The 72,089-nt window shown below is 43.7% G+C and overlaps 1 protein-coding gene, 1 long non-coding RNA gene and 1 pseudogene across 2 annotated transcripts; all 3 read left to right on the top strand.

The window, feature by feature from the left end:
- The first annotated feature begins 34,723 nt into the window (after window positions 1-34,723).
- Window positions 34,724-35,831, top strand: LOC136515252 (E3 ubiquitin-protein ligase Os03g0188200-like; annotated as a pseudogene).
- A 19,747-nt stretch (window positions 35,832-55,578) lies between these two features.
- Window positions 55,579-56,587, top strand: LOC136515253 (uncharacterized). The gene is made up of 4 exons (XM_066508902.1): window positions 55,579-55,837; window positions 55,978-56,116; window positions 56,272-56,366; window positions 56,441-56,587. The coding sequence occupies exons 1-4, from the start codon at window positions 55,610-55,612 to the stop codon at window positions 56,585-56,587; spliced, it is 609 nt and encodes a 202-aa protein (XP_066364999.1). The 5' UTR covers window positions 55,579-55,609.
- A 2,107-nt stretch (window positions 56,588-58,694) lies between these two features.
- On the top strand, window positions 58,695-59,363 carry LOC136519123 (uncharacterized). The gene is made up of 2 exons (XR_010774694.1): window positions 58,695-58,782; window positions 58,892-59,363. It is a non-coding gene; the product is annotated as an uncharacterized lncRNA (long non-coding RNA).
- Window positions 59,364-72,089: the final 12,726 nt, after the last annotated feature.

Genomic DNA, 72,089 nt, shown 5'->3' on the forward strand with positions numbered 1-72,089 from the left:
TTCTTTATACTAATACATTATGTATTTAAGCATTGTCTATTGATATTACCCTTATTTGTGGCTATATGTGAGATTTGACTTCCTGGGCTCACATATAGTGTGTATCTGGTTTTGTCTTTAAAACCGGGTGCGACACTAGCCCCTAGATGTCGGGCGAGGCGAAGTTTGTCCCCAGATGTCGGGCAAGGCGGAGCCTACCCCCGGACATTGAGCGTGGTGAAGCCTGGCCCTAGACATCGGGCGAGGTGGAGTCTACCCCCTGGCGTCAGGCGAGGTAGAGTTTGCCCTTAGATGTCGAGCGAGGCGGAGCCACCCCTCGGGAGTCAGCCTAGGGTTGGGCCCATGGTCTCAGTGGATGGACGAGGAGTGACCCAGCAAGTGGTGTAGTCGCACTCTTGATCGTGTAGATGAATCAACGTTCGATGATCATTAGCTCCTCCTCTTTGGGTACCCTAATATTGGTCCCCGACAGAGGGGTGGGAGCAGGGAGTAGCAGAGGGTTTGCTCATGGTGGATCAACTCATTAGAAAGGTGTCGGGTGGGTTGAGTTCCAAGAGCTCCAATGTTTTAGGCGTATGGGAGAAACATCAGAAGTTGTTGAGGAGAGAGTTAGAGTTGTGCCATCGTGGTCCTTTGTCCAGCGAAGGAAGCTACGTGTTTTAAGTTGGACAAAATTGAAGAACAAATTGATATCTATTGGAAGCAGTGGTCACATACTAAATGGTTGGAGAAGGGTGATAGGAACACAAAATTTTTTCATGCAGCGTGTTCGGAGCGGAAAAGGAGAAATAGAATAGAAAGGCTACAAGATGCTATTGGAGGTTGGGTGGAAGGAGAAGTAGAGAAGCAGGATTTTATTACTAACCTCTTCTTGTAGCTGTTCTAATCAAACGTCCAGGGCGATGTACATAGGCTTCTGCAGTCTACAGAGCCCCGTGTAATGCCAATTATGAATGATTATCTAATGGCTGAATTTACTAAAGAAGAAATCAAGGTGGCCCTAGATAGCATTGGAGATATGAAAGCCCCAGGTCACAATGGTATGCCAGCGATTTTGTATAAACATTTTTGGAGTTTTGTTGGTGATAAGGTGACTGCAAAAGTCCTAGGGATGCTCCGGTGTGGCCCAATGCCGGATCATTGGAATGAAATTATTATATCCTTGATTCCCAAAGTACAATAGCCAGAAAGAGTGACCGATCTCTGCCCAATTAGCTTATGCAATGTGGTATATAAGCTAATCTAGAAGGTCCTAGCAAATCGTTTAAAAAAGATTCTCCCTGATATTATTTCACCCAATCAGAGCGCTTTTGTCCTAGGGCGGCTTATTGAAAGGATCTAAACAATGCCTAAAGGGGGGTGAATATGCGTATCTAAAAATTTCTGCATAAACTCAAAGTAAAATATCAGTGATAGTCGGAAGTTCTGACTGTTTGGGCCAGAAGTTCCAATGCCGGAAGTTCTGACGTAAATAGCCAGGAGTTCCAGCACCTATGTGAAATTCACTAAAGTGCTAAAATAAACTTTGAGTGAAAGATATCTTACAACCCCACTCCCTAGTGGTAAGGTGAAGTGTTGAGGTTGCTCCTTTGACCCTGGAAGGTCACCACTCCATAGATCGAGTCCAAACCCTAAGAGAAGAGTTGGAGAGGAAGACAAACCAACAAGAAACAAATATGATAGAACAAATCATAACAACAACAACAACAAGCATGTGGCAGAACCGCCCAAAATAACACACCTTCGGAGGCGCTTGTCCTCCGCTAGACACTAAGCACCCTGAAAGTTGGCTACATCAGACGGTTCTGTTGAGAACACCCCAAGGGAGAACTCGAACACTCCATGTTTTTCATCCAAGATCCAATAATGAGAGCAAGTTTACAATACTTAGTCCATTCTATACAACAAGAGTTCTTAGAAATACCTTATTACAATACCAAGTTTAGAGTGCGGAATTTAAACAGTGGAATTGAAATAAACATCTAACGATAAGATACATGGATCCGTCTATGCCCACCAGAAGAATCCTCCACACAACAACCACTTCTCAAGCTACACTTGCAACAGGGGTAAATAAACCCTGAGTACACAATGTAGATCGCAAGACTTACCTGACTAGTGGGAATAATTTCCTGACTCCAAAGGATATGATAAGCTTTATGGTTTGTTGGGTTTCCTTTTTGCAAAAAGCATTACTAGTAGTGAATCCTTATATATGTGTTTTATTAGCAGTCATGATTAGTTCATTAGTTAACCATTCTATGTAAGCACCTGTTCTACTTTCAAGCAAGAGTTGAGCAATTAGATCCATTCATCCCATTTCATCGTCCAGTTCTTACTACGGTGCTAGACCATAGCCAAGTCATACTGTATCACACAGCGATTCATGAACCAATATATCCTATCTAGGTATCTCAAAACACATGCCCCGCTTGTACCCCAGGCACAAGTAAGACCAACCCACCACTCTCCTATCAAGGGGTCCAGGTCCCTATCCAAACTTGAACTCCAAACCCCCACTCCTGTGTCTTAGACTCAGTGTGGTGCTTAGACCTCCACCATCCCTGCCTCCAATTAGTCGGTCCAGTAAGAGCCGGAACCCATGACAAGAGAGCAACGAGCCTTCGCGCTCCCATAAGCAAGTATGTGCTCTGGATAATAAGTCTATGATCTGACTACCATCCACAACAATGGACGGTCCTTAACCAACATGGATAGGGAAAAACAGTGTAACCAAGCTATGCCCCGTTGGTGTGGGACACAACTTATTACACCCACCAATACCCATACCATATCCCTACCCAGTCTCTATTTCCTTTCACCATTTTACCATGAGAGTAATAATAATAATCACCTATTGTGAGTAACGACAGGTTACTCACGCTACCGCTAGCCTAAGCATAGCAGCTACTCGACCTATGCTAGTAGGACTCATAGGTAGGTTTATCTATGCATGTAGTTTCAATATAAATCCTGTAATGTAAATGTACATCACACACACACACACTGTTGGGAGTATGCCCTAGAGATAATCATAGAGATGATTATATTGCCTTGTATCCATGATATATTATGAGTTCATTGAATTTCCATTAAAGACAACCTGTATCAATTAGCAATTATGTGAATTGTTTATGAAACTCTTTTACTTGAATGGTTATTCTAATGTTGTCCCTGGTCAGAGTTCGTGTGAGGACACACATGAATAATGGATCAGCACATTATTAGTTGATGACTATGTTTCACAAGTCATAGACATGGAGATATCAAACTAATAATGTGGGCACATGTATGACATGGGGCTGGACTGACCCAACGTGAGATGTCGTTATTATCTCTATTCACATCATGTACATTATGTCCTTAGACCTGAGATTGTTGTATGTATTCAAGATGTGAAACGACCTACTCAGGGACTATCAAACGCTACTCCGTAACAGGGTAGTTATAATGGTGGTTTTCGGGTTTGTCGGGAAACATGCTATGAGACATAGACAATCAAGATGGAATTTGCCCCTCTCTATATATGAGAGAGATATCACTGGATCACTCTAATGATTAGATCAAGAAATGCATGGTCGTGCTTGGGTTAAGTGTTAACCTATGAGTTGGACCAAATATCGTGAGGCAAGGGAATAACAAGTATGTGGTTTTGTGGTGGTTCGTCTGATATGATCTTTGCATACACATAGGAGTTGGCATGCCTTTCTAGAGGTCGCTTCAACTAATGGCCAAGTAGGAGTACTCGGGCCATGTCTATGTGTGCGTGAACCCATAGGGTCGCACGCTTAAGGGGCTGGAAGCCTAATTCGGATTGGATCCGAATTAGACAAGGCTTAGGGTTACTAATGGGCCTCCAACTTAGGAGCTCATTAGGGACGCCTATAAATATGTGGGGTGGGCAACAGGGCTAAGTGATCCATGCCTTTTGGCAGCCACCGCCGCCCATCCTACGCCCGCGCCTGCTGCTCCTCGCGGACCTAGTAGTCCAGAGGCGCAACGCTTCCTCCCTGTACGTGTGGATACCTCGGAGGTGCTGCATCTGGAGCACAAGGACAAACCATACGAAGGGGATGGATGGATGGACGACCTCACAACTGCACGGCACTGCTACGACGTGTTCGACTACATCGAGTTGCTTCCGCTGCACCTACGCGTCTAGTGGTAATCCCGTGATCTATAACTAGCAGTAGATCCTAGTTTATGAGGTCAAATTTTTGTTTTCTGGCTAGCGTAGCATCCTCATAACCCTGAGCTGTTACTGCATTGTTATAGGTTCGGATGAGTGCGTATGGAGATATGCGCGGTTGTAGATGAGTCTCTGATCATGGTTCATGATTTTACTGTGTTGGTCATGTAACGATCTACTCGTACCGGTCGGAATTCCGCTATCCGAGTTAAGTGATACATGTAAATCCAGTCATGGCAAGATGGAGATCAACCAAATTGATCGAATCGAACCTAGGTCAAGTGCCAAGCGCATGTGATGCGCAACAGTGATAGATTGGATCTACTGCCGGGCGCCAGGGTGCAAGAAAAAGTGATGTTCGGTAAAACAGCCATAACTTTTGCATACGACCTCGGATTGAGATGAATTCTATATGAAAATTGTAGAGAAATTTTTTTACATCCGATTCTCATCGGCGTTGTCAGTTTCGCTGAAATTAGATTTGTGAAAAACGGCTGGGAAGATGGTGTTTTTGACGTTTTAAGATTAGATGTCAGAATCAGTTAACTCTATTTTGCAGGAATTTGTGATTGGTATAGCGCTTATGTGTATGTGATGCATGTATGTAATTAATTCATGGCTTGCATGTCATGAGTATGACAATATGGCTGGAGCCACTAAGATATTGTCAAATTGATGTAATGGCCTGCGTGCCAAACTATGATGATCCTATCTACGACTATGTAATCTTCTTCACTGCCTTGCGTTAGTGATAGCTAGTCTTGGTGGACTCATCACTGAAGGATGGCATACATGGATCATGGAGATGGAGATCATCATGAGGAATAGTTCGATGGAGATGGAGATCCCCAAAGGAACATTGGGTTATACCATGTCATATCTGTGTTAATGCCGTTCTTACTATATTCTACTTTCACATGCAATAATGTTTTTGTCTACATGCGATGGTGAAGTAGAACAATCCCTCGGCAATGTTTAAGTTAAAATGCTTCCCCAAACCTTGCACTGTCATGTGTCTTGTACAATCGGTGGTGGGTCAATGAAATTAGGGTGCCACTGATTTTCCTTGACTAGACAGGTTCGTATCGGATACTTACAGTAGAAGGGTTGGTAACTTGGATAAGGTCATCCTAACGGTTAGGGACCTTGGAGCATGAGTAGTTGGGCACCAAAGCATAGAGATGCTACCCAACAACAAGAGTCATATGTGATATGATTAGCAAAGAGTTGCTTACCAATCTACCATGTCTTCTAGCGGTGATGCTAAAGCTCACTAGTAGACTTGTTAGTTGTGGGTCTTGAGTCACTAAATTTCAAGAGAGGGATATTAATTTTAGTGGGAGTAGATTCTATTAAAGTTTTAATATTGTTTACTCTATCTTGGATATATTGTCTTAGTATTTTGCATTACTTTGTTGTAGATAAATGGCACCTAGCAATCAACCAATTACTTTGCGTTCAATTCTTGAGAAAGATAAGTTGAATGGAACAAACTATGCGGATTGGATCCGCAACCTGAGATTTGTTCTCAGGGATGAGAAAAAGGAAGAAATTCTAGACACCCCATTACCAGATGAGCCCACTGATAATGCACCAGCTGTAGAGAAAAACGCTTACAAGAAAGCATGTGATGCCGATCTTGAAGTGAGTTGCCTTATGCTTGCTTGTATGGAACCAGATCTGCAGTTGCAGTTTGATAATAACCATGCAGCGCATGATATGATCGTGGCGCTCAATGATATGTTCTAGACTCAAGCCAGGACTGAAAGGTTCAATGTCTCAAAGGCTTTTGCTGAAACCAAGCTAGCAGAGGGCGCAGTAGTTGGGCCACATGTGATCAAAATGGTTGGTTACACTCAGAGGTTGGAGAAGCTGGGCTTCCCAATTGGCCCTGAATTAGCTACTGATTTTATTCTCGCGTCTCTTCCGCCCAGCTATGGAAATTTTGTCATAAACTACCATATGCATGGGGCGGAGAAGGGCTTGAATGAATTATTTAGCATGCTTAAAACAGCAAAGGCTGATATCAAGAAAGGTGCTGGCATTAGCCATGTGATGGCGGTCCAAAACAAGCCTAAGTTTAAGAAGAAGGGCAATTGTTGGAAGAAGAAAAAGGGCAAGGCTAAAGATGAGATCTCTAAGCCAAACCCACCTGCGCCCAAGGCTGGACCACCTGCTGATGCTGAGTGCTTTCATTGTCATGGGAAAGGTCACTGGAAGAGGAACTGCAAGCTGTACCTAGAATCCATAAAGGATCGCGGTAGTAAAGGTACTCCCACAGCTTGTACACTTGTTGTTTATGTTACAGACATTTTCCTTGCTAATTCTTATATTAATTCTTGGGTATTTGATACTGGATCGGTTGCTCATATTTGTAATACGATGCGGGGAATGATAAGAAGTAGAAGCATGGAAAAGGGAGAAGTTGATTTCCGCGTGGGCAATAATGCAAGAGTTGCTGCGATGAACGTCGGGACGATGCAACTCCACCTCCCGTCGGGATTTATTATGAAGTTGAATAATTGTTATTTTGTTCCTAGTTTAAGTCAAAACATTGTGTCACCTTCATGTTTGATGAAGGATGGTTATTCATTTGTGAGTAAAGACAATGGTTGTGTGATCTCTAAAAAGTACATGTTTGTGGCTTCTGCATCCATTGTGAATGGGTTACTTATTTTAAATCTTGAAGATGCTCCTGTCTATAAGAGAAGTGCTAAAAGGCCTCGGCTTAATGAGTTAAGTCCTACATATATGTGGCATTGTCGTTTAGGTCATATAAGTGAGAATCACATAAAGAGCCTCCATTCTGATGGGCTTTTAACTTCGTTTGATTTTGAATCATACGAGACATGTGAGGCTTGCCTGCTGGGCAAGATGACCAAGATGCCTTTCACAGGTTTTCCTGAGAGGGCGGCAGACTTGCTGGAACTCATACATACTGATGTGTGTGGACCAATGTGTACGACAGCAAGAGGCGGATTCCAATACTTCATAACCTTCATTGATGATTTTAGTAGATATGGCTATGTCTACTTAATGAAACATAAGTCTGAGATGTTTGAAAAGTTCAAGGAATTTCAGAGTGAAGTAGAGAATCAACGTGTCAAGAAAATTAAGGCTTTGCGATCTGATCGTGGAGGCGAATATTTGAGCCACGAGTTTAGCAATCATCTAAAGAGTTGCGGAATTGTTTCACAACTTACGCCACCTAGAACGCCTCAGAGAAATGGCGTGTCCGAGCGACGTAATCAGACTTTGTTGGACATGGTTCGGTCTATGATGAACCAGTTAGACCTACTGTTATCATTTTGGGGATACGCTCTAGAAACAGACGCTTTCACATTGAATAGGGTACCATCTAAGTCAGTAGTTAAGACACCACATGAGATGTGGACTGGTAAGAGTCCCAGTTTGTCTTTTCTGAAAATTTGGGGTTGTGAAGTTTATGTCAAACGACTTATGACAGATAAACTAACACCCAAATCAGACAAATGGTTTTTCGTGGGATATCTGAAGGAAACTTTAGGGTATTACTTCTACAACCGATCAGAGGGCAAAGTGTTTGTTGCTCGGAACGGTGTTTTCTTAGAGAAAGAGTTTCTCAAAAGAGAGAAAAGTGGATAGAAGGTTTATCTTGATGAAGTTCAAGATGAGCCAGTTGGGAAGGACTCTACGAGTGATGCTAATGTAGCAGAACAAGTTGAGATACCCGTGGCAATAGAAACACTGCCCCAACCACGAAGGTCAGCAATAATTCATGAGTTGCGTGGGGATTTGTTATTGTTAGATGATGATGAACCTGTGACTTATGCGAAAGCAATGATGGACCTAGATTTAGAGAAATGGCAAAGTGCCATGAGATCCGAGATAGATTCCATGGGAAACAATCAAGTTTGGAACTTGGTTGACCCGCCTGATGGGGTTAGACCCATAGGGTGCAAATGGATCTATAAAAAGAAAAAAGATATGGATGGAAACATTCACATCTATAAAGCTCAACTTGTTGCAAAGGGTTTTCGGCAAGTTCAAGGAATTGGCTACAACGAGACTTTCTCGCCGGTAGCGATGCTTAAATCTATCCGGATCATTCTAGCAATAGCTGCTTATTTCGATTATGAGATATGGCAGATGGATGTTAAAACAGCCTTTCTAAATGGGAATTTGGATGAGGACATGTATATGATATAGCCCGAAGGTTTTGTTGATCCAAACAATGATAGAAAAATTTGCAAGCTTTAGAAATCCATTTATGGGTTAAAGCAAGCATCTCGGAGTTGGAAAATTCATTTTGATGAAGTGGTCAAAGGGTTTGGCTTCCATCAGAATGAAGAAGAACCTTGTGTTTACAAGAAGGAAAGTGGGAGCGCTGTTGTATTTCTGATCTTGTATGTGGATGGCATATTATTGATTGGGAATGACATTCCTATGTTGCAATCCGTAAAGACTTCACTGAATAATAATTTTTCTATGAAGGATTTAGGAGAAGCATCATACATTTTGGGCATCAAGATCTATAGAGATAGATCGAAGAGGCTTATAGGATTAAGCCAAGATACATACATTGACAAGGTGTTGAAATGATTCAACATGGAACAGTCCAAGAAAGGGTTCTTGCCTGTCACATGGTATGCGCTTTAGCGATAAACAGTGTCCTTCGACAACTGATGAGCGGAAGCGCATGAGTAAGGTTCCATATGCCTCGGTAGTTGGTTCCATCATGTACACCATGATATATACTCGCCTAGATGTCTCATGCTCGAGTAGGTACCAAGCTGATCCAGGAGAGAGTCACTGGACACTTGTTAAAAACATTCTTAAGTACTTGAGAAGGACTAAAGATGTGTTCCTAATCTATGGAGGTGAGGAGGAGCTCGTTGTAAATGGTTACACCGATGCTAGCTTCCAAACTAACATGGATGATTCACAGTCTCAATTGGGTTTTGTGTTCACGATAAATGGTGGTGCTGTAAGTTGGAAAAGTTCCAAGCAGGAGACGATGACCGATTCTACAACAGAGGCTGAGTACATTGCAGCTTCTGGAGCTGTGAAGGAAGGTGTTTGGATGAGGAGGTTCCTCATTGAACTTGGTGTGTTTCCGAATGCGTCCAGCCCATTGAATCTACATTGTGACAACAATGGGGCAATTGTGCAGGCTAAGGAGCCAAGGAATCACCAAAAGAGCAAACATGTACTGTGGAAACTTCACCTCATTCGAGAGTTCGTTAGACGAGATGAGATCAAGATGTGCAAGATACACACAGATTTGAATGTTGCAGATCCTTTGACAAAGGCTCTTCCACATCCTAAGCATGAGGCGCACATAAGAGCTATGGGTATTAGATATCTTCGAGATTAACTCTAGTGCAAGTGTGAGATTGTTGGGAGTATGCCCTAGAGATAATCATAGAGATGATTATATTGCCTTGTATCCATGATATATTATGAGTTCATTGAATTTCCATTAAAGACAACCTGCATCGATTAGCAATTATGTGAATTGTTTGTGAAACTCTTTTACTTGAATGGTTATTCTAATGTTGTCCCTAGTCAGAGTTCGTGTGAGGACACACATGAATAATGGATCAGCACATTATTAGTTGATGACTATGTTTCACAAGTCATAGACATGGAGATATCAAACTAATAATGTGGGCACATGTATGACATGGGGCTGGACTGACCCAACGTGAGATGTCATTATTATCTCTATTCACATCATGTACGTTATGTCCTTAGACCTGAGATTGTTGTATGTATTCAAGATGTGAAATGACCTACTCAAGGACTATCAAACGCTACTCCGTAACAGGGTAGTTATAAAGGTGGTTTTTGGGTTTGTCAGGAAACATGCTATGAGACATAGACAATCAAGATGGAATTTGCCCCTCTCTATATATGAGAGAGATATCACTGGATCACTCTAATGATTAGATCAAGAAATGCATGGTCGTGCTTGGGTTAAGTATTAACCTATGAGTTGGACCAAATATCGTGAGGCAAGGGAATAACAAGTATGTGATTTTGTGGTGGTTCGTCTGATATGATCTTTGCATACACATAGGAGTTGGCATGCCTTGCTAGAGGTCGCTTCAACTAATGGCCAAGTAGGAGTACTCGGGCCATGTCTATGTGTGCGTGAACCCATAGGGTCGCACGCTTAAGGGGCTGGAAGCCTAATTCAGATTGGATCAAAATTAGACAAGGCTTAGGGTTACTAATGGGCCTCCAACTCGGGAGCTCATTCAGGACGCCTATAAATATGTGGGGTGGGCAACAGGGCTAAGTGATCCATGCCTTTTGGTAGCCGCCACTGCCCATCCTACGCCCGCGCCTACTGCTCCTCGTAGACCTAGCAGTCTGGAGGCACAATGCTTCCTCCCTGTACGTGTGGATACCTCGGAGGTGCTGCATCTGGAGCACAAGGACGAACCATACGAAGGGGATGGACAGACGAATGACCTGGCAACTGCACGGCACTGCTACGACGCGTTCGACTACATCGAGTCGCTTCTGCTGCACCTGCGCGTCTAGTGGTAATCCTGTGATCTATAACTAGCAGTAGATCCTGGTTTATGAGGTCGAATTTTTGTTTTCCGGCTAGCGTAGCATCCTTATAACCCTACACACACACACACACACACATATATATATATATCCAATGATTATTCAAAATAAGGGTTATGCACCGTGGCTTGCCTTACGCAGGCGGATTGTTAGCTATGTCAGTCGTCGGTGGTTGTGGGGCTTCCTCCTGTACAAGAACCTCCTCCTCATATTCCTCGATCACCTCCTCGTATTCCTGCTCTTCGGCGGTCACAAACTCCATCAACTCATTCTCTACATGCATGCAATGATGATGCAACACTTAGTATTTTGGCAACAACAACTCTTAAAATAAGAACACACATGATAAGCTACTAAGCTAGCTCTAATGACCAAGATACTAAGCTAATAATTATCTCTACCAAATAGATTTCAAGCTCACCCTACAAGTGCTTAACTTTTATAAACCAATATCATGACATTATTCCTTTAGCCTTAATGGGTATTTAGCTACCATATTAAGTAGTCTATTCTAGGGCTACCAAAATTACAGTGAGCACATAATAATACAATGAAGCTACTATGAAAATTTCAGGGTTTTTGCTATCACCAATCTACCAAAAAAATTCCTACAATTATTAATCAAAATAATACTAAGCATCTCAACTATTTTAATGCTCCTTAGCAACCACACAGATATGTATGAACTAACTATACTAACAGGTAGACAATGTTTTTGGGAACCAAACAAAATTAGTTATTTCTATTTTCCATGAAACAAAATTAGTTATTTCTACATTATTTTATAATAATTACCAAAGTTCAGCTTAGAAATAAAATAAAAAGCTATTTCTATTTTCCATAAAAAATAAGGCGATTTCTGCCCAACGTGGCCCACGCGTGGAGGTGGCCCACGGTGGGGAGCCCTCGCGCGCACTGGCACTCTTGCAAAAACGCCCTCGCATTATCAGACAATAGCGTGAACACTACACGTGCTATTTCTATAGACAAGGACTTTGCAACGGAGCCCTCATATCTTTTCCCCTTCGCACCGAAGAGGTCCCCGAGATGCCCTGTGCTCGCCGGTGTGGAGGATGGTGGTACTAGGCAGTACGCCGGCCACTTGCAGCTTGCACCGACCCAACTAACGAGCCAAACCCCATCTACGACCCTAATGCCTACCCTAAGCGGCGATACGGAGCAACAGGGCGCACTGGAGCGAGTTGCCACCCCGCGCGGTCGCCCACGATTACACCGCGGTCATCCTAGTGAGCTACAGTGCTAACAGGATGGTAGAGATAAGGGATAAGCACCAGGGGCACACCGCGAACCCGACCAAAGAGGTGGTTCGGCCGACGACTATCTGAGCAGGGCTAGCCATGTGCGCGCAACAAGCACAGTGATGAGCCGCTATGGACACGGTCTCATCAGCGGTGGCGGGGAGGCGGTAGAGCTCCCACTGGCATGCACATGGTGGATAGGGAGTCAAGGCAAGCTAGTGGTGTAGAGGAATTTGCGTGGGGTGAAGTGGTGGAGGCTAGCCATGGTGAGGCGGGCTGGGCCTTAATGGTGCGGTGGCGGGAGCAAAGCTCCAAAATTGGAGCTCAACCTGGCTATAATCAAGGAGGGGTGGGGGCGGTCGACAAGAGGACATAAAGGTGGAGATGTGGGCGTGAGGAATTGATGAGAGGTGCTCGCTCTCTGGCTCATCGTGGCCATGACTCGATGGCGGCGAAAAGCGGAGGGAGAAAGAGAGAAACGGGGTGCGACAGGTAGGCTCGATTCGTCCTCGCCTTGTCGAGACGTGAGCGGTTGTGGCCAGGGGACCTACATCCAAGCAAGAGGGGATAGGTGCGAGCATCTACGACTGGCCATGGCCCACGTGCCACAGTGCCATTAATAGCGTGACGACGGTGTGCACGGGCACGTGCGGATGGCACCCAATCGAGCCAGGGAGGGAGTGGCTCGATGCAATGAGCAAACATGAGTATGGGAGTGACACGACGGTAGTGGTAGCATTGTGACACGAAGCAACGGTGGTCAGACATGACGGTAGCAACAATGCAGCCGTGGCGGCACCAATGGCAGCAGCGTGAGGCTAGGTAGGACGGCATGAGGCCAGCGGCTCGCTACGACCGGACTCAGCCAAGCCCAGGCGGCCCGACCAACCTAGCATGGCAGCATAGGGTGACATCACAAGACATGACCATGTGCATGGCATGGGGAGGGCACGCGGTGACCACGCACATGGCACCAACCAACCCAAGACAGGTGACGCGCATGAATTTTAAAGCGCCCAACATGACTAAACGGTTGCTCCAGGAGCCAAACCATCTTCACCATGCTCAAGATGGCATATGAGGCTACCAAATCGAGCTATAACACTACACCACCCCTTAACCCAATCTCTCAAAATAATTTGCTAAACATAGCAATGTCTAGTTGTTGGCAGACTTTCTAAGTTTTTGAGCTAGATTTGTTTTCAAGTTCCGTTTGTAGACTATTAGAAATACTAGCTAGTAACATTATTTTTCTATAGCAAGTATTTCATTGTCATCTACAAAGTTTGTACTTCAAACTTTATTTAAGTATCACATACATGTTCTATAGCATTTTGGCTTAATAAAAATTGGTTTTAAACCCTACTTGATATGCACGAACCATCGAACCAACTTTCGTTTAGCATTTTTATTGATCATTTTGAGTTACAGAAATTGATCTACACACTTCACCACATGCATTAACACATAAGTATGATGCTCATGACAAGTTTTAGTAAATGATTTAGGGTGTAACACCGAGGGTGTTACAAAACACGTGAGACACAAGGATTTATCCCGAGGTTCGGCAACCCCACAAAGGAGCTCCTATGTCCTCGTTGTTGAGGTGACCACCAAGGTCGGAGTCTCTTCCACCTCCTTTCCTCTCTCAAAGCAACCACAAAGGTTACTTGAGCTCTACACTAAGAAATCAAGGGTAATACAAACTTTCCATGGAAGCTCTTGGGCGACGTCTAGCCAGCTAGGGTTCCAAGAACCCTAGAGTAATAGACGCAAATCCAACTGGCTTGACAAAAAAAATCAAGTGCTCAAGCTTGCCAAAGTGATTTTCTCACATAATGCACTCTCCTTTCACTCAAAACCCTAGGGAATCAAAGGTTGGAGCCAAGGGGAGAGGAGAGTGGTGCCTTGAATGCTTGGGAGCTATTTTGGATGAATGTTGGTGAGCAATGAATGAGTGGTTTCCAGTTAAAAGAGAGAGAGAGCTATTTATACACATAGTGAAATCCAACCGTTCAGATCTAGGTCGGAAGTTCCAACATAGATTGCCAAAACTTTTGGCCCTTCTGTAAAACACTATTCAAAGCGCAGTCAAAGGTGATCAACACAGCTGGGGCCTGAACTTTCGGTAGTCGGGACTTCCGACTCACATCGGAACTCCCAACCTAGAGCCGAGCTAGGGGGCTAAGTCCTAAAGCGTCGGGACTTTCGGCACCTGGAACTCCCAACTTCCATCGGGACTTCCGATCGGTGAGTGAGCACAGGCAGGGTAATGGTTAAGTCCTCAAGTGCTAGAACTTCCGGCACCAAATGCCATAACTTCCGATGGCCAGAACTCTCGGCTCACGCTGGGACTTTCGACTACCAAAAGTCCAAGAACTATATCTAAGTGTTTGTGAGGTGATTTTGTGTCTCTCTTTTGATTTTATTTTTATACTTGAGCCCTCTATCTTCCTCAGACCACCTCAACTTGCATCTCTCTTTATAGTACGACATACCTAAACCCAAAACAAAATTAAAAATGTTTGAAGCGCGCTTTGGGTTCGTTCGCCTTTTGCACTTGAAGAGTTGAGGGATACCATTTCATCTTAAATCAACTCTTTGAAACTTTCAAAGGACTAAAGCTGCAATATATCTCAATAAGATCTCATTAGTCCCTAATTTGGATGTCATCAATACACCAAAACCCACATAGGGGGCAAATTCACTTTCACTTATCTCTAACAATATCTTGATAGCTTATGAACATACTCATTTCCTAAAAAATAAGAGAAAGGGGGCTGCTGGTTGGGCTACGATAAAACTGGACATAAGTAAAGCTTACAACCATGTCAAGTGGGAATTTTTGGAAGCTATGATGATCAAGATGGGTTTTGCTCAGATTGGGTCTAGTTGATTATGAAGTGTGTTACCTTTGTGTCATATTGGCTCCAAGTGAATGGCAACTTGTCCAATAGTTTTGTGCCAGAGCATGGTCTACAACAGGGGATCCACTCTCTCCCTATCTATTCCTACTCTATGCAGAAGGCTTTAGTGCATTGTTGAAGGATGCTGAACGAAGGGGGGTGATCATAGGTGCTTGTATATGCTCAAATGCTCCAAGTGTGTCCCACCTCTTGTTTGCTGATGATTCTCTTCTACTAGTCCAAGCAAATAGAGAGAATGCCAAGCATTTGCAGTCTATTCTACAGTTGTATGAGAGTGTGTCTGACTAGATTATTAACAAGGAGAAGTCAACTATTCTTTTTAGTAGAAACACGACGAGTAGGGATCGGTGAGATGTGAAGGATTCTCTATAGATTGTGAAGGAAGCCATGAATGATCGCTATCTCTGTCTTCCGGTCAATGTGGGAAATGATAGAGCCAAAACCTTTGCTTATCTAAAGGACAGAATATGGCAGCGGATCTAGGGATGGAAGGAGAAAATGCTTTCATGTGTTGGGAAGGAAATCTTGATTATAGTGGTTGCATAGGCCATCCCAACTTTTGCCATGGGGTGTTTTGATTTGACAAGGGCCTCTATGATAAGATCAGCGCGATGATTCTGAGGTTTTGGTGGAGCCAACAAGATAATTACCAAAAGATACATTGGCTCAGCTGGGATAAATTAACGAGGTCAAAGGAAGAAGCAGGCTTAGGCTTTTGGGACATCCATGCTTTTAATTTGGCGATGCTAGCGAAACAAGGGTGGAGAATGTTGATGAACCCTGATTCGCTATGTGCCCAAGTGATGTGAGCAAAATACTTCTCTGATGGTGATGTGTTATGAGCCAAACTAAAGAGGCACATGTCTTATACTTGGCGTAGTATCTTGGCTAGGATTGAGGTGCTCAAGAAGGGACTGATCTGGAGAATAGGTGATGGAACAACCACTGCTATATGGACTGATGATTGGATTCCAAGGGATCAATTGAGGAAACCATACACATCGAGGGGTGGAAATATGCTACATGAGCGCATGGACTTCTTGATCCAACAACGGGGCTCTATGTAGGATCTCTGGTTGGCCTAGGGGGGTGAATAGGCCTATCAAAACAAACACTCAAACTTTTATCAATTTCACCCTATGGCACTGCCGCTCTGATGGGTGGCACTACCGGACAGCGACACTGTCAGGCCCGAACAGCGGCACTACCGCACCTACAGACAACTTTGAGTCACAGTTCAAAATCAGTGAACGGAAACTTAGATTGGAGAACTTTCTCAGCTTACTGTAGGTATGATAATCATAGATCAAGAGCTAGAAGTAGTAGGGACACCACACACAAGTAGATCGACTAGAAACCCTAGAAATCACCTCAACAACAATATGACATGCAAGTAATGGAAATCAAGCACAAGAGACACAATGATTTATCCCGTGGTTCGGCTCATCACCAAGGCTTGTTTATGTCCATGTTGTTGAGGTTAGCCACTAAGGCTTAAGGCTTTCCAACCCTTCCTTGTTCTCAAGTCAAGAGACTTAACTCTTGAGATGAGGGGTGAGTTTACTAGCTTTAAGAGATGGTTACAAACCTCTTGGGGCTGCCACATAAGTTGGCAAGCTCTATGGGCGATGCTCTAGCTGGCTAGGAGCTAAGCTCCAAGAGTAACAAACACAACCACCGGCCAAAACGTGAACCAAGTGCTCTTTTGAATTGAGGAATCAATGGAGCTACTCTCTAATCGAGTTTTGGACCCTTTTCTCTCAAGGATTGATGGGAAAATCAATGGATTTGCTTGAGGGCTCAAGGTCACTAACGGAGGGAGAAAGAGAGAGCTCTTTTTCTATTTTTAGATGAGCTGGGATGAGCAGAAGGAAGAAGATAGCCGTTGGATAGGAAGAGGATGGGTATAAATACCCCCTCAGCCCCAATGGTCACTTAAGTCACGGTAGTGCCATGGCTTAAGTGCGGCAGTGCCGCATCAGTCAAGACAACAAGGGTAAGAGCTATTGGGACTTGTCTTGGCTGTGAATCTGAGGACGCATGTGTATGTTTGAGAACTTGGTAGCACATGTTAGCTTAAGAATTGTGTCCCCTTTATAGTGTGACTTTTCCTATACTCAAATTCAAAATATAAAAGAATTTAAACCACCTTTGAGTTTGAAGCCATCAATATTTATAATTAGGGGCTCCTCTGTTTCATGTAGCATCCTCGAATATAAATTCCCAACTTGTGATCTCGATAAATCTCATTAGTTCTCTAATTGCGTGGTCATTATCACCAAAACCCACAATTAGGGCTTGATTCCACTTTTAATCTCGCCTTTTTGGTGATTGATGACAACCCAATTAGAGCTTACAAAAGATATGAAATAAATACTGAGATTTTTCGAACCATGGGTGTAGAGCCTCCACCCAAATGTGTGAATAGAGAATTGAATTCTCAAATTGGCATAAGAAGCCAAGATTCACATTTTAGTGAAACTGATGGGGCTCCCCCTACATCCATGCTCCTATGGGGTGCTGCATACTGTGTCAGGTATGTAAAACGTGATGCGAATGATAGTTTATGCACAACATGTTTTGCTGTTACAGCTGGGTGTGGCACTGCCACACTTGCTGTAACAGCACATATCCGAACATACACCATACAACATGTGATACATATAAAGATATTCATTCTAGCACAATTGTATCACAAGCAACAACATAGATTAATATATGTCCATATCCTACACATATATAAAGTACTTAAGTAGCATTATTACATAAATAGAGTTTCTAATGGACTCTCAAACTCTCACCTAATGAAGACTACTCTAAACGGATACGAACATGACTCTAGCTGCAGCAACCTCCTCTCCATGGCGCCGAAAAAATTATTGGCCCCTCTAATTTTCTCCCCCTTTGACATAAAGCACCAAAAAGAGAAGAAAAGAAGAAAGACCAACACTCACTCCTCATCCTCTTAGATGCTGTCCCAATCAACATCATCCCCACTAGCAGCTCCACTAGCACCTACAACATCCTACTCTTCACCATCATCATCGTCGGAGGAGGAGGAGGAGGAGGAGGAAGAAGAAGAAGACATCACCGCCCTCCCTTGGCGATGAGTGGTCAAAGTGTGGTGCTCACACGTGGTGCTCCTCCTCATGGACTGCAAGGTGGACCTCAAACTGATGTGAGGATCAAGCTCTGGCTGCTCCTGCTCCTTCTCCTCCTCCTCATCCTCTGAATCTATCACAAAAAAGCTAGGGAGGTCATCAAACCATGATGGTGACTGAACTGGAGAAAGAGGTGGCAGCCCTGCACGCTCTCTAGCCTCCCGGTTGGCTTCACGGTTCTCCAACTAGTCCTAATATGTGGTCCTCGCTGCATAGGTGCATGTGGTGAAAATAGCATTGATCCACTTCCCAAACTTCTCCATCTTCTTTTCCTTACGAGGCCTAGAGTAGGACGACTCAAGCACGTCCACAATTGATGGAGAGCGTCTCATTGCCCAGCTAGCACCTACTCCTTAGGTCTTCTCAATCTTATAGACGGTGTAAAGACCATCTTTCTCAAATCTATAGCCAGTGACCCTCTCAATCATAAACATGAGATAGGGAGCATAGGGTATCCCCTTTCTCCCATCCTCCATGGCGTTCCTTAGCTCACACCACATGAAGTGAGGGACATTAAACCTGTCACCTCTAGGAGCAAATCTAGCAAGCACATTCCTCACATATCCATTAAGATCATAAGTTGATCCATCCTTGGGATTGATAGTGTGCCTAATTAAATTGTTCAGAATATAATAATAGCTCTTCAGGCCACTGACCTTCCCATCTTCACTTCTCCTGTCAATCCACATATAGGCAATATCACAGATCTCAACTCTAGCCTCATTATGAATGTAAGTGAAACCCCGCTCCTCCTCTCTAAAACCAAAGATCTGGCTAAAAGTCACAAAATCAACTCTATAATGCCATCCCTCATCCATCCAGTGAATCTCATCAATGTAGATGCTATAGAAGAAATTGTCATGGAACTAGGCTAGCACTTCTTCATTCCTATTATATCTGAAGCTCATAATATTAGTGAGGCCAAACAACTCACAAGCCTTGATCACCTTATTGAACTCAGGCTCATTCTTTCCCTTCATCTCCTCCCAATCAACATACTGCATCTTGACAACCTTGGATTTCTTGGAGTTGAAGTTCATAGATGCATCAAAGTTGGAATGAAACTCATTCCAAAACCTGTAGTCAATCCTCAAATCCTTTGGCTACTAATAGGGATTGTTTTCCCGTGCTTCTTCCACCATCTTTAGCTTTCCCGCATAATTGAGCATGGGATGAGGACATGTGTCAACAAGACATCTCATAACTACATCCTCATAATACTCTCTAATGTAGCTTCTATCAAACTCCTCAAGATGAGGTGGAGTATCTAGGCAAGCACCTAGAGGAATGGTGCGGCTAGCCCTCTCTAGGTTCTCCTCATCCTAGATCATCTGATCTCTCCTTCCTCTATCTCTGGCAACATCTCTGCCTACTACACTGTAGCTACCCCCTGTTGTCCTACCATGACCATGACGAGGCATCTGCTTATCCTGAGGCTTGGTCATCTTTCTCTTCGCCCTCCGGTCATCATAACCTCTAGAGGTCATCTATGCAAACAAATATAGGTCCAAATGAGAACTGTATATAAGGGGTATAGAAGAACACTTGTAAAACACTCTAGATGGATGAGATGATTCAAATCTCAGGTTAGGAAAGCACCCTGAACCAATCTGGTCAGAGGGTATGGCATTACCGCACCTAGTACTTCACCTCTCCCATGATTCATTTCTTCTCAACTATTCAGACTATTTCTCAACCATTCTTCTAAACCACTAGACAATCTCAGAATGAGTAGACCTAAACAAATACATGGAGTTGTCTACAATGTAGGTAAAGTAGCTACATGTTTAAGATAGAAATACATCTGGGGCACAAATCCAACCAAAACATAGAGTCATTGATGGAACAACATATGTATTTACATATTCATTCTGTTGAGTGCGGCACTGCCGCACCCAATATGCAACACTACCATAGGTATAGATGAGGCTCAACCCACGAATCTTTGTTTTGATTTAATTCATTCATCAAACTAGTTTCTACCCTAATCATGCAGTCACTATAAACCATCATTCAACAAAGATAGAGCTCCATGGCATAGATCGAGACTAGGTTAGGGTTACACCTTGATTTACATGGATTGAGAAGGAAAGGAAGAGAATGGATCCATCCATGAACTTCGGCTACTGCTAGTGATGACAAGGAATAGCACCAGTAGGCCGTGGTAGTGCCAGAGGAGGCGACACAACGCTGGACAGAGTGGCGACGACAGTGGCTGTGTGCGTGTGTGTGGGAAAGAAGAGGCAGCGGCGGTTGCGGTGAATAAGGGATAAGGGAAGTTACCCTAGGAGCCAGGTGAAGTAGAGAGGTAAGACAGGCCCCCACAGTAATTGTTGTTCTTGGGCCAAATTCTAGTTGGAATTCAAAGTGTGGCACTATCGCTCGTCACACGCGGCGCTGCCGTAGTGCGGCACTGCCGCAGGGCAGGCGCAGCACAGCCGCATTCCCCAGTATAGCAAATTTAGCTACTAACTAAATACCTATATATATATGATATGGACACATATCTCGAGCACAATATGATCAGCAACAAATAATTAATACAAATAATGATCATAATACACTTGTTTCTTTTGATAAACATTTTAAGCACAATATTTAAACTTTTGCAATTCATTTCTCCTATCCACGCTAGTTCATCAATCAAGGTGTGCTATAGTTCAAACCATGTTACGAGAATCAAGTATATTTAGCTCACTACGCAAAGCACAAAACCTTGACTCATCAAGAGGCTTAGTGAAGATATCGGCTAGATGCTTTTCGGTACTCACATGGCGAATTTCAATATCTCCTTTGGCTTCGTGGTCTCTCAAGAAATGATGTCGGATGTCTATGTGCTTAGTTCTTGAGTGGCTTATGGGATTGTTGGCTAACTTTATGGCACTTTTGTTGTCACATAAGAGTGGGATTTTAGTCAAGTGACATCCAAAATCTTGAAGGGTTTGCCTCATCCAAAGTAGTTGAGCACAACATGCACCGAATGCAACATACTTGTCCTCGATGGTGGAAAGGGCTGCACAATTTTGCTTTTTAGAACTCCAAGACACTAGGGACCGTCCAAGGAATTAACATGTCCCTAAAGTGCTTTTTCGATCTACTTTGCAACCGGCGTAATCAGAATCCGAACACCCAAGTAGATCAAACCTAGAGCCTTTAGGATACCACAAGCCAAGGTTAGGAGAGAGTACTAAATATCTTAAGATTCTCTTAATAGCCACTAAGTGACACTCTTTCAGGTTAGCTTGAAATCTAGCACACATGCACACACTAAGCATAATATCAGGCCTATATGTGCATAAATAAAGTAGAGAGCCAACCATAGAGCGATATACCTTAGTATCCACAGCTTTTCTTTCATCATTGAGATCTAGATGTCCATTGGTTGGCATGGGAGTTTTGATAGGCTTGGCATTCACCATGTCAAACTTCTTGAGCATATCATGGGTGTACTTCATTTGGCTAATAAAAGTTTCATCCTTCACTTGCTTGATTTGAAATCCAAGGAAGAACTTCAATTCACCCATCATGGACATCTCAAATCTCTTGGTCATGATCCTACTAAATTCCTTACAAAAAGAATGATTAGTATTACCAAATATTATGTCATCGACATATATTTGGCACACAAATATATCTTTGCCAACTTTGTCAGTGAAAATGGTAGGATCGGCTTTGCCTATTTCAAAGCCTTGTTTAAGCGAGAATTCCTAAAGACATTCATACCATGCTCTTGGTGCTTGCTTAAACCCATAGAGCGCCTTTTGGAGTTTGTAGACATAGTTGGGAAATTTATGATCCTCAAAGCCCGGTGGTTGCTCAACATAGACAAGTTCTTGAATAGTGAGAAACTTGAAGTCGTGATGAGCGACATAGGCTAGAAGCATTCGAATTGCTTCAAGTCCTGCCACCAGTGCATATGTTTCTTCAAAGTCCAAGCCCTCTACTTGAGTGAAACCTTGAGCAACCAACATTGCCTTGTTCCTTATCACAACTCCATTCTCATCTTGTTTGTTGCAGAAGACCCACTTGGTGCTAATGACATTGGTATTGGGTCATTTCACCAAAGTCCACAGTTGGTTTTATTCAAAGTTATTGAGCTCTTCTTGTATGTCCATCACCCAATCCAGGTCTCCAAGTGCTTGTTCTACCTTAAGAGGCTCCAAAGAGGAAACAAACAAGTAATATTGACAAAAATTTGTAAAATGTGAATGAGTTGTTACCCCCTTTTGAAGACTCCTAAGGATGTTATCAATGGGATGATCCCATTGTATTGTTTGCCTTAGCCTTGGATGCTCAATGGCCTCTTGTTCATCTTCTGGATCTTCATCATAATCTTGCTCAAATATGGGTTGTGGGTTTTGTCCACGAGCTAGAGTCAAATCAGCTGCTACTGACTGTGTAGGTGCGGCACTGCCGCCCTCAAGTGTGGCACTGTCACGTGCAGGAGTTGCAGCATGTGTTTGCTGTAGTGTAGCATCAAGTTTGTCCATGAAAATAGGTGCAGTAGCAACTTGAGGAACCACCACTTCAGTGACTTCATCTTCTTGTGGTCTAATATCACCAATAGCCAATTGCTTGATTGCTTCACATGGTGGATCCTCCTTTCCTACAATACTTGAATCAACTTGCCCCACTTGAGAGCCATTAGATTCATCAAATGTCACGTCTACCACAATCTCAACTCTCCCGAAGGTTTTGTTGAAGACACGGTTGGCATGTTCATTTGATCCATAACCAAGAAGAAAACCTTCATCAACTTTAGGTGCAAACTTAGAGGTTTTGGGTTTTTATTAAGTATGAAGCACTTGCACCCAAACACTCTAAAGTAAGACACCTTAGGCTTATTACCGGTTAGAAGCTCATATAAAGTTTTCTTCAACTTCTTGTGCAGGTAGAGGCGGTTGATGGCATGGCAAGCGGTGTTGATAGTGTCACACCAAAAGATGTCTGTCGTCTTGTACTCATCTAGCATTGTCCTTGCCATGTCAATGAGTGTATGGTTCTTCCTCTCTACTACACCATTTTGTTGAGGGGTGTATAGAGTTGAAAACTCATGCTTGATGCCCTCTTCATCAAGAAACTCCTCAACTAGAGTATTCTTGAATTCGGTCCCATTGTCACTTCTCATTTTCTTGATGGGAAGACCGAACTCCTTTTGAGCTCTTCTAACAAATATCTTCACCTTCTCTTAAACTTGGCACTTGTCATGCAAGAAAAATACCCAAGTGAAACGGAAATAGTCATCAACAATAACAAGACCATATTTGTTACCCCTGATACTTAGGTAGGCGACCAGTCTAAAGAGATCCATATGTATTACCTCCAATGATTACTTGGTGGTCATGATGATCTTTGGTGGGTGAGGTACGCCAACTTGCTTTCTGGCTTGACAAGCGCTACAAATTCTATCTTTCTTAAAGTGAATATTTGTTAGTCCAAGGATGTGTTCATCTTTTAGAAGTTTGGCCAAGTTCCTCATCCCAACATGGGCTAGTCGGCGATGCCAAAGCCAACCTATGCTAGATTTTGCCACTAAACAAGTCTCAAGCTTAGCTTTACTTTTGTTGAAATCAACTAAGTAAAGCTTGTTCTTTAATTGACCCATAAAGACAATAGAGGAATCCTCCCTTCTAAAGACTTCCACACCCTTATCCGTAAAGAGACAATTGTAGCCCATCTCACACAATTGAGAAACAGAAAACAAATTGTAACTCAACGAATCAACATGTAATACATTTGTAATTGAATGCTCAAGAGTTATAGCAACTTTATCGAGACCAATCACATCCCCCTTTGAATTGTTTCCAAAGACAATATTTTATTTGAGTGCGTCATCGGTCAATATAATGAGAACATACTCCTTTCTCTAGTCATATGATTTGTACATCCACTATTAAGCACCCAACTTGATCCAACGGAGGAGTATGCCTACAAAACAAGTTTAGTTGCTAGATTTAGGTCCCCAATTTGACTTGGGGCCTTGCATGTTAGTCACAAGGATCTTAGGAACCCAAATAGAAGTATTCCTATATATGTTAGTTTCCTTTCCAACATATTTTGCAACCACTTTCCCACTGCTGTTGTTCTTCAAAACAAAGAATGATGTCAAGCTTTGTCGAGGTGCATAAGTCTTTGGTTGATAGGCATACTTGTTCTTGGTGGCCCACAATGATTCCTTAGGCTTCTGGAAAACCTATTTCTACTGGTGCACCTTCTTCTTGGGCTTAGTTTGATTAGGAGTAGAATTGCTAACCTTCCCATTTTTGTGGGGCGCGGCACTGCCGCCCTTCACTGTGGCACAACCGCTCTAGGACACTACACTGCCACAGTCTATGCAAGCTGATCTGTACCAATTTTGCCCTTCCTCTCAAACTGCACACACTCATAGCTATTCACTATCCTTCTTTCATTTTCTTGGCTCCTTTTGTGTGGTGGAGCCCATGCTTGATTGAGGGATGCCTTCCTTGCTTAAATTGTGGCCCTTTTGATTCATCATTCTTCTTGTCATTGAATTAGATCACACTCATCCACCCTTTTCCAATGATTTTATTGAGCCTAGCAATCTCCTTTATCATAGCATCCATGTTTGCAAGGTTAGTGGAATAGGCATTCAAATCAAGATTAAAACATTTTCCACAATCTTGACTAGTGGAGGAAGTAGAGGTTTCCTTTGCCTCAGAGAGATGTGAGTTGCTATCACAAAGAATGTCATATTGCATCTCAAGTTCATTGTGTTTTTCATCCAAGTCACAATACTTTTCTTGACAGCTTTATTTGCTTTCTTTGTGATAGCATGGTCCTCTTGCTCTTTGGCCAAGGCCTTGCACAAGGAATCCACCTCACTTCTCTCTAATGCAAGAGCTTCTTTGCTAGCAATGTAGAGATCCTCTTGTTGGATAAGAGTCTCTTCTCAAGATTCTAGCTTGGCTTGGACACTCTCTAAATCCTCCATTAGCTTAGTGATGAATAATTTGGTCTTTCCATCCAAATTTTTAGTTATCATGTTTATTTCTTCATCACTAGATTCATCATCACTAGAGCTATCACTAATATCACTACTAGAGATATCACTAGGAGGTGGAGGAGATTTGGCCTTTAATTTGGATTTTACCTTCTCATGCTTTGCCATGAGACAAATGTGAGGGGAGTAGTAGTCATCATCGGACATGTTATTGAAGAGCCTTGGTGTAGGGGATGACTTGTGAATGGCAACGGTTGCAATCTTCTCATCCTTTTCACTCTTGCTCTCTTTAGTTGAGTCCCATTCATGCCTAATATGAGCCTCTCCCATGTTCTTCTTGCTCTTCCTCCAGTCAGCCTTGTCCTCTTTCTTGTATTTGTTGTCCTTGATCTCATATGGACACTTGGCAATGAAGTGATCGGTGCTACCACAATTATAGCATGTCCTCTTTTTTCTTGTTTGGAAAGTTTCTCTTCACTACCTTGTAGCCTTGCTTCTTTAGCCCCTTGTGAAATATCTTCATAAAGAGAGCAACATCATCAATCTTCTCATATTGATCATCATCATTTTCAATTTCACTTGAAGATGATGTGGTCGCTACTCTTTCTTGAAGTTGCTTGCTTGCTTTGGGCTTGCTAGTTGAAGCTTGTTGGTTGATCTGGGACTTGCTTGTAGAGCCTTGCTTGCTTGATTTGTTGGCCTTGAGAGCTACATCTTTGATCTTGATGCCCTCTAGCTTTGCTTGCAATTCTCCAAGTTTATTCCTCTCATTTGCTTCTTCTCTTTGCATGTCAAAGGTCAAGATCCTCCCAAGTACATCATTTGGTGTGAAGTACTCAAACTTCTTGTCTCTAATTAGAGTGACTATGGTCTCATTTCTAGGTGAATAAGCTTCCAACATAATCTTGACAACTTTGTGATCATCTAGCTCATCACAACCATAGCCTCTAATCTTGCCCACCATTGTCATCAACCTATCAAACATCTCTTGTGGCCCCTCTCCATCCAAGATTACAAACCGGTTGAGCTTTGACCTCAACAAATCAATCCTTGCCTTTCTCACTTTGTCAACCTCTTCATGTGCTAGGTGCAAAGTGTCCCATATTTGCTTGGCAACATCAACTCCAATCACTCTATTGTACTCATCACCATCCAAGGCACTAAGCAACACACTTGTGGCTTGACCATTGAGGTGAATGATTCTCATCTCTTCTAGTGTTGGGTTCTTAGGATCAACTAGAGACTCAAATCCATTGCAAACAATCTCCCCAATGTCGAAATGACACTTAGAACTAAGTCCATCCTTAACCTTGCCGTCCATCCTTTGAAAATCGAAACGATTTCCATCGTACAGGCATGACAACCATGATTGCCCAATCAATTGCCATTACCATGACCTAACTTAATTGCCTCTGTAAAACACATGTTAGTCACAGTAATCACGTATTGTCATTAATCACTGAAACCCAACTAGGGGACTAGATGCTTTCATTCACTAATGGAGGGAGAGAGAGAGAGAGCTCCTTTTCTATTTTTGGACGAGCTAGAATGAGCAGAAGGAAGAAGATAGCCATTGGGGAGGAAGAGGATGGGTATAAATACCCCCTTAGCCCAACGGTCACTTAAGTGCGGCAGTGCTGCACCAGTCAAGATAGCAAGGGTAAGAGTGAAGTTTAAGTTGTCTTGGCTATGAATTTGAGGATGCATGTGTATGTTTGAGCACTTGATAGCACATGTTAGCTTAAGCATTATGTCCCCCTTTATAGTACGGTTTTTTCTATACTCAAATTCAAAATATAAAAGAATTTAAACCTCCTTTAAGTTTGAAGCCATCAACATTTGTAATTAGGGGCTCCTTTGTTTCGTGTAGTGTACTCGAATATAAATTCCCTGTTTGTCATATCGATAAATCTCATTAGTTCTCTAATTGTGTGGTCATTATCATCAAAACCCACAATTAGGGCTTGATTGCACTTTCACTCTAGGATGAGGAGCTTGTCCGTGCTATTTTTTGGTAGTAAGACACTGAGGTTATACTGAGTATCCCTGTTCATGAGGGAATGGATGACCTGATTGCTTGGCACCACAACAAGAATGGTATCTTCTCTGTAAAGTTGGCCTAAAAAGTCCATGTTGCCGATAGGGAAAGAAGCAATGCAGCTAGAAGTGGATGGTCATCTTCCTTCAGTAATGCTAATGGCGATCAGCTGAGGAAGAAGCTATGGAAAGTTGACTGTTGTTGGTATATTTAATGCACACAGATAAATCCACAAGCGCACGGATACCGCTGTAGCTTTCACCTAGAAGTATTCCAAGTATTGTATCCACATGGAAACGTGTGAGAGTAACTACGTGTAACTTAACCTGGAGTAGCAACAAGACTTAAGATAATAGGAGTATAGAGGAGATCACAAAGGTCTTCTAGTTCTAACTTCGGTAAGCTATGTCTTCTATTGTTTAACTGGGGATATTACTAAAGGAAACACAAGCAGAGTATGTTTCTTGTAGTAACTAAATCATGCTAGGCCTACAAACGGGAGGTGGAATACAAAGGATTCAACGAGGCTATAAGAGTCACCCTCGCGAGCTACCCTAGATCTGGAATATAGGGTACATCCACAAGTTACCCGGTCTAAGCACCACACTTACACCTATAATTACTACTTTAACCTAGAGCGTCCTATAGATTAAAGCACTCAAAGAGTTATGAACCTGATGAATAATATAAATATGATGCTTACTTGAATTAGAAGTCGATTACTAGAGAATTCTCAGAAGCAAGCTCAAGTAGAACTTGATTCTGCCAGGGTACAAGCCGTAGAGAGAGTACCGATAGGCCGGCACTTCCTCCAAACTCTTCCCTCACACTCTATCTCACTATTATTTATAAGACTAGATCCTATAGAGGACTAATCTTCTCTTGATAGCTGGCTCTAATCCTAATGAAGAGAATATGAATTAGGGTTTTAGGATGGCTCCAGGGAGGGGGTAGGGGCTGCTATATATAAGCCAAGGTGGAGTAGGGGCAAGGAATAGAGGTGGAGTAGGGGGCAAGGAATCACCACGTCATCGATCCGCGTCAACTCCCTCGATCACCGTTGGATAAACCAACACAAAACCACCTTAAATTCAACGGTGCAGATCTTAGGAACGAGTACGAGGTAGCAGAGGGCGAGCGGGCTCCATGGCAGGCCGGCTGGCCTATGGGCTGGGCCGGCTGACCCACTTTCATGGCCATTTGGCCCAAGCTTCAGTGTGGTGTCTTTTGAAACCTTCTAGAGTTGTCTTTCGCAGTTTTTGCGGGTTTGGAAACAGATGCAGTGATGCTAGGGATCCAGAAGGTGGTTTTGGAAATAGATGCAGTGCATGTCGTCCAAGCAATAAACCAACCAAAACTCGACTGAAGCTCGGCTAGTGGTCTGCTATGAGAGTTGAAGGAATGCTTGCTTTGCAATTTTTCTAGTTTTGTGATAGCTCATTGTTGGGTTCATAAACCTAGGGTCCCCAATGGACCCGCTTCCCTACAAAAACTCAGCTCAGTAGCACGGCGTAGCAACAATGCGCGCTTCCTAGGCTGGCCTAGATACATAATGATAGGCCAGGGCAATGGCCCGATCCTCGACCAGAAGGCCTGGCTAAGGTAGGGATGCAGTCCGACTCTAACCTCATTTTCCGACCGGAGATACGTCGGACCTCTGCTCGTGATTCTTCCCCGACCAACACGGTCGGAGCCGACTAGGAACGATCGTCTAGGGACGCCCGCTCGGTAAGGATCCAAGGATCAGGCGAAGCAGATAAGGTAAGGCGCTCAAGTCAATCACAATAACGAGGATCGTACCCTACACACCTGTAGGACAGTGCCACCAGGCCATGCCAGACGGGTACTATGCAACCTTCTAGGCGGGTCAGAACCCAAACAGTGTTGTGGGCACCGACATTTACCTTACAGTATTGTAGGCGCCAACATTTGCCATACTAGGTGAACACGGTAAAGCCTACCACATGTGTCTGACATAAACAGTATTGTGAGCGCCGACGACCGTCTTGTACCCTATGTCATGGGCAACAAGACTAGGTAGCACACATATCCTTTCTCTCTTTCTCTGATTTGTAAGGCCATCCCCTTCAATTATAAAAGGGGATGCACTCTCTCCCAACAAGGTGGGACAAACTCTCTCTCTGGCTAGCTCTAGACAATCTAAGGATTCGAACAGCTCCACAGCTCTAGAACTCTAAAGCTACACAGAGTACACGCTCCAATAGTTAGCGCGCGTTAGAGCTCCCGTCACTCTCGACCCTTTGGTTCAGAGTCCGACCGGGCCTTTAACACCCCCTTCTCATTTCTACTCGTTCGTAACCCCACAGCAAACTTCAAGCACCTGGGCTCAGGAATAAAGTCACCGACCGACCAAAACTAGACGTAGGGCATGTTGCCTGAACTAGTATAAATCCTATATCATTGCATGCTAGGCCATATCCAATCACAATGCATGGCAAAACTACAAATATTTACTTGTTGGTCACTTTTCGCACCGACACTCATAATCCTCATTCTTGTAATCTTGTCGCTCATAGCTTAGCTGCCCTTGGGGCAAAGTTATGTCCGAATACTAATCTAATTATGGATAGTATTCCACCTTGTATTGATGTTCTGGTGGCCAATGATTTGGCATCAGGTTATGAGTAATGGAGAATGCCTTCCATGTTAAAAAAGATATACATTATGTCTAAATACATAATAAAAACAATGTATCAAGAAATGAACCGTCGGCTGGTGGAAATTGGTGGAATGGTGTTGGCTGTTAGTACTGCACTGGTAGGACATATGGTGCTTAAATGGGCTATGGGCTTTTCTAAGACAATGGGCCGAGTGGGCTATATAAACATAACTCATTATTTCTCATTTATTCTTCCATATATGCAGTTGCATCTCCACATAAATGTTTAATCACATTTAATCATGTATAGTCATGATTAATCGTGATTTGGCCTAGTGCCTGCCTAGCGCCTAGTGCTTTTTGCAACCTTAGCACCAACTATCATAGGATTTTCCATCCAACAATAGGTTAGTGTTTTTGTGTAGGGAACAAAAGGGGTTGCACACGTGACATGAATTTATATTGGTGTGGGTACATGGTACCCTACGTCCAATGGAGAATGCTTCATGAGCTTGCTTGGGTTAAAGGGGCCCTGGTGGTGTTTTGCGGAGAGATTCCACAATGAGTGTCTGGTTTGTCGATTAGGGGCCCTCTATCCCTTTTATATAGTCTAGAGGATAGGGTTAAATATAGAGTCCTGATCGAATTAAAGATATGATTTCTAATTTTGTAATAAGAAAATCTAGTTGGATCCATGTAGATCTCTATAGATTACTTGACTTGTCTAGTCGATGTCTTGTCTTCCAAGCAGTCAAGGTATTTGAAGGGACTGTGACACCTAAGAGGGTGGTTAACTAGGTAACTTAAAACTTCTACTCTAAACCTGGCTCCTAATTATACTTATCATAACTTATGTAAGTAAATAATCTATCTAAATGTGCACTGGAGGTTTTGCAAAGTGTGTTGCCATCTTTACCACAAAAGAGTTATGCAACCTAGGTTCCAATTCTATCAATTAGCCTAGCAAGCTAAACTAGAATAGTAAGCACACAACCTAGGTACACAATATAAAATGTGAAAGCTTAATTGAGATGGAGATGCAAACTCTCGTTGTCAACTATATTATTTTTATCGAGGTATTGAGAAGCTCACACTTTCCCGTAATCCTCACCGGAGCCCCTAGCAAGGATGCCCATATGAGGACCATGTTCCCGGTCGGGTAACTCCATGGATTGCCCATGGTCCTTCCTCATGCGCAAGTGGGTCTCTGTGATGGCCTTCTCTTGGACCGCTCCCCTCCATCTTCAGTATTGTGTTTTCGGCCAAAACACCATGGGTCACATGTTCCCTTTCATACATGTTTGATGGCCACACCACAAACATGGTTGGTGTACGTGATCTCGCAAGATGACAAGCCCCTAGTGTATAAGCATGGAGAACACAATCACCGGGTGGCAAGAGGGTTTTTTAGATGAAAGAAGTTAGCAAAAGGTATGCAAACCTCCCTAAACATTAGGCCTAAACCTAGAGCAAGGACATCTAGCGATGGTCTAACTAGCGTAAGCACTTCGCAAAGCACCTACACTAATCACCAAGTGATTCCTTAAGCACTATGGTGGCTAGAGCAAGTGAGCAACTAGAGTTGAGCCTGGGCCATTCAACACTTTCCATGAGCTCCAACACTACCCAAATGGTTAGCCAAAGGGGGTACATATAGCCCCAAGTCCAAAACTAGCCATTGGTGGCAAATCTGCAACTTTCTACAAAAGCACCGGAAAGTCAGATGCCTACCATCAGAGTTTTCTAGTGACACCACGTCGACTAGCCATCACACATTTTTTTGTGACCATTGGAATTTCCGATGATCACTGGAGATGAAGCTTTAGAGTTTTCCGGTGGCACAAAAATGTTCAGTTGCCCTATTTTCAACATGACTCACTTTCATATTTTCCTTGCAGCGAGGGTACCTAGGGCCCAATATAACAACAGTTAACCATTAGCCCATCCAAATATGTGGGACTAATAGTATCGACATTTTTTCCCACACACGTCCTAGCTATTAGCCCATTAGCTAGTTAAAGGAAGCTAAGTTAGGCTAACTTTAGCCAACAAGTTATTAGCCCATCCAAACATGCCCTAAAAATGCTATTTAAGGTAATAAAGAAAATTGCATGGTACATAGTATGTGATATCATTAATAAAAATACAAAAGTAGGTATGTGCGTTTTTCACAAGCTATTATTGGTGTTGCGAGACAAGAAGCCGCGACTCGCCCCTTTGCAACTCTTGACCCGCCGCCGCCGCCACCGCCCCGCCTTCCACCACCGCTGGTCCCCTTCCTTCCCCTCCGGCGTCACGTCGGAGGCCGAAGGGAGTGGGGATCCATCATTTTAATAAGTTTCTAGTAGATCGAGTCTTAAGGTTAGGGTCTCTCCATGCCAAGTTTCTTGGTGTTGGAGATTTATCTCCTCCTCTCCAGCAATGACGAGGGGGCAGGGTGTAATCGTTTTTTCCATGGCGGCTGTATTGAAGATGAGGGCGACAACTACGGCGTCAACAACTTCACCGGCATGGCGACATGGAGACCTTTCTTTCCGGGTGGCGACATCAAGGCAGAGATGATGTCGTCGCTATGGAATAAGTTTCTCCAGTCTCCTCTCCGTTTTGTTGTGGTTAGATTTAGCCACGACGAAGGATTAGGGAGAATAATTTTCAAATCAGTCTTCCTGAATCTTCGGTGGCAGAAAGAAGAAGAAGGAAGACACAAGAAAGAAGAAATTTCTCAACTCCATCTGCAGGGATGTTGGCTATCGTTCGTTGGGCATTGTTTGCCTGTGCGGTCATCCATACAAAGCGTCAAATAAGTTTGGTGTTGAGATTTGGAGCTATTCACAGTGTGGGTACAATTTAGATGAAAATCTGGATATATGTAGTGTATTCCAGAGTGTTTGTAACGTGTTGATATACCCAGCTATTATCTAATGTGATTCTTCATTGGTCGCAAAAAAATAGGTATCCGCCAATTATTTGAGGACATATATTGGAAGAACTTTTTAGACTCTCAAAATGAGGGTCGAACAATACTAACCCATGAAATGGCACACATTGATGGATCAGTACATCATAATTAAATTGTTGGATTTGTACTGCTTACTTTTACAGCATATCTGTATTAAAAAAGACATATAGTTTGTTGACGTCCGCCACATTTAACATAATATACGCGTATGCGTGTGGTACAATTTTGTAGTACTACAATTTCACAAGACTATAGGTGTATTTACGTTAGGGAAGTTAATTAGTAGCTTAGCCCCAGATCTTCGTTTGCATTCACTACCTACATATATATATGTCCAAATCGTACACTGACCGCACAGTGTAGCTTGTGTAGCATGCCGTAGCGGCACACTGCCAGGGAAATGGGGCAAACAATTAATGCCACGTTCGCTTAGCTGATAAGCCATGACCGAAAATATTGTTGCCTAATTTATTGTAAGAGAAAAATATTGTTCGTTGACTGAAAAAAGTACGGCATATAAGCCTAGCGAACAGGTCATACAGTGCCGGCCCTAGGGGTAGGGCACGAGTTGCGACGGGCGAGGACCTAAGCGGAGAAGGGGCCCAAGCCCAGGTATACAAACCCCCAGGTCTTATAGTCCATTATGCATTAATAAACTAATAAGAAAAGAGACATAAAACTTGTCAGGCGGCCTAAAAAGACAACATCGGTATTTCTTTCCTAGTTTTCTTTCCCCACGGCCTTCGAGTAGAGAGGAAGCGAGGAGTCACGCTGCACACAGCATACTCTGATTGTGAGTTTACGACGTGCGCCTTACACACGCTGCACACAACACACTCTAGTTTCCTTTCCCCACTTCTAGTACTTTGTACCCATATAGTCATATTTTTATTCTAATTTAGGTGTTAGAATTTTAGAATGTTACCTAAGAAACATTTATCATGGGTGAGAAAAGAAAACGAATATATTGCTTTTTTAATCTATATTGTTCCTTGATAATTATCATACATCTACAAATATATTGCTTAATCTACATTGTTCCTCGATAATTATCAGACATGTTAAATTAAAAATATGTTATTGAATTTGCTTTCGTTTTGTAAGTAAAATTAGTGCCTGTATATTATAAGATTTTTTACATGGTTAAGAGGGTTCGTTGCGATGAGATCGCCAGAGGACCCTTAAAATCCTAGGACCGGCACTGAGGGCATAAGGATTTGGATCACACACGGTTTAGGGTCGAATGACAATTAGTTTGGTCTTCAGTTAAACTATATATATAATATTTTACTAAGTCTATAAAAAAGAGTATTAAAATTTATAACACTAAAAAGACATATAACTAGGCGACTATATTGACTTTGCGAATCTCGAGATCCGCCGACTCAGTACTTCGAAGGTGCTTATAGAGATAGCGTTTGCTTCCGTATGTACAACACGCACGTATAGTGTTCACACTACAAAGACATACATCGAGACGACTGTTTCGAGTATGCATGTGTGTTGTATGTGATATCATTAATAAAAGAGTTAAATATATCAGCAATCCTCGAACTTGTAAGGGTGTATCATTTAGGTCCATGAACTCTCAAAATACATTTCTAGGTCCTCTATCTTGATTTTTTTTTAGTTCACCACAGGTCCGTACCATTTTGTCAGTATTTTGCTTAGGTGGCATGCCAGCATGGCAGTTATTTTTACATCTAACCCCTTAGATTTACTTTTCTCTAAGGAAATAGACCCTCTCTTTCCTTCCAATCTGTCATCTTCATCTTTTCCATTCCATACACCAGCTAGCCATGGACCACGGCTGCCCACCCACCCCATGAGAAATAGCTCCAACACTAAGCTCGAACCCAAGACCCGTCGGCTGGCACTTCCACAGCTCTCGACCCATGGATGAGAGCCACGCTGTGATTCACGGGGATCGAGGGTGCGCTCGCGCAGTAGAGCGGCGGTAGGCAAGAGAGGCGAGGAGAACGACATGCCATGGCCATGTTGTCATTGTCCAGCGAGGAGAGAACGAGCAGCTCCATGTGGCAAACATGGTGCCCACTGGAGCATGCTGTCATAAGCAAGAGGTCACGCGCAAGCATGAGCTCAGCCGCCGGCGCTGCAGGGTGTGACATCGGCCTCCGGTGCACGCGGGCACAAGCTCGAGCCGCCAACGTAGGTGCCACCGCTCCTGCTCATAGCACGCCCTGCGGCGGGGGCACCCGTGGCGCTCGCCAACCCACGACAAGGCGGGAGGAGGGGAGGCGGCGGCCGCGGTGGAGGTGGAGCGGCTCATTGCGCTCCTGTCATGTGCTGTTCACGCTAGCCTCATCGCTGACCTTGGTGCCTAGGTCGTCACGCGACTGTTCCGTGTGCTAGAGCATGTTCCACGACAACGGCGAGCTCCGCCTCCTGCCCGCCTGTCGGCGCGCCTTCCACTCCCGCTGCGTGACATGTGTCTTCGTGCGAACCCAGATCCTGTCCGCTGTGTAAGCGTGAGAAAGAATAATGATGACAACTCAGTTTGTATTCATCAAGGCTTATGCCTATATACATGTACATCACGGTCATAGCTAGCTAGATGCAAGGAGAGCCAAGGAACGTATGCATGTACATCTCTCGGTCAGAACTAGCTAGACTCAAGGAGAGCCTAGGAACGTGCTAATGTGCGCTAACGTTAACATGCTGTGCCGCGCCTCCATCGCGCTAGCACTGTGCGCTGCCCCACCCGCCGCTCACAGACGTCCTCTGTGTCGACCCCAGCAGCATCAGCAGTCGTCGCTCCAACCCGGACGTTGCTGCAGCCGTTCGCGCGTACCCGCTCGCTTGTGGCGTCCCCAACTCGGCGTCGTCAGAGTACCTCATCGAGGAGGAGCTCCAGGTCATGCTCAAACTAAGCCCGTGCGCCACCGCCGGGTCTAACGACCCACCAACCCTATAGTCACATCAGCAACAGCAGCACGAGCTTGCCGTAGTGAAGCGTGGGCAGCTACCATCGTCGCCGTCCGTGGGCCTGACCCCTATGGCATATCGTTGAGGTCGACGGCGGAGCGGTGGAGCAACTGGTGGAACAGTTGAATGCGCCGGTGGAGCAGCTAGCGCTGGAGTAGCCGGTACGACACTAGGACCGTGATGACCGCTAGTGCCGCACGAGTGTGATCTTAGCCACCATCTACAAATGGTGTGCTGTCGCCGGCACAGGCAAGCCCCCATAGGTATGGCCTAGCCACGCCACCACGACTTGTGAGGAGGGGCCAACGAGCTTCGTGTGCAATCATGGAAAAAAATAAAGGAGACGCAAAATGAGCCTAAGGGGTCAAATGTAAAATTGACTACCATGTTGGCATGTCACGTAAGCAAAATACCGCCAAAAAAGCGGTATGGACCTACGGTGAACCAAAAATCAAGATAAGGGACGTAGAAATGCATTTTGAGAGTTCGTGGACCTAAGTGTCACACCCTTACAAGTCGAGGACTGCTGATGCATTTAACTCTTAATAAAAATACAAAAAAAGGTATTTGCGTTTTTCACAAGCTATTATTGGTGTTGCGAGACAAGAAGTCACGACTCGCCCCTCTTGCGACTCCCGACCTGCTGCCGCCGCTGCCACCACCCCGTCTTCCACCACCGCTGGTCCCCTTCCTTCCCCTCCGGCGTCACGTTAGAAGCCGAAGGGAGTGGGGATCCATCGTTTTTAATAAGTTTCTAGTAGATCGAGTCTTAAGGTTAGAGTCTCTCTATGCCAAGTTTTTTGGTGTTGGGGATTTATCTCCTCCTCCTTTCCGGCGATGATGAGGGGGCAAGGTGTAATCATTTTCTCCATGATGGCTCTGTTGAAGATGAGGGTGACAACTACAACGTCTACAACTTCACCGGCATGACGACATGGAGACCTTTCTTTCCGGGTGGCGACATCAAGGCATGTTATAAGTTTCTCCGGTCTCCTCTCCATTTTGTTGTGGTTAGATTTGGCCACGATGAAGGACTAGGGAGAATAATTTTCAGATCAGTCTTCCTCAATCTTCGGTGGCAGAAAAAAGAAGAAGGAAGACACAAAAAAGAAGAAGTTTCTCAACTCCACCTACAAGGATGTTGGCCGTCGTTTGTTGGGCATACATTCTTAGGTTTGTTGCCGAATTTTTTCATGTGCGGTCAGCCATACAAAGCGTGAAATAGGTTTGGTGTTGAGATTTGGAGCTATTCACAGTGTTGGTATAATTTAGATAAAAATATGGATATATGTAGTATATTTCAGAGTGTTTATAATGTGTTGATGTACCAGCTATTATCTAATGTGATCCTTCATTCGTCGTAAAAAAAAGGTATCTACCAATTATTTGAGGACATATATTGGAAGAACTTTTTAGACTCTCAAAATGAGGGTCGAACAATACTAACCCATGAAACGGCACACATTGATCGATCAGTACATCATAATTATATTGTTGGATGTGTACTGCATACTTTTACTGCATATCTGTATTAAAAAAGACATATAGTTTGTTGACGTCCGCCACATTTAACATAATATATGCCCATGCGTGTGGTACGATTTTGTAGTACTACAATTTCACAAGACTATAGGAGTATTTACGTTAGGGAAGTTAATTAGTAGCTTAGCCCCAGATCTTCTTCGTTTGCATTCACTACCTACATATATATGTCCAAATCGTACACTGACCGCACAGTGTAGCGTGTGTAGCATGCCGTAGCGGCACACTGCCCGGGAAATGCGGCAAACAATTAAGGATGTGGATCACACCCGGTTTAGGATCGAATGAACAATTAGTTTTGTCTTCAGTTAAACTATATATAATATTTTACTAAGTCTATAAAAAAGAGTATTAGTATTTATAACACTAAAAAGACATATAACGAGGCGACTACGGTGACTTTATGAATCTCGAGATCCGGCGACTCAGTACTTCGGAGGTGTTCATAGGTGTAGGGTTTACTTCTGTATGTACAACACGCACGTATAGTGTTGACACTACAAAGACATACATCGAGGTGACTGTTTCAAGTATGCGTGCGTGTTATGGGTGTCTACGTTGTACTGTGTAATTTGAAAAAACATATTATTTAAATTTATAGGAGTATAAACTTAGTTAAACTCCAAACAGTTTGACTTGTTACTGCATATGCTGGAATTGATTTTTTTGACGGGGTAGTATAGCATAGTAGTAGTACATGCATGTACTCCTAATAAGGACCAACACACGATTGAACGCTATGCGCGTGCGTGATTCATTACCTCAGATCTAGACATCACTGTCGGTTCAAAAACCTCTCTCACTGTCGGATTTTGAACCGACAGTGGCATACCAACAATGATGGGGGTTGGCATCACTGTCGATTCTTAAAAACCGACACTGATCTATAGGAAAACAGTGTCGGTTTCTGGCTCCACCCGATAGTGTCTAGTTGAACAACATTGTCGGTTTGTAGTCCTAACCGACAGTGATGGTTGCTTCAAAAGTGTCGGTTCTTGGCTCAAGCCAACAGTATTGAGCAAGCCTACACTGTCGGTTCATGGTTCAAGCCGGCAGTGTTGAGCTAGCCAACACTGTCGTTTGATGGCTCAAACCGACAGTGTTGAGCAAGACAACACTGTCGGTTCATGGCTCAAGCCGGCAGTGTTTTGCAAGACAACACTGTCGGTTCGTGTCTAACCGACAGTGATGGCCCATTCGTATTTTATTGTTTTATAATTGATTTTAATTTATATTTTTTCGTGGAATCAGGTTTCACTTTATATACGCTACGTAGACGACAGGTCTATCAATATTAAACATTACAAATGTTACGGTTATAGTTCAAATATTCTTATCTAGATCTCGATCCCTCAAAATAAAAAAGAAATGTTCTCAGACTTTATATATTGTGCAATGCTTCTCGGACTTCTTACAATAATCTGGCGAGCCGCTCTGGGCCATACTGGTCCTTGTACCTCACGGATTGTGCAATGGAAAATACTCCATCTTTTTCCAATACCTCGGCTAAGATGAATTTTGCGAGCTCCGATTGCAGCGCGACGATCTCCATGTCTAACAGCCTTTGGTGGTTATATTTCTTGCGCTGTCGTTCAAAAAAGATGATATCCAAAGAGGAACAGTAAATTATTTTGTTGAATTATTAACAGACATAAATGAAATGGGGATTATACACACCAATTTAACGGCTTCTTCCGATTTCCCGTCGATGTAGCGAAGCATTGCCCATATTACATAAAACCCGCATTCATTGTTTCCCGCCGGCTGTGACAGGTACTTCCCCTACATTTTGACAACCTTGAATGGGACCGACGTCCCACCGATATGTCTTCTTCGGACACTGAGCAACATTAAAGGGAGAAACATTAGAAAGCGGTATGAGTGATTAGAAAATAATATGTTATTAGGACCGCTTACTAATTCAGCACTGCCACTAGTGCATCTAGATGATGAAATGGTTTTTTCTTCCAGTCCCACACCTCGATCAGATTTTTGGCAAGATTGACACAAATGAAGACAAAATGGTTGCTACAATCACAGAATCCTAATTATCGAATAATCTTAACAAAAAAAGAAGCATAAAATTAAAAGCCGAGAACACATACTCACAGTTGTAGGCTAGAAGTATGTGGGTTTCCTTCTTCATCATGAATTCATCAAAAACAGCAATCAATCTCTGTTTCAGGTCTTCCGCGTCACATCCATAGAGGCCTAGACATGTTCTCTCATTGACTCGCAAGGTCCAAGAAGCCTATGTAATCCCATTTGCTTTTTAGAATGCAAAATTTTGCTATACACCTACATAAAATCATGGAAAGTGCTCAAAAGTTAACATTTTGTCTCGAGAGAGTAGTTAATTGTAATATCGTGCGTGTAGGGTACTTACATAGTCCACAGCGTCAACATTTGAACATCGAGAGAGCGTTTCTGATATAGCTAGAACAAGCACTCCCACTCAACATCGAACTTCTCTTCTTCGGGATAATAGAAAACATGTGGCGAATGGATAATAACCTCAAAACCAAAGTCGTCTGTCTTTGTTGCTTGAGCCATGTAATATTCATGCAACTAGCGCATATATGTTGTTAAATTTTTATACTCATCATCGGGAACCAAAAGATTGCCCCTTTCATACTTCATTGCCGGTGTTCCCGTCCCTTGTACATCACAATAGATGTTTGTGGCCTCTTCAATGGTTAATCCTAGGTTGTCTTCGATGTACTTCTGTATGTTCCTTAAATATTTATTATGTATTTCTTTGTCTCTTGTTGTAGCGTATTTATTCTGTGTTTGCCTTTCAAATTTGGACTTCAACAAATACAAAGGCAGTGAGGCACGGAGATTAAAGAAACTAACACAATCTTCCTTCGAGATGTGTGCTGTAAATTTTTCTTTCATCAAGGTGGTAACGCTGCCACTGAACGGCCTTTTTCTTTTCTGTTGGTCCACTTTGGGAGCATTAGCGACCGAATCGAAGGGCTTTTTTTGCGACTGCGAGGATGTCCTTGATCTTGTTTTGGGCTGAGGTGGAGGAGGAGGAGGAGGATGATGACGAGAATTCTGTTTTCCCGACGCTGATGAAGATGGAGGAGGAGGGAGAGGAGGAGGAGGAGTCTCTTTTCTCGGGGCTGATGAAGATGGACTCGGACGAGGAGGAATAGAAGGAGACCTCTGTCTTCTCGGGGGTGATGGCTCTGAATGAGGAGGGGAGTGATCTCTGTTAGGAGATGGTGAGTGATCATCACGGGTGGGTGAAGACTCGTAGTCATCCTCATTATCAGAGGACAATTGATGGTCAAGCTTAATGAAGCGCTTGCGCCAGGCCACTTGAGAGCCCTTGTTTTGATCAAGTTTCGGCCTATCTTCCGCTACGGGGTACTCAATGGGTATCTTGTTAAACTTCTTATCAAGTATTCTATCAACGGTGACACGAGCGTATCCCTGTGGAATTGAGCGGCCATTAATTGTCTTGTCTCCCATAGGCCAGGCCTGGCCAAGTGCCACCTTGTCCTTTGTCCATTCCTGATGGATGTACAACTTGACATTGATGGGTTCAGTGATGCCATCCACTGGATGAGGCACATTCATGTCTTCTTCGTCGAGCGGGGTCGATCCGCAGCTGCTGTGACCCCTAAACTGTGGGCTAAAGGCAGTAGGAATAGGGTTTTGTGGTACTCCTGACCCCTTGGATAGCAAAATTTGCTCGACTCATGCTTCAACAGTCGCCTCAATCCGTGCTTCCATTCTGTCTTACATCTCTTTTTGTAGCCTCAAATACTCTGCCTCCTATTCCGCTCTACCCCTCGAGCGGCTCCGGTAAGTGTTAGATTCTTAGGGGAATGCTAGTTTCCAAGGAACAACATTGGTTCCTCTAGTTTGACCAGTGTTCTCCTTGGTTTTGAGTGCTTGGGTGAGCACGTCTTTCTCCCTATTAGAAGTGTGAGTCCCTTGCCTCACCTCCTCAGTTACTTGGGAGATCCTCTGGATGAGTTCGCTCATGGGTTCATTTGTGGAGCTAAAGCTCCAATCCTCAGCGTGCCATACATTCCTCCCCATACAGTATAATACCAATCTAGGCTCCTAATCGGCTGTCTCAACCTGAATGCCTTCCTCAGCAAGGCGATCCATCTTTTGAAGTTCTGCTTCAAATTCTGGCATCTTTTTAGCGTAGCCACGAGAGCCAAGATGATGAGGATTCATCGCTTTCTGCGAGTTCTCCTTATTCTTCCTGCTTAGTGCTAAGTACTCCTTGGATAACCTGTATTCCTTGAAATGCTGTCAGAAGTCCTTCTGCTTGCTCAACTGTCCACCATCAAAATCTGGCTCTTTATTTTGGAGGACAAAATTCTTGTATAATGTCCCCTTGAAATTCTTGAAGCATGTCCCCATGATTTCTTTTGCATTTTTCTTGACTAACTCCCTATCATACTTGGTTGGGAAAGTGAAATACTCTAGGATCTTGACATCCCATATGTAATCCTTCTCACTTTCAGGAACCCTCCACGGGTCATCATCTTTCCCAATCCACTTCCTGTACCTAATCGGAATGAAGTCCCTAACAAGTAACCCAAGGATAGTCTTGTATTTGGTCAAAGCTATAGGCGGTGAGAGTGGATCCCCGAATTCATCGCTCAGTAATGTGCCAGTGTGCATTCCTACCAACAGGAATCTTTGACATGCCTCGCTTGGATCTGGCCTTCCTGCTACTCGAACCCTCTGGCTCCTCGACCAGCGGAGGCTCCTGCTAGAGACACCAAGTAAGCTATGACCCTCTCAATTGATTAGCGTGTGTGGCTACATAGTCATATGATACCAAAGTTACTAGGCCATCTTGGTCATTTTGACCCAGATCGAGCAGGCTGGACGGGTCCATGGCTGCTCGTTCTCACTGACCTGATTGACACCATTACCATTTGTCGGATCATGTAGCTCTCCCGTCCCAGCAATATCAGCCGCTTCTTGTTGCTGATCTGTTTTTCGGTGACGGGGTAACAGGCGACGATGAGTCATGGCTGTGACACGATCAAGGTTAGTTTTGGCCACAGACAACTACTAATAGCATATATATATATATATATATATATAATATGTTTAATGCAAAGTCTAATAATAAGTCCACATACAACAAAGTCAAAGAATAGCATATGTTCACCTAGAACAAATTCATTATTTGATTGACCACATACAACAAAGTCCACCTACTGTTCTATGAAACTAAGCCTACATCAACTTCCAAATAAGAAAAGCGATGACCATAGCCATAAATAAAAGCATGACATCTTTCCAAGACCAAGGAGCGTTTCTCCTAATCTTCACATCTCCGACGGGTGGCTTCTCTTCGATCTCCAATGCCAGTGGATGGCCATGGTTTGCATTCATTGGACCATAGTAGGCCGGTTGCCCATGGTTTGTAAGGTAGGCCGGATGACTATAGTAAATTAGGTTGGAAAACAGCTATTCACGTGCCTTAGTAATAGTTGTTAGATGTAGGAAAGATATAAAGAATATTTTTTATTCATTAAAAACCAAATGATAATTTAGAGAGCCAGTTTAAAACTTTTGGATATACTCCTAGAGATGTCTCAGAGTCTTTAGTCTCACTATAAATCCTCCAACCATCGGCGCGAGGTTCTTTCACAAGTATCAGTGCAGGTAAGCATCTTTCCAAATTAGTGATACTTTGATCTGAAACTTACATGGTTGGTAGGGGCAAATATGCATCTCATACTATCCCAGGAAAGTGACATGCAAAAACTCATAATAAGATAGGATTGTTGGAAAATATTCCCCGTTTAATGCACAAGGCTACATAACTATGTATTACTTGTAATCTTGCGTAAGTTAATAATTATGCATCTTTATGCTGATAGCATGGAGAATTCCATGACAAGTTTGGACATATATTAGTTCTATAGGTCTAAAGTATATATACTCCATCCTCACATCCAAAAACATTGAGCATTGGTGGCACAGTTCCAAAAACATTGAGTATCCGCCTCATTGGAGCGCAGTTGCAATTGTAAGCTACGAGGTGAGGCCAGCCATTGGTTTCACATATGTATCCAGCCAAGCTCCAATGATGCATAAGATGGTTTCACAGAGAAAACATAAGTTTGTTTCACAGAGAAAATGCAAGTACTCCGAAAACAAACTACCATTAACGTCCAGAGAGCAATTTCTGTCAAGTATTACGAGTCCCTGCTATGTTTATCCTGGTAACCAAAAATAAAATTATGCTTTTGTTCTTATCAGTATACTGATGAATAGAGCTGAGCAACGTGCTACTAAGTAACAATGTACTACTTACTAGCAATGCGTCTAGAAACACAAAGAAACAGACAGCACACACTGTGTGGCAAACCTAGGTTCTAGCATTCACAACTGCATGATCAAACTGTATGACAGCACACACTACATGATCAAACTGATTCAAGTAAGCAGTTGTGGGACATTTTATCAGACACGTAGCGAGCAGTGAGCCACGCACTCATCGTGGGGTGGGAAAGCAGCTGTCCGTGTGCTCCTGAAGGCCTCGGTGGTGGGACGGACGGCATGGTGCTCCGGCTTGGGGCGGTGGACGGCGTGGGGTGGTGCTTCGGCGTGGGGCGGTGCTCCGGCGTGGGGCGGTGCTTCGGCGTGGGGCGGTGCTCCGGCGCGAGGTGGTGCTCCGGCAGCGCGGGGGGAGGGCTTGGCGCGGGGTTGAAATGAATTAGGATAATTTCAACCCACGCCACTTTTAGAGCAGTAGCTCATCACTGCCGGTTCTGCTTGTAAACCGACAGTGATGGGGCACATCACTGCCGGGTTACTACCCAAACCGGCAGTGATGTGTTGTAGCAGTTATGTGTTAAGTTAGGCGTTAAGTAGGATAAGTTTCTATTTCTTTCAAATTCCTCGTACTAGTGCAACTGTTAAGACCCCTCAACTTAGCCCCTGAGACCCGTGTTCGAGTCCCAGGCGGTCCAAATTTTTTTTGTTCTATTTTATAAATTATTAATTTATTTTGGGAAATAGCTCATCACAGGCGGTTTTGCTTGCTAACCGACAGTGATGGGGTATATCACTGTCGGGTCACTCCCCAAACCGGCAGTGATGTTGTGTAACAGTTAGGTGTCAACTTAGGTGTTAAGTAGGATAAGTTTTTATTTTCTTTCGAACTCCTCCTACTGGCGCAACAGTTAAGACCCCTCAAGTTAGCCCCCGAGACACGTGTTCGAGTCCCAGACGGCCCAAATTTTTTTGTTCTCTTTTATAATTTTTTAAGAGGCCCAAAGGTCAAAAGAAAAAGTAAATAACCTATGGCACACATCCTATACTAGCGCAACGGTTAAGTCTCTGAACTCTGCAGCCCGAGACTCGTGCTCGAACCTGAGGACTGGCATAATTTTTTAAATTTTTTATATATCACTGCCTGTTTTAAAAAATAAACCGACAGTGATAACCAGTATCACTGTCGGTTTATTCTCATCAATGCCAGTTTTTTTAAACCAACAGTGATGTTTATATATATTAAAAATTTTCTTTTATATACTAAATAAATAGAAGCATCTGTATTCTTATGTCGAAATGGCTTGAAATTTTTTTGGCAAGCTTGTACACCCAAATTAAGACCCCACACAGAATCTTAGGTTTTTCTGATCAGTTTTTTTATTTATTATATTTTTCTATGTGCTGAATGAGACAAAAGAGGGTGAATTTCATCTTGGACCCAATAGATTTTTTCATCCACCTCCACAAAATTCTTATCCCTAGGGCACATTAGAGACTGTAAAAGTTTGGCACCATTCTGGATCTTTTCGTGGGTAGACTCAGTTTAACCTATAATTAATCGGTGTTGTTGCGCGGAAATTCGATTAAACCTCAGAAAGTAGCAAACCATCACCGGAAAATCCCAAACTTGGTGTTTCCTTCACATGTGGCACGTGCAAACCTAAGAAAAAGTTTGAGACGAATACGACACCGGAATACCTATGAACCACAGAAACCTTGAGAACCTATGTGTATAGTCATGGTTCGATGAAAGGGCACGTGTACCTCTGTGAATCATGTATACTCCGTCTATGTCGAAATGGCTTGAATTTTTTTTGATAAGCATGTATACCCCAAATTAAGACCCCACATAGGATCTGAGGTTTTTCTGATCTCTTTTTATTTATTATATTTTTCTCTAAGCCGAATGAGACAAAATGAGGGTGAATTTCATCTTGGACCCAATAGATTTTTTCATCCACCTCCACAAAATTCTTATCCCTAGGGCACATTAGAGCTTGTGTAAAAGTTTGGCACCATTTCGGATCTTTTCGTGGGTAGACTCAGTTCAACCTATAATAAAACGGTGTCGTCGCACGAAAATTCAATTAAACCTCAGAATGTAGCAAACCATCTCCGAAAAATCCCAAACTTGGTGTTTCCTTCACACGTGGCATGTGCAAGCCTGAGAATAATTTTGAGACCAATACGACACCGGAATGTATATTTCTAGTTGCCCAACAAATGTTACACGAATTACATGCATGACAATAATTAAACACACAAAGCCGTACATATTAAAATTAGAACCCAATTAAACTACGACCTTGAAAACCTAGCTAAATAAACATTAATTACTATCGGAATCACTTCCGGGATCGATCGAGCCACGCACACTAACATGCCTCTGTAGCCATATATGGTAATTGATGTCACGGATTATGTATCCGCTTGTATCGATGAAGTCCAATGCCCGTATGAGTGCACTCTCTCGTGCCTCACAGTATCAAAAGAATGGTCGGCCATAGACATAACCTACTGAATGACCACTGCCCCTGTTAGTAATTCTTATGCAGTACTGGCGTCCTTCTATAATGAGTTGGCCGAGGTTTCCATTGTAGAAGTCCCTATCGTACCCGAGTTGCTCCGTAGCTTGGTCTAGAACGGCCCACAAGTCACATACAATATAGGTAAGGTCCTGGAGCGCAATCTGCATGCGGAGAAAAAGGAAAAAAATTAGAGAATGTTATTACAATAATAAACAACAAATAACCATTACTCAGGTATAAGTGACCATTTTACCATATCCGCATGGTTGTAGCTCGCAAATCATTCGCTTACTTGCGGGACGGGTATATCACCAGCATTCAAATCAAGTGCCTTAAAGTGCGAGAAATCAGGCACATCATAGCAAATACGTTGAAGTGCCTCTAAACAGATGCGCACGGCACTTAATTGGACATTTATCACGTCCGGGCTCTGTATTCCTGTCCCGTGGATATGGTTCTGATGATTTGAACCCCACATAGGGATGGAAAAACTGAGTTCACACGTCCATAGCCGACCACTTGCATTAGATGCCGTGTTCTCGATGATGTTTGAGATAAAGAACCAGCTAAGTGTTGTTCGCTACCAATCTATTGGGGATATAGTCTGCGACATATATGTATGCAACAATGATATTAAACTAATTACACTTATTTGTTAGCATAAAAAATCAAAAGATGTTGGAAAATATTTCATACAATAGCTGGAACAAGGAACCGTGGAATGGTCACATTAGGAGCGAATGGCTCATCGCCAGGGTGGAAACCTGGTTCTTGTGGTGGGCGAGGTCCGTTGTTCATACCACCTGATCGATAAAATGCAAAAAAAATATGAACATAAAATATATGCACAAAAAATTCTTCCAAGTAAAATGTGGTAACATAATTAAATATAGATCAAATGCAAGGAATAAGAATATATATAAATATAGAATGCAAAGAAACATGAATATAAATATAGATCAAATGAATATAGATAGAATATTGGAGAAGATAACATATCAATACCATTGAAAAATGCAGGAGCCATGACCAAATCACGTAGAGAGATAGTAGATGTCTTGAGAAGTGAGAGTGAAACATGAGAAATAAGACAGAGAGTTCGTGGGTGGGTGGGATAGATGTATGTGGCCGATAGTTTATTTTATATAGGGGGGCATGGACATCATTACTGATTTGTTGTGAGAGGAAAACATTGTATCATGGCTGATAAGGCCTGGCTAAAACCAACATGCATGGAGAGGCTAGCTCCTGGCCGAGGGCCATTTTATAGGGGCTAGCAGTCGTGGTACATTTTTATTTCTGAACTAAAGTTGTCGGGGTAGGTGGGAGCAGTGTTCCAACTGTTGTGGTCATGGGAGCACTGTTGGTATGTGAGGAGCATCTACACATCACTATCGGTTTTAGTTTAAAAACCGACAGTGAATTGAGCCTCCTGTGTCGGTTTGAGCAACCGACTGTGATAGAAGCAATCACTGCTGGTTTTAAAACCAAAACCGACAGTGAAGGGCCCTGCCGCTATCTTTTAGTAAAAAAATATAAAAAAGTTTGGCCCGCCTGAGATTCGAGCGCGGGTCGCGGGGTCGAGAGTGTGCGGCCTTAACCGCTGAGTTAGGATAGGGAGTTCGGTTAGAATGGTTTTATTTTTTTTCTTTTATCCCATCATAATGCACTACTAAATAATAAATACAAAATCAAAAAGTTTGGCCCGCCTGGGATTTGAGCGCGGGTCTCAGAGTACAGAGTACGCTGCCTTAACCGTTGAGCTAGGATAGGGAGTTCGGTTAGTTTGCTTTTCTTTATTTATTTATTAATAGAAATAATGCAGTTAGTTTATATTCTAAAATAACACAAAAATTTGTGTCTTGATTATTTAATTCTATGGTAATTAATTAATGGTCTATAATTATCAAATAATAGTGTTTGTGAACATCATCTTAATATTTGATTACATGGTCAATAATTAAATTGTAGAGATGCGCACAAAATATAAATTAAATATTCAGTGCGAATTACTGATACAACGTCTGCATAATGATTACATAGTTAACAATAATCTAACTATCTTTAGGTGCATTAACAATGAGGGCCTCATTGTGATCAATTCGTACGTAGGCAGGTTTGTCACCCTCTTGAAGGATAGGTAGGGGTACGTTCACCCCGAATGGATGCATTTCCTGATAGCCCCTGTAGTCTTCTTCGTCCATCACTCCATCGACACCGACAATCTTACTTTTCCCTTCTAGGACTACTTTTAGCCTTCCTTTTGTCTTGTTGTCCCTTGCATAGAAGACTTGCATAACATCTCTTGCAAGGACGAATGGGTCGTCTCTGTATGCGGTCTTAGTGAGATCAACGGTAGTGAACCCTTCGCTGTCAGTGTTAATTTTCTCGAGCCGGACCCACTGGCAGCAAAAAAGAGCTGCCTTCAATGGACCGTAGGCTAGCTCCCATATCTCCTCTATGAAACCATAGTATGTCACCTGCACGTTGCCGTTTTGTCGTGAGCATCAAAACGAACACCATAATTTTGGTATGTGCTCTTTCCATCTTGCTTTTTTGTGTAAAATGTGAATCCATTGATCTCATACCCTTGGTACTTAAGATATGTACTCGAAGGCCCCTTGGCTAAGGAATCCAGTTGATTACCCAACTTTATTCCAAGCAAGCGACGTCGCAACCAGCTGATAAATTCCTCCTTATGTTTTTTATCTAGCCAAGCATGTGACCTGCTCGGATACAGAGTTTGCAGCGATTGCCTGTGCTCGTCAATGTATGGCATCACACCTTCAGCTTGCTGGAGAACAGTGAATTGTGCCTGTTTGAAATAAACAGGGTCGTCTACTGTAATAGATTTCTCCCCGATCGTTCCTTTGCCACGTAGTCTTCCCTCGTGACGAGATTCTAGAACTCCGACCCTTTTGATGTCTAGATAATATGTGCAGAACTCAATGGCCTCCTCCATTGACCATCCTTTAACCATACCCCCTTTTGGCCAGAATCTATTCCTAACATACCTCCTGAAAACTTTCATCAATCTTTCGAAATGAAACATCTGATGCAGGTACATTGGGCCAAGGGCTCTAATTTGGTCAACAAGATGAATGAGCAGATGCAATGAGATATCAAAGTAAGTCGGCGAGAAATGCATCTCAAGCCTAACGAGAGTTTCGGCTATGTCCCGCTGCAGCTGCTCTACCGTGGACACATCAATGACCTTTTTTGAGATCGCGTTGAAGAACGAGCAAAGCTTTATAATTGGGGTGCAAACCTTTGGGGAGAGAATACCACGCAAGGCAACAGGGAGCAGCTGAGTCATAATGACATGACAGTCATGGGCCTTCATAGGGCCATAGTTGAACTTGAGTTCTCAAGTTCACTAGCCTCTCGGGTTCGCACAATAGCCTGTCGGGACTTTGAGTTCATTGAAGAAAGAAATAAGCGCACGCTTTTCTTCCTTCTTCAATGTCCATGACACAACCGGAAGGTTGAACTGGCCATTCTCTAGCTCCACGGGATGTAGCTCCTTCCTAATTCCCAAGTGTTGCATGTCCAGGCGTGTGGCTAGTGAATCCTTCGATGTCCCCTCGGTGTCCATCAAGGTGTTAAGAGTGTTAGCGCACACGTTTTTAGTGATGTGCATGGGATCAAGACAGTGGCGTACACTCAGAAATGGCTAGTAAAGTAGTTTCCAGAAAACCAATTTTTCTTCCAAACGCTCCCATCAGGCGCTGCTACTGCATTGTCCCCCTTTCCAAGGACAACCTCTAGTTTGTTGAGTTCTCGAAGTATCGCAGGCATGTCTCGATATTTTGGAGCTAAGTGTTTCTCAATAGTACCGTTGAAATCTTTTCTGTTCCTACGGTAAGGGTGATCCTTAGGTAGGAACCTACGATGTCCCATATAAACTATCTTTGAGTTATTTGGCAGATTTACCGCATCGGGTCGTCCAAGCACTCGACACATCCAGTATAGCCTTTTGTCTTCTCTCCGAACAACGAACCTCGACCTGGCAGGTCGGTGATTGTAGCGATAAGTATTCCCTTGATCGTGACATGTTCCTTTTTGTACTCGTCCCAAACATTCGGCACATCCTTTTCAAACATCTCCACTAGTTCATCGATCACTGGTTCCAGAAACACATCGATGTCATTCCCAGGTTGTCTTGGCCCTTGGATCAGTAGTGGCATCTAGATGTACGACCGCTTCATATAGACCCAAGGTGGAAGGTTGTATATACAGAGCGTCACTGGCCAGGTGCTATGATTGCTTCTAACCTAGTCAAAATGATTCATCCCATCTGTGCTCAAAGCAAACCAAAGGTGCCTTACCTCTCCACCGATGTCCTTATAAAACATAGTATTGATAGTCCTCCAGTCATGCACATCAGCGGGGTGCCTCATCATTGTATCTTTCTTACGCTCTTTGCCATGCCAATGCAACAGTTTGGCTGACTTTGCACATGCAAACAGCCTATGCACCCGGGGAGTTATAGGGAAATACCAAACGACCTTTACGGGACCTCCTCTGGTCTTGGTACCCTCATCTGACGACCCTTCCTTGTACCGTGGAGCTCCACACTTGGGACACTTGTCCAAGTCTTTGTATTTTTCTCCACGGTACAATATGCAATCATTAGAACACGCGTGGATTTTATCAACCTCGAGGCCGATGGGGCAGATCATTTGCTTGGCCAAGTATGTCTTTTCTGGTAACTCGTTTTTTTCTTGAAGCATTTTCCTTATTATACCTAACAACTGATCGAAGCCTTTATCGCTCAATTCGTTTGTCGATTTGAACTCTAACAGCATGACGTCGGCTTCCGATTTGCTCATTGGACAATCCCTATACAATGGTGTTTTGCCATCTTGTCTCATTTTCTCTAGCTTTCTCAGCTGTCTTTCATTAAGACATCTGATCTCTACATTACGTAGCAGCTGAGAAATGTCATTGTTATCCTCGGTGTCGTCAGCTAGCGTGTTCCTAAACACATTATTAACTGTGGGCATAGGTTCTGTGTTGACACCGGGTTCCTCATCACCATCATGGATGGCTACGTCAGGCATGTCCACATCATCATCGTTTTCCTGCAGAACATTCACACCAACCTCGCCATGCATAGTCCATATCGTATAGTTTGGCATGAATCCCCTAGTAATCAAGTGTGATCGTATAGACTCAATTTGACGAAAGTTCCTTTGATTCTTGCAATCTTTGCATGGGCAGAAGACAGGGTTCCCATTCCCTGCATGGGTTTTGGCATTGGTGATAAACTGGCTGACGCCATGCATGTACCGCTTGTCCATTCAGGACAGATGCATCCACTCTCGATCCATCTCTGCACAAAAAAATACTGAGACAATAATTACAAAGAATTAATAAGAAATCGAGCTTCATGAACAACAATTGTAGCTCGAAAGTACCATTTTTGGAAAACATTATTGTACACTAATTATTAGAAAATTGAAATTGGTAGCCCGGCCCTGTAAATTGAAAATCGTAGTAAAAAACAATTATTGCACAATATTGAAGAACAACTATTCTACTATACTTGTAAGAACCAATTATAGCATCACATACTAACAATGATGATCTTGACCACTATGGAATAATTAGCCACGAATTTAAATGTGTTCATAGACACCAACCGTTTGGATGATAGATTCACCACATTTTTGAGCCTTGCACAAATGTCCAATTGGAAAAGTGCTCTCTAGAATGGAGAAAGAACTAGAATGAGAATCAAGCAATGTAGCCATCAAAACGAAGCTAATTAAGCAACTAAATCAAAGGAGTGGATGTTTGTTACTAACCTTAAAGCAAAAAGATCAAGCCATTCTTCAAAATCCAAGCGCTAGTTTAATGGTGAAGAGCAGCCGCAACAATGGAAGGAATGGCCCAAACGCGCGCCTCTGTTCTCGGGATGGAAGAGAGGAGGAAGAAGAGGACGGCTGCAGCCTTTTGTGTTGTAGGCTTATCACCGTCGGTTCTTGGCTAGAACCGACAGTGATAGAGCCCAATCACTGCCGGTTTGTGGCTTCAACCGGCAGTGATGAGTGTCCGTCAAAATACTGCCGGTTCAAGTCACAAACCGGCAGTGATGTAGTGCTTCACTGTCGGTTTTAATCCAACCCCAATCATTTTCTCATTTTCGAGCTCATAACCGACAGTGAAGGTACATCACTGTCGTTTGTCACAAATCCAGCAGTGATGAGACCGACAGTGATATTCAAATCTGGCGTAGTGATTAGCCATTCATTCATCGCGTACTTACCTTTATTTGGCCGAATTAATAAGGTAAGCTATGCCCGAATCTAGCTTATTATTGATGGAGGAGGCCTGCGTGCTGGTGTGCAACAGGGTACAAGGTGTGTCTGTGTACTTGCAACACAGCACAGTTAATTAATTCAACCGATGAGTTAATATGGGTGTAACAATGCACCAATCCAAGCTAGATACGATAGGAATAAATCAAGCATGGGCCAAACAAATTTGTGTGCTTTAATTTGGGTCTAGCTTGATTCTTAGTTTTTTATAAGCTAGATTTATTTGTGCAGGGAAAACAGCGCAAATCACAACACTTGGCCAATTACTCGGTCCTTCCGTGATACTCCTACATATGCAAGTCAGTTTAGTTCTATTCTAATTTAACTTTTATAATTTTAAATAAATATATAGAAAAAATACATAAGCATCTATAATCTCAAGTAATTAAGATGTATTAGCTACACCACAAAATATATTTGTATTTTATCGATGTCAATATATTTCCATAATCTCGGTCAAAGTTAGATAAGTTCGACTTAGGACATAACAAAACAATTTTTTAGAGACGGGTCGGCTCAGAAATTATATTTAGAGGCGGACTTTAATAGAATCGTCTCTACCCAAATAGGGAGGCATCTCTAAGAATTATTTCGGTAGTAATATATGGTTATTGCCCATCTAAAGCCAAAATTAGGTTTTCACTTGAATAACCCCAAGATAGGGTTGGAGTACCACAACGGCGAATGGCACGGCCAACAACGGGCATATACAGCAAGCAAGGATTTCACCTTGTACTCTGGAGCACAACCACCCATGAGAGAGAGAGACGCCCAAGTCCACAAGCAAATTATCCATAATACCGTCGAATTCTCTGCTGGTATGAAGGGTCCCGTAGGCAGCGGTGGATCTAGAAATCAATTCATAGAAGAAGGGACTCAAGTCACTGTGTGAACATCCAGAGCCTCTTCTTTCTCTCTTTCATGTCTATGAAAATTTGTGAAAGCGGGAGGGGGAGGGGGGTTGAGCCTTGCCTGCCCCACTAGTATAGATCCGGCCCTGCCTGTAGGCTATTGACAACCTAGGCTCCGTTCGTTTGTCTTAAAAATGATTTGTTTGGTTTTTTTTTTAGCCGAAACAGTGTTTTTCTCTCACAACAATTCAACCGGAACAGTATTTTTCAGCCAGTTTCAACCAAATTTCAGACCAGCGAACGGGGCCTAGTTAAATCAAGCAGGCCAAAAGGACATGGAAATGGAACAGTGATGTAGCAATGAGTAGCTAGCCATTACTACTAGCTGCGAGCGACGGAATGTGGCGGCGACCGAAAAAGAGGAACCGGCATCATATAGCAATAGTGAGAATTTCTGATCTTTCTGAAAATCTGCATATATGCCGGCCATGCAGTACGTACGTACTTGATTTAATAATTACGGATGCAGCAGGCCTCGCTACGTACTTGAGATTGCCCCGTCCGTTCTATTCCGGAGATTTATTTAATTATTCACAAACACACCCTTTATATATATAATATATATATATATAGAGGCTCTGTTCGCTTCTTTTATAATCTGTTCTTTTTAGCTTATTTTTCAGTCAGAATAGTATTTCGGTTTGTTTTTTCAGCGAAGCGAACGGAGCCTACGGCCCATCCATAATGAGTGGTTGTCAAGAGATGACCGAGCTTTGATTTAGAGGGTGTTTGGATTCAGGGACTAAAGTTTAGGAGGTGTCACATGGGAGTGTCGCATGAGATGTTAGGATACTAATAAAAAAATAAATTATAGAATAAAAAATAAATTATAGAATCCGTCGGTAATCCGCGAGACGAATTTATTAAGCCTAATTAATCCGTTATCAGCACATGTTTACTGTAGCACCACATTGTTAAATCATGAACTAATTAGGCTTAAAAAATCATCTCGCAAAACAGTCTCAACCTTTATATTTAGTTTCGTAAATAGTCTATACTCCCACTGTCCCATAATTCTTGACGTTCTAGGACTCAAAACTTGTCCAAGAATGTTTGACATTATCAGCCTGTTTGTTGGTTGGTTTATGACCTGATAAATTCGACAGGTACTAATTTGCTGCGAGAAGAAAACACAATGTATAGCTCCTATTCTAGGTCAATCAGACATCAATCATCCGTCATCATGTCACTTTCCGTCCACTGGTAGCCTAGATGCTAATAGAAAATTGATAAAAACAAATCGGATTCCAAAACAAATCCAGATTGGGCCTTGTTTAGATTACCTTCAAATTCCAAGTTTTTTCACTCTCTTTCCATCACATCAATTTTTAGCTACTTATATGGAGCATTAAATGTAGATAAAAAAAATAATTAATTACACAGTTTAGTTCGAAATCACGAGATGGATATAAGCGTCTTTTAGCTTACCGTTTCCGATCCCAGAACGTTAATAATTATGGGACAGACGGAGTAATACTCCGTACATATCTCTGGCCACCGCTCCAGCGCTCCTGTATTTAATAATTACGGATGCAGCAGGCCTCGCTCTCGTACGTTAGCTTATATTAATTCCACGTGTTACACTACGTTCAGACACACATCATTTGTTGCTGCCGCCTGCACCAGATACCGCGCAGCTGCAGGTAGCAGGACCAGCTGTTCATGTATTATTATTGTAAATAAATACACGTATATGACGTATGATGGTGATGATAATGACAACATGCGTATAGTACGTACTATTACCTGTACCTGGGAAGGAAAAGTTTTAGGGGGCTGAATAAAAGCGCGACAGCAACATACCTCCGGCTGCTGCTTGATATTAAATTTGAACCCCACCTACACGATAGAATTTTGCCTAAAAGTTCAGGAGACTCCAGGGCTCCGGTATCGGTAGGGGGTTCGAGCCCCCCGCCCCACTGTTGAATCCGCTGCTGCATACAATAACTTACCAACAGCGTATGCATGCAATTCAAAGATGATGCATGATACAATGTCGGCAGTCGGCATGGCCCGAATTTTTTTATTTTTAGCCTTTTTAAAAAAAATTATTCACAAATAGACCCCTGGTGGTTTGATTTTCGTTTATGGACCCTGACCTCGGCGCCATGGCATTTGACGCCGAGGAAACACGTATCGGCGCCATGGCCAATGACGCCGAGGTCTTGGCGAGGCGTCGGACGTGGCGGTGACCTGGCGCCGACGTGGACAATGCCTCGGCGCTATAGATCTTGGCGCCGAGCTGTTACCCTATAGATCTTGGCGTTTGAAATGAAACAAGTATAATTGTTCCGAAAAACATGCAACAATGCCATTGTGGTTCAGTGGTTAGGATGCGCGCGACTTAGCTCAAAGGCCTGAGTTCGAACCCAACGCTGAATTTTTTTTGCTACATTTTTATAAGCATTTTCATGGCCTTCTCCACCGATCCGGCAGCGGTGGAAGCGGAGGACGAGGCCCTCCCCACGGCCGTTGCCGGCGGCGGGGATTGGTGTGATGTGAGCCACGAGGAGTGGCAGCGCTGGGGCACCTCCTGGCCGCTCCTGGCCGCGGTGGCTGGTGTAATCCACGAGCTGCTCGAGATGGAGGCCGCCGCCGGCGAGAAGATGTGCTTCGGCGGCGGCGGCTCCAAGCTCAAGGTGACGTCATCTTCCTCCCTTATTGTTTTATTTATTACCATTTACCAACCCTCAGATTTTGGAGATTCTTCAGGCTTCCGTGCGAGCGCAGCAGGAGTCGAACTGATGCATCTTGGTTTGATTTCTTCTGGATTTTGCAGGGCAATTTCAAGGACGTGGAGGACAAGAAGCACAGGGCTGTCTACGAGAGGCTCGCCGACTCCGACCAGAAGCTGCAGTACTTTTCTGCGCGGCAGATTGGCTGCCGTTTGCTAGGGTGCAGAGGGTATCTGTGCCAGAAGTTACTGTGGTGTCCAACCTGAGCTATGCAAGCGCTTGAGCAGTGCTGCAAAACAATGCAGCGATTTTAATTTCTACTAGGCTGAACTCTGATTTACTGGCATTTTACCCTTCTTGATTCCTCGATCTCCTTCCCCGTCTTTCTCTGAAATTGCAGTGCTGGCTACCAACTGAAGACTATATGTGCACAAATATTGTTCCCTGCAATCTTTGGAAGGGGATGAAATTATGGCTATACATGCACCCAAAGGTCTGTCCATAGAGGGTTGTGCAGTACTCTCTTATGTTTCCTCCTATTATGTGTAACCATATCTCTTTCTGCAGGATTTTTTGCACCAAAATAACACAGGAAAGTTACTCTGGCAAGTACTTGGCATCCAAGCTGCACAGTTATGCCTCTTTGGTATTCAAGAGCATGAAGATATCATGTGGGATGCATTTCAGAGTTCAGGTGCTTGGAACCATCCTTGATTTCTCAAACATATAAATTGTTGAATGATATTGTTTTAAGAGCATGCTAGACTTTGATTTAGTTATTTTCTGTTTGGTAGTTTAGATTAGCTTTCACTTGCTGCGATTTATCCTCTCAAGAGTTGTAAATTTCTTGTTTGATGAGCAAAGCATACTTTGTCAACTAAACTCACCTAGTATATTGAATCCTATTTAGGAAAGAGGCACGTAATAATGCTTTTAGATCTGTGATTTTGCTGGTTATGCTGTCATTGCTTAATGACTTAAAGGATATGGAAACAATGCAAATAAGAGTCATGCTAATAATTTGATTACCAAAAGTTGGGCATGTGCTAGCTTAACCCACAGCTCTAAGTAGCGGCGTTGATAACTTTGATAGTCTCCATTATCATTGGTCATAGGTCTATGTGACATCCGGCCCACTTTAGAATTTGGATCATATATGCCCATGTGTATATGTTGATGTGAGATTGTGGGGATCTAGTCCCACCTTGGTTTTTGAGTATGGGTTAGACCAACATATAAGGCCTCTAGATTCGGGGGGGGGGGGGGGGGGGGTGTTGTTGGATCTATCGCTCTGCCTCTCCTCGCCTTAATGGGTGAGGATAGTTGTTTGGTACAGCAAAAGACCATTGCTTTGCTGAGCAATCTCGCCTGTCATGGCAAGGTTTTCCCTGCCAGCGCAGGAGAGCCAAATCAGCAATCTCGGGAAAGGACACGCGACGTTGGTTCTTGTTTCCTTCTCCCTCTAGTCAATCGAGAAGATGACCTCGGAATCGTCACCTGCAGCTGATTTGTAACATCTCTACAACGAAAACATATGGATTGTCAACATCTACCCGGCAGGACCAAAACACTCATGCGATCCATGACTATCCGGCATAAAAAAATCTCCTTGCAATCCATGACTACCCGACGCAGAAAAGGAAATTCCCCCAACCCTTGCATGGCTGCTCTGCCCGGCTCTATCCCGCACTCCTCCCTCACAAGTTCCTTTGGGTCTTTCCATGCATGGATGCATGCACGTGCACCCTGCTCAAACATGCAGCCGCGGTATTCTTATCCTTTTGACAAATCCAGAAAGCACAAATCACGAAAAAAACAACAATAAGGGAAATGTTAACGTCCACCGGCAGGACGTTGTTGTGCCCGATTGCGTGCACCCCAGCGCTCCAAGATCTACGGTATTTTTTTCCTTTCAAGGAAAATTGGACAAATCACAGAAAAAAAACAACAATCAAATCCTGATGCCATCTATGTGCATCCCTATCCACAACCACGCCTCTGGTCAGCTATCACAAATCACAAACGAAGAGGGGTTAGTCAAAGAACTTAGGTTATGCTTTACTTCGACAAAGAATAGAAAGCGAGTACCCCATTTTTTCTGCTCATCAAACTTATTGAATAGAATCAAATAGAAAGGCCATCAAAGCTTCTGAATTTTAGAATGAATCTAAGGTATTCGATTTTATTAGGTTTTATTTACTGCCAAGAAGACTGAAAAGAGGTGTGATTATTTATTGCATAAGCAAATAAAATTTCCTTTGTATGATAATCTTTTAGAATACATGTTTTATATTATATTATATACAACTAAAACATACGGATTGTCAACATCTACCCGGTAGGACCAAAACACTCATGTGATCCATGACTATCTCTACAACTAAAACATACGGCTTGTCAGCAACTACCCGGCAGGACCAAAACACCCATGCGATCCATGACTATCCGGCATAAAAAACATCTCAATCAATTTATGTTGCACCCGTTGCAACGCACGGGCACTCATCTAGTGATATATAATAATGTATGGACTAATTTGGAATATTCAACATATTTTAAATGAACGTGTCACTTGTATTACCTCTTTCACAGTGGGCTGTCATGTTTATGAGAAATGGAGATTGGGGCCTGTAACTGTCCATATTTACAGACATTCAAGATTCTATGGTTCTGTTAATGTAGTTTTCACATTGAAATTCTGTGCATTGTTTGTTCTTTTCTGTTTGCATGTGCTCCTTTCTATTTTGATCACTGTGAACTGTTCTATTGATGCATTGTATGCTTGACCTGGTCCTAACAGCTTGAAACTGTTATCTTGTACAGGAGATATGGACTGCAATATGGGGAGATGAAGATATACCTTGTATCGCACTATCTACACTTGTTGCCTCAGTGATGCATAAACTACGGTGAGCTAAAAGCTTTATTTGTTCTTATCGTCTCCTTCATTTGTCATAACCTTTTCCCCCTTTTCAAATGCTTATTTGTGGATACTATGTTCCTTCATAAACTGAACAGACCGCAGCCTGCGTGGGATCGTACCTGCACTGCGGCAGCTGCAGCTGGCCTCCTCTGGGAGTTGAACTTGCGGCCTGAGCTCAGCGCATTTGAGTTGGAAAAGCAAGCTGAGGCAGTGGAGTGCTCGTTGGATATCTTGCTGGATGCTCTCGCTGCAAGGCGGGTTCGTCTGGGCCGATCAATCACTCGAAAACAGAGACATAATAGAAATTAACTGCATATAGGGAAACAAACTCACAGTAGCAGGGAAGCATGGTATGCCCTTCAAGTGGAAGGCTGATTTTCATTCTTTTTGTAGAACTTCGGAGCTGATCAGCTTGTCAAAGAGTTTTTCCTTTCTTTTTAGGTCACTAAATCTTCAGTTCAGTGCTGTAGATTTTTTTTTAATGGTCACTGACGTGAGCTGTTACTGCTAATGTTGAAGAAAAATTTTGGATTCTCACAAAAGTGGTTCAATACCCTTTTTGATTTAGCTCTCGGTTTTGACAATTTTTGGCCCATTCTCTGTCATATGAAGGTGAGCCCAAGCAAGCGAGCGAACCATAAGAGTATTCACAACTACAAACATAAAGATGTTGAGTTATAAACTCTGAAATGTATCAAATATACAAGGGGACGCATATTGTAGTACTAGCAGAATGCAAGTAAACCGTCAAGAGGTACAGAACTAGCCTGACAAAGGCAACCGCCTCCCTGCCTAATAACTGATCCTAAATGTTCAGTATCACCAAATGGCATCAGAGCATCATCTATGCAAATCTAAGTTTGTAAGCAGGCTTTGCAGGTTGGATTTGTGATGGAATCAAGTTGTTTCTCAGGCTTGCTGCAGCTGCAGCGCTGCTGCAGCAAGCAGTACCGATGACCCAATACGTCAGACAGCTCACAAACAATCCTCGCGTCCTCTCTTTCTAGTCGTACCCAACATGCTCCACCTCGCGCGCGTGCAGCGTCCAGCCGCCGGCGCCGGCGTTTCGCCCATCCGCGCGACCCGACCGCCTCCCGCGCCCTTCACAACCACCACCACCTCCACCAGCGATACCTTTTCGTCCACGGCCGCCGACCCGGACGGCGTGGCCGCGGACGTGGGCACGTGGCCACCCTCCTTTCCCGCTGCTCCGGCGACTGGAAGCTCGCCATCGCCGCCTCCGACCTCCCTTCTCGCCTTTCTCCCGCTGCCTTATCCTCCCTTCTCCGCCGCCGCAACTCCTCCCCTCACCTCCACCCCAAGCTCCTGCTGGATTTCTTCTACTGGTCCCGCACCCGCCTCAGCTCAGTTCGATGGAATCGATCCAATCAGTGCTGGAGTTAGAAGCCTTGCTGCACTTAGCTTGCACATGATGGTTATGCTGTGTTTGATATGATATGAGAAGAGAGCGACTGAGCGACGTACTGAGTCAGGAAGCCGAAAAATGCTTATAAAAATGTAGCAAAAAAATATTCAGCCTAGGGTTCGAATCCAGGCCTTTAAGCTAAGTCACGTGCGTGAACTGCAATGACGTTGTTACATGTTTTTTGGAACAATTATACTAGTTTCATTTCAAACGTCAAGATCTATAAAGTAATAGCTCGGCGCCAAGATCTACGGCGCCAAACTCGGTGCCAAGATCTATGGCGCCGAGGCTTGTCCACGTCGGCGCCAGGTCACCGCCACGTCCGACGCCTCACCAAGACCTCGGCGCCATTGGCCATAGCGCCGAGACGTGTTTCCTCGGCGCTAAAAGCCATGGCGTCGACGTCAGATCCATAAACGAAAATACGGCCGGGTTAGCGCACAGAGATCTAGAGAGAGAAGACAGACAAATACTGCGGTGTGCAATACGATCGACCACATGCATGCATATATATGGTTGGCGTGCCTGCTGCATCCATATCCGTAGACACGTACTAATTTTGTTCTAAATTATAGTTTGTTTGATTTTTTTATTCCAAATTTGACCACTCGTTTTATTCAAAAATTTATGCTAAATATCACTTTTTTTTTGTTGTGACTTACTTTATTAACAAAACTTCTTCAAAAATGATTTAAATTTGACTATGTTTACATAATTTTTTTTGAATAAGATGAACGGTTAAATTTGAGATCAAAAGTCAAACGAATTATAATTTAAAACGGAGGAAGTACGTGCTACGTAGTAGAGGAGTAATTCCGATCCGATCCGGCACTGCATGCATGCATGCATGGACGTGCATTGGGATGTATTTATCTTTCCTTGGGCCAAAAGACATCTGTTTATGATTCACTTTCATTCATATATGTACACATATACAGTTATTCTCGTGTTTCCAGATAAAGAAAGAAAATGTTTTTTACAAAAAAAAAAGATATGCTATTTATCTGCCACAAAAATGAAAATCTACAGTCCACTTCTTCTTCTTCTTCTTCTTCTTCTTCTTCTTCTTCTTCTTCTTCTTCTTCTTCCAACTTTATCCATCCTCTTCTGATCCTCGTACCACCATCTTTACCGCCTCCCTCGACCACTGCCGCCGCCTCATCGTCTTGTCATAGCACTTGTCTTGCCTCGCGCCAAACCACCAACCACTACCCAGAGTTGATGGAGATTGTTTTTTTTAATGAAATAGTTGATGGAGATTGTTGGAGTTCATTAGAGGGGTGAAGGAGAAGAAGTGCATGCAACGCCAATCTCTACGCCAAATCATGATGTGGTGAGAAATTTAACATATTTTGTAGAGGAAATCTGTTACTAACAGATAAATACTATATAGCAAATCTTTTTAAGAAAAAACAACACATGGCAGTTCCGTCTCAAATTCCTGTGGCTTAGCAAACCGGCTAGACGACAACAATCACCAAGAGTAACAAAAAAAAAATCCCGAGTCACAAAGACTACCTAGTGCCACCAAATGCAATCTCTCAAATGCAAAGCACTAGATCACTCCCAATCTCACACAACAAATGCAATCTCAAAGTAAGCGAGTGAGTTGGAGTTTTTGCACTAGCTCTATTTATGCACTAGTATCAGCCAGAGGTGCCAAGAGAGATCAAATGGCTAAATACACAAGTATATATAGAGCCAACCGCTGAGCTAGCCATCGGAAAGATTCTGCACAAAAAGTTTTCGAAAAAAAGATTCTGCACAAAAAAAACATGGGCACCAGACTCCACAATGGACAGCCCCAACGGCTATATTCGAACGGTTGAAACAATAGTCACTACTAAGGCCCATGTCTGCCACTATGGTTCACACAAGATTGGTCTGGTGCACTCTAAGCCCCAAACCGCACCAAAATATGCACTCTGGTAGAATAGTTCGGTGCACCACTCCATTGCACATAGGACAGGTCCAGTGCACACAACATCCCCAAAACGCCTCGAAAGCCCTCTCTAGTAGAATAGTCTGGTGCCACATCCGATGATATGTACAGTGCACACCGGATGGAAAGGTGCCAGGCTAGTTTTCATCTCATGTTAGTGCAAGGACCGAGAGCTTCAGTGGGCACTCCGATGCCACATCGGACAGCTCTGGTGAGTGCTAAAAACCACAACAGCAACTCCCTTCTCCCTCTTCGCAAGCGTGTCAACTCTCAAATATTTTACCAAACATCTAAGCACTTGAGTTAGCATTTTTTAGTGTTTTTAAAAATATTTTTGCATGCTACTCACCACATCACTAAGCGTAAAACATATGCAAGTGAAACTCGCACTTAGTGGCACTAGATAACCATTGCAACTAAAGATTTTTCCTCTTTATAGTATGGCTATCTATCTTTAACCCAATCACACACTCTATTGCACCTTAGTTGACAAAAGCAAAGCCCTATCATATACGTTTTCCTTGTGTCTTACCTTTGCTCCATCTTTTCTCCATTTTGATGAACACTTGCATATGTGAGAGCATGGTCTTCATCCCCATCACCTTCTATGCATTGTCATCAAGTGGACCACTATAGCTAATTATACTCATGTCCATATGGTTGGCACTCAATTAACCAAACTATGCTTTCGAACAACCAACTAAACACACCTTTAACTCTTTGTGAAGAGTTCCTTTTAGTTCCTTTGTATATATCATTCTCTTTGTTTTCTTATATCGAATATATAAAATATGCTACCGAATTTTTTACAATTTGGCCCTTTTTTGATAGTTTCTCATGAATAAACCCCTGGCGGAAAGAATTCAGGAAATGGACCCTTAGCTCGGCGCCAGCATCAATAGCGCCGAGCTAGGCGCCAGCGTCTCTGGCGCCGAGCTCCTGGGCACGGTCGAAGACCTACCAAGGGGCTCGACGCCAGAGTGACTGGCGCCAAGCTCGGTGCCGTAGATCTTGGCGCCGAGCTCGGCGCCAGTCACTCTAGCGCCGAGCTCAGAAATATCTAATGGGCCCGCGCCTTTCCTCTCTTCTTTTCCCTCTCTCGCCCTAGCCGAGCACTGCCGCCGACGCCACCGCCGCGCCTGCTCCCACGCCCGCGCTCGCCATCGTGCCCGCATGGTGAGGACTGCCTAGTGCAAATGTTCACCGAGGGAATAGATGTAGGTCATCGTTTCTTCAAATGCCCGCGAGCATGGGTAATTGCTATTACTATTTGTTTCTTCAATATGTTTGTCTTGTATATAACTTACATGACATACTTATTGTAGTCTTCCTTGGCCGAAGAAAACTATGGGTTCAGTAGGTGGGTCGATCCTCGACCTATTTATCCGCATGCGGAGTACATCTACTACCTACAGGACCGTATCTTCGATCTAGAAAGGGAAGTTAGCAGCGGTTACAAGGACGACGGACAGGACGACAACAACAATGGTGCCGATTCACAGGAGGCACTCTGCAATGATCCATATTGCACCTGCCCTAACCACAAGAACAAGGGGCCTCCCCCGTCACCCCCGCCACCACCACCAACAACGGGAGGCTACTATGGAGAAGGTGCAACACAATTTGCTATGTGGCCACACTACTAGGATGACTTTATCTTTTTCACATGTACCCAGGTTTAATTACCTAAGGCATGTTAGGTTTAATTACCTAAGGCATGGTTTAATTACCTAAGGCATGTTAGGTTTAGTCGAAGGAAACTCTGTACCCAGGTTCGGTACATATAGTCACATGCCATTTGATGTGTTTCGTGTGTTGATTTATATAATGTACGTCGTTAGGTTGTTTTGCAGCACGTGTTCACATTTCAATACGTCTGTATCATTAAGCGGAATATTAAGACCATAGATAATGAAAACAACCACATAATGAAAAGTTCAATACTATGCCACATTACACAACATATTAATACTACAACTACGTGCCGACAGTAGACATAGGGGCAAATGCACTTCCAAATCCTCAGTCTGAAATGTACTGAGTAAGCAACTCATCATCCGAGTACCAGTCCTCTACTACAACCCTGTTGTTTTGGCTATGCTTAACTGCGTTGCTCTGACCTGCCTGTCGCTTGTAGTAAGCAGCCTCCGCTTCATCTGCGGCCGCTGCGGCCTGAGTGAAGAACGCGTCATCCTCCTCCTCCGCCTATAAGCCCGCCTCTGCTAGAGCGATGAGCTCGCTTAGTCTGCTAGTGTCGTCCTCAGCCTCCTACGCCTGCATGCCCGCCTCTGCTAGAGCGATGAGCTCGCTAAGTCTGCCAGTGTCATCCTCAGCCTCCTGCGCCTGCGTGCCTGCCTCTGCTAGAGCAATGAGCTCACTCAGTCTGGTAGTGTCATCCTCATCCTCGTCTCCCTCATCAGACAACACAATCGATGATTGAACGGTGCGACCAGCTCGCGATCTATGGTCATCTAACTTCTTCTCCTCATACCTTGCATGAGCCACCTCTGCGGCATATTCCCCGCTACAACCAATCCCTTCATGTATAAAATGCAATTAGTTAGCAACGCGATTATATTACATTTAAAACCAGGCAACGAAAAAAAGGTTTTCAAGCACTCACTGACACATAATGTAGCAACATGCTCGTTCAAGACCTGCATCTGTACTCTTGTCTCCTCCCTTGCCTTATTCCTTACCCTCTCCTCCTCTAACGTCATCCACCTCTCCAATCCCCATTTGTTAAGCCCAACATCGATCGGGTTACAAATACCGCGCTGTCTAGCAAACTCACGCATCTTTTCTTTGTGATGTTTAATGAATAGGTTGACGTAGTTAGGTCCATATCCCCTCTTCCATGTAATTAGTTGCCTCTTCTTCAGTTCATCCAAGAACTTAGCTTGACCATCATAGCATTCCCAACTGTATTTCCTAGTGCTCTGTTCAAAAGAAATATTATATCATATATGTTTTAGCAAAACAAACAAAATACGATTTCTTGTTTACCAGAAAATTAACCAACCTCATCATACTCAATCATATGGCCGCAATAATGGCCTATTCCAAGCTCCGAAGGGACTAGGCCATAGTTGGATTTTACAGCACATTCGCACATGACAGGAGGTGCTTTGTAGATTACCCTTTCTTTCTTCTTTTCCTTAACCCTCTGCGGTTCTTTCGGTCATTGGTTCTTAGGACCATACAACCACTCCTTGAAACGACACTTCGCCATTGAAAACACCTAAATAATGAGACATTAGTACATGAACACATATAGCTCAAGATTTCAACACATACACTTTGCACTTACTTCATGCTTATTTGGACACACAAACTCCAACGTATTCTTAAGGTTTATCACAGCTCGATCTCCACAATCGCACAGAGAAGGTTCCTCGAGTGTCTAACTGCGGCTAGGTGCTTCTCCTTAGCCATCATTGGCGGATGGTTAGGGGGGTGGAACCCACCACTTGAAGTGCTCACGTGGATGTCTCCCTCTAAACCAATCATCGAAAAAGAGGTACCTAGGATCAAACTTGTCTGCACCATCAATCCACTAAAAGAAAAAGCACCTCTCATGGTCTTACACAATGAGATTCTAACAAAATATTAGTAGCATACTTACACAAAATAAAGAAAAAGGATGGTACAAACAATTTCTTACATTAAACCGACTACATGTGTAGAAGCAACACGCCACTGTGTCCGGATGTTTCGATTAAAAAACATGGGCCTAGAAACCATAGTCACAGTTAGGTATAGAGAGGTTAGGAGGGACGGGGGCATCTTTGCTAGACGCGTCGGGGTATAATTCTCGAGTACGACCCCGTTTTCGCCAAAACTACTCCCAAAACATTTCTTGCATCTAACAAAACGGATGTAATTTAACAAACATAAATCAAAACATCACAAATAAATATCAATGAGAACCATAACTACAATATAACCAATTTCGTTCTAAGAACCGAAAGCAGTTAACATTAAACCCTAAACCTAGGGTTTCTCATTTGATCCACAACAATGAACCCATAACATAACTACATGTGCCTAGGTTTGCTAGCTTTTTTCACGCCTTGGAATCAACCTACGGTTGTATAATACATATATTGAGGGATACAATGAAACCCTAAGTGATGACGATTCTTAGGTTCAAAAATCTGACTAATATATACCGAATCGATGCCATAAAAACAAGGAGGGGAGCGAGAATACCTTGCTCTTGAAGATCTACGGATCAAATCAAGGTTTTCAAGGTCCAATATGACGATTCGTGAGGTAGGGTGAAGTGTGGAGAGAAAAACCCGAGAGGGAGGAGAAAGAAGAGGAAGAACGATCGGGCAATAAGGTTGGGCCGGGGTTAAATGCAGGGAGCTCGGCGTCAGTCACTCTGGCACCGAGCCCCTGACAGGTCATCGACCGTGCCTAGGAGCTCGGCGCCAGAGACGCTAGCGCCTAGCTCAGCGCCAGCATCAATGACACCGAGCTAAGGGTACATTTTCTAAATTCTTAACGCTAAGGGTCTATGTGTGAGAAACTTAAAAAAAAGTCAAATTATAAAAAATTCGGAACAGGCTACCAGTTAGCTATTTTAACGCTGTCCGAACTATCTTATCTTATTATATATATAATCAGCTGATTTGATAGATCACAAGCCAATGAGTTGACTGGTATTTATTGTTCCGTCGTATCTGATGTATCCTTTTATTAGGCCGTATAGATGTAGAGCGTAGCTGCAGTGCAACTATAGATCCTACTGCTGACCCCTGCTGCATGCAATGGCAATGCAAAGGTATTTATTGTTGGCTGGTGCCGCTAGCAGTGGTAGAAGTTGAAGCAGCATCCATCTCTCTCTCTACTATACGCTCTCTCTCTCCTCTCTCCTCTCTCCTCTCTCTGCAGCTGGGCTGGGGTTTCTTTCTAGACGTCCGTCTCTGGGCCGGGTCTCGGGAATACGATCCATGCATGTACAGCAGCAGCAGTACTGGCTGCTGCGCATGCAGCAAGCCTACAGTACGTAGCAAGAGGCGAGCTAGAGGCAACAACGAACGACGTCATGCTGCTGGTGCTGCAAGTAGCGAGTACCTCTTGCCATCTTTTACACGGAGCCAATGGCAATGTCTGTCAGAAGTTGTTTTCGTCCACGCACTCAGCCTTTTTTTCCATGCATCCGTCACTCATCTTTCCGGCCGTTTTGTCTAGTCTGTGTATTGTAGGGATACATGTTCGCTGGATCGTATCAGACATGCTTATCCGCCATGTGAAAGGATAAGATGTCTAAGGGGGTGAATTGGACTAATTCTAAATTTCTTTGCAATAATTAAACTCTACGGTTAGCTCAATTAACCCCTTGTGCCTAGAAAGTGTTTCTATTGATCTAACGCACAAAAGTTTAGCACCCTAAGTTCTAATCATACTCTAGCATAGCAATTTTAGAAATGTAAATGACAAGAATTGAATTGCTCAAAGTAAAGAGAGAAGGAGGAACGCGGCGATATTTTACTGAGGTATCGGAGAGTCGCCACTCCCCACTAGTCCTCGTTGGAGCACCCGTACAAGGGTGTAGCTCCCCCTTAATCCACGTAAGGATCAAGTGCTCTCTACGGGTTGATTCTTTGACACTCCGTCGCGGTGAATCACCTACAACCGCTTACAACTTGAGTTGGGTCATCCACAAGCTCTCCGGATGATCACCAAGCTCTCAATCACCACCAAGCCGTCTGGATGATGGCGATCACCAAGAGTAACAAGCACGAACTCTCACTTAACCACGACAAGCCTAATGAGAAGGGTGGATGCACACTTTGCTACTCTTGATCTCACTAATGAGGGCTCTCTTTGAGATTCTCAAATCTCAATGACCTCACTAGGACCTTGCTCTTCTTGGCACTCTCCAAGGCGTTTCTCAGCTGTTGGAATGAGCAAAAGTACCCCCACACACGAATGGAGGTGGTATTTATAACACCGGCTGAAAAACGAACCGTTATGTGCCTCTGTAGTGTGACCGGACGCTCCGGTCAGTTCTCCTCGAACTCCAGTGTTTAAAGTGTGACCGGACGCTGGACAGCGTTAAAGTGTGATCGGACGCGTCCGGTCGTGATTTTCCTTCTCTGGAACCTTACTGGAGTCGACCGGACGCTGGCCCTCAGCGTCCAGTCACTTCACCTCTCAGCGTTCGGTCATACCAGGCGAAAACACCTTGGTCAAATGAACTGACCGAACTCTGAGCCAGCATCTGGTCACACCGGAGCCAGCGTCCGGTCAGTATTTGACCCTCCATTCACTTCCAACTCTCGATCATATATGAATGAAGTTTACTCCATTGGATCTAAGGGCTATTTTGGAGCTACCTAGTGCTAGATTTAGCAAGTGTGCACCACACCTAACTCACTAGACTCACCTAGGTCAAGCTACCCATCCATACCTCCCTTAATAGTACGGCCAATGGAAAAACAAAGTTCTAAACTACTCTAAGTGTCTCTTCAACTCCAATCGACACTTAGAACAGTCCATCCTTAACCTTGTCGTCCATCCTTTGAAAACCGAAATGATTTTCATCGTAGGGGCATGACCACCATGATTGCCCAATCGATCTCCATTACCGTGACCTAACTTAATTGCCTCTATAAAACACACATTAGTCACAGTAATCATATATTGTCATTAATCATTGAAACCCAACTAGGGGCCTAGATGCTTTCAATCTCCCCCTTTTTGATGATTGATGACAATACCACCTCGAGTATGTGAAAGAGATGAGGTTTTTAACATGCTTGGTTCATATAAGCTTTTGACAATAAGAACAAAAGTGTTAGGCAAGCTTATATGACCCAAGCCAACATGATGTACTTAAAAGATATGAAATAAGCATGAGTACAAGTAATAAAGCTCATTTGATGCATAAAAAGTAAACACACGACGAATGCATAATAGTGTATCACACATAAAAACTCCAAATGTAATAGATAAACTAAGCTCCCCCTAGATATGTCGCTTCCCCTAAGTCTAACATACTCGATCCCTCTCCCCCTTTGGCGTCAAACACCAAAACCTAAGGGTCGGTCGGCGGGGCTACAGCGGACGAGCCAGGCGCTGAGGTACGAGGAGCGAGCTGGAACTACGTGCCATCATCATCTGATCCTAAACTCTGAGCTATATGACCCTCTGTAGCTTGAAGCGACGCTAAAGTGGTCTGGGTCGGATCAACGACTGGAGCTGCTGTAGACTGTGCAGGTATAATTGTAGCAGCCTGCTCTGATGATGCCACTGAGGAAGAGAGCATCTCTATAGTCTCGGTAATAGGTGCAACTATAGAAGGACCTAGGACATGTAGATATGGAGGAGTAGACTGCCCTGTCAACTCACTGAAGGAAGCTCCAAGGCTCCTGGACACCGTAGTCTCTAGCACTAGCAGCGAGGAAGTCTGAGCCGGTCTGAAGCCTGTCTGAAGAGGTGTGAACTGTGGGGCTAGCACTGGCGAAGCAAACTACTGGGACACCTGCTCTGTAGGTGAAGCAAATTGTGCTAGTGGCTGTCCCTAACTCTGAAGCCCACTGGGCTGTATAGCTGGAGTCATATAAGTGGTGGCAGTCTGACCAAGCTAGGGCAAAGGCTGTGGCGGTGGAGCCCCAATAGCTATCATAACATGCTGCATAAACCCAAGTAGCTGCTGCTGCATGAGGAGCTGCTGCTGATGCATGGCCTGCTACTGCTGCTGTAGCGCCTGCGTTTGCTACTACATAGCCAGCAGCTGACGCTGGAACTCGTCTTGCCGAGTCTAGAACTATGCAAAAGTAGCAGCGGTCTCCTGAGCCTGGTGAACCTGATCCTGCCTCATCCGCTCAAGTATGGCAAGTAGAGCGGGGTCTGTCTACGGTGTAGGTGGAGCTGAACTGGAGCTACCGGCCTCATGGTCATGTCGACGTGCAGGCATCTGAGGAATGTCCCGGTAGTCCTCATCTAAGCTGTCACTAGGGTCACTCTCGACCATCCCCTCCTGCTGAGCATCTAACTGCTCCTCCTCAATAGCTACTATGCCCCTAATAGTATCATCCTACTGGGCTACAGTCTCTGGCACCTCTGGACGACGGCGTGGCTAGCTAGGTGCACTCGATGTACTATGGCAGATCATCTAAGTCAGGTTGTATGCAGGGAACTCTATCGTAGCACCACTGTACTCAGCTAGCATCTCAAGCGGCTTCACTATAACTGCCCTATGAATAAGAAATGTGATCCACTGAGCATAGGGCAACTGACGGTGACCTCTAAACCCCTCAACAATAGTATCCTCCATCTCTGATAGAAGGAGATATCAAATGTCAAACACAGTCTGTTGCATCAGAGAGTTGAGAAGCCATAACTGAATGCGAGTCAAGCCCTCACGATACCCCATCCTCGGAATCAAGGTCCTCATAATAGCATCTAGCACTCTAGCTATAGGAGTGAGATCACTGGGAGTCCTGCTCGACCCCTTGCCAAAAGGCTCTTTGAAGCAGTGGCGGACTATATCTGTAGGAGGCACAAGACCGCAGTGAGGGCATCTGGGAGGCGTTGTCTGTCCATAGCAAACCTCATGAAGTCGGATGGGCTGCTCCTAAAGCCTGAGTATCTCCCTGACCCTAGTGCTTGTCAGCCTATAATCTCTGCCTCTAAATGCAAAGTGAATATATCTGTGCTGCGGGTCAATCCAGAGTGTAGCATAGAACTAACGGACCCAAGATGGAACATATAGGCATGTTTGTCTAAGTAAATCTGTCAGCCCTGGTAGATATGCAAGGTAGGGGTGAATATGCTCACCAGCTGCTGCAACTATGGACTCAATGTTACACACCCTCTGTGACCTGAATAGTGCTCCACTGTTAAGATATGCATTGTAGAAGTCTTCCTACAGTGGTGTGTAGAAGCCCTTTGAGGCTCTATCATCCCTCCTCGGCAGGAACCACTGCTCAAAGTCCATAAATATGAGCTGCTGAACCTGTTTGGCCGTGGCGGCCCTCAAATCCAGATGAGTCACTAGCGGTGGACCCTGTGGTCTTGGAGGCGAACGAGAACCCCTCCACTATGTCTCTACCCTCGGTGTGACTGGAGCACGGGTACGACTAGAGCGGCATAGCTGTGGTTGAGGTGCCTGCTCTATCTCCTTGGCCTGCTCTCCCTCCTGAGTCTGCTCTACTGGCTGTGGCTCCTGCTGTAACTCCCCCTAAGGCTGACTCTCATCCAAGACAACTCGTCATCCTGCAACCATGACAGTCCTAGCTAGACCACCATGACGGCGCTCAACCTGCTCAAGTGCATCTCTTGTCGCTGGTGGAAGCTAATCTGCAATAACAATACCACTGCAAGCACCTCCTCTCTCAGCACGATCTACGGCCTCTGGAACTGCGACTGCTCTAGTTGTATCTACATCTAGAAACTTGCGCTTCCTTGTTGCCATCTTCTTTGTTGCCTTGCCTTTTGGATCTGTAGGCAAGCGAGGCGGACGCCTCGGATCCTCATCACCTGGACCACCTCCAGCGTTCTTGACACGAGCCATCTGAAGGATCTAAAAAGAACAACTACCGCTGACAAGAAACAACTGCCAACTGTTGCTTCCAAGGCTTGGCCTCGATTCATACTCGCGAGCTTGGCCCCGAGTTGACTAACAACTGCAAATTGGACATCAACGGCACCAACTCACTGCACGATAGAATAGATAGGATATACAAATAATTTTAATTATTTATCTAGAGATACGAAACCCTAGGGAGCAAGCAATTAGGTACGAAATTGGAAACGAGGTCTTGCTACCTGAAGAACCGGCAAAACGACGAGAAGAGGAACAGATCAGGGAACCACCGGGTCGACAACTGGAGATTAGGGTTCGCAATGCGCAGTGAATAGATGACTAGGGTTTGCAGTGGAAGCACTGGTGCGTGGAACACGGCAGCAG

The sequence above is a fragment of the Miscanthus floridulus genome, chromosome 17, assembly GCF_019320115.1.
Source record: "Miscanthus floridulus cultivar M001 chromosome 17, ASM1932011v1, whole genome shotgun sequence".
Classification (NCBI taxonomy): Eukaryota; Viridiplantae; Streptophyta; class Magnoliopsida; order Poales; family Poaceae; genus Miscanthus; species Miscanthus floridulus.

What these genes read in the sequence shown, in the direction of transcription:
- LOC136515253 (XM_066508902.1), top strand. Translation starts at nt 55,610, where the DNA reads ATGGCCTTCTCCACCGATCCGGCAGCGGTGGAAGCGGAGGACGAGGCC. An exon ending in GCGGCGGCTCCAAGCTCAAG is followed by an intron (nt 55,838 to 55,977) that starts GTGACGTCATCT and finishes TGGATTTTGCAG; the next exon opens with GGCAATTTCAAGGACGTGGA. An exon ending in GGCTATACATGCACCCAAAG is followed by an intron (nt 56,367 to 56,440) that starts GTCTGTCCATAG and finishes CTCTTTCTGCAG; the next exon opens with GATTTTTTGCACCAAAATAA.